General features: G+C 37.9%; 3 protein-coding genes across 5 annotated transcripts; 2 read left to right on the top strand and 1 right to left on the bottom strand.

Annotated features, from left to right (window-relative positions):
• The first annotated feature begins 11,424 nt into the window (after positions 1 to 11,424).
• LOC104102721 (THO complex subunit 1) lies at positions 11,425 to 37,203 on the top strand. 2 transcript variants are annotated; one of them, XM_009610520.4, is made up of 21 exons: positions 11,425 to 11,585; positions 11,763 to 11,846; positions 12,917 to 12,991; positions 13,652 to 13,745; positions 14,615 to 14,760; positions 14,885 to 14,956; positions 16,617 to 16,689; positions 16,783 to 16,848; positions 16,992 to 17,038; positions 18,101 to 18,172; positions 18,273 to 18,398; positions 18,495 to 18,560; positions 19,406 to 19,447; positions 31,316 to 31,432; positions 31,533 to 31,615; positions 33,045 to 33,111; positions 34,307 to 34,378; positions 34,532 to 34,582; positions 35,770 to 35,829; positions 35,918 to 36,067; positions 36,706 to 37,203. In XM_009610520.4, the coding sequence occupies exons 1-21, from the start codon at positions 11,583 to 11,585 to the stop codon at positions 36,955 to 36,957; spliced, it is 1,818 nt and encodes a 605-aa protein (XP_009608815.1). In that variant the 5' UTR covers positions 11,425 to 11,582; the 3' UTR covers positions 36,958 to 37,203. The 2 variants fall into 2 exon arrangements, with proteins under 2 accessions (XP_009608815.1, XP_009608816.1); XM_009610521.4 differs by lacking the exons at positions 11,425 to 11,585; positions 11,763 to 11,846; positions 12,917 to 12,991 and adding an exon at positions 14,460 to 14,515.
• Positions 37,204 to 37,796: 593 nt separating this feature from the next.
• Positions 37,797 to 40,266, top strand: LOC104102722 (small ribosomal subunit protein uS10y-like). 2 transcript variants are annotated; one of them, XM_033657834.2, is made up of 4 exons: positions 37,797 to 37,994; positions 38,070 to 38,188; positions 38,933 to 39,046; positions 39,980 to 40,266. In XM_033657834.2, exons 2-4 carry the CDS (start codon positions 38,074 to 38,076, stop codon positions 40,120 to 40,122), a joined length of 372 nt encoding a protein of 123 aa, XP_033513725.1. In that variant the 5' UTR covers positions 37,797 to 37,994; positions 38,070 to 38,073; the 3' UTR covers positions 40,123 to 40,266. The 2 variants fall into 2 exon arrangements, with proteins under 2 accessions (XP_033513725.1, XP_009608818.1); XM_009610523.4 differs by having other exon boundaries at positions 37,857 to 37,994; positions 38,074 to 38,188.
• A 1,108-nt stretch (positions 40,267 to 41,374) lies between these two features.
• On the bottom strand, positions 41,375 to 53,009 carry LOC104120218 (uncharacterized). The gene is made up of 5 exons (XM_070181683.1): positions 52,886 to 53,009; positions 52,670 to 52,750; positions 48,672 to 49,258; positions 42,326 to 42,501; positions 41,375 to 42,245 (listed from the first exon to the last, which is right to left on the bottom strand). Exons 2-5 carry the CDS (start codon positions 52,689 to 52,691, stop codon positions 41,792 to 41,794), a joined length of 1,239 nt encoding a protein of 412 aa, XP_070037784.1. The 5' UTR covers positions 52,692 to 52,750; positions 52,886 to 53,009; the 3' UTR covers positions 41,375 to 41,791.
• Between the last annotated feature and the right edge of the window lie 19,080 nt (positions 53,010 to 72,089).

A 72,089-nucleotide genomic window follows, 5' to 3' on the forward strand; every position in this document is an offset into this window, starting at 1 on the left:
ATAAGCGGAAGTTAAACTTCGGAAACAAAGGCAAACTTAGAAGCAAATGACCCATTATGAATTTTGCATGTAGGACATTATTAAAACATTTAAATACCATATTAGTAATCATTACATAAGTTATTTGAAGGATTAAGTTTATAAGTAGCATCATGAGTGCACCTTTTTCAAAACCAACATGTACGCTAAAAGGAAGATTGTTTTTAAGTTTGTCTACTAAATGCATATATACATATATATGACGTACGTGTGCGATGCACCGTCCCAATCGTTGCCCTTGTTTCTTATTTTCTTCTTTTTAATATTTTTTGGTCTATTGCTAATTACACATTTTATTCGTCTTCACGGAAAGAAAACAACATAGGCATTTGTATAATAATGTATAAAACCACATTTACCTGTATTATTTTTTTTATATTTTGCGTTATATGTATTTTATTTTTTTTGAAATCGTATTCCTATACCAATCACTTTGTAATACTTGTTGAAGTGTGACACTTTATATTTTACAAAGATTATACAATACTTCAAGTGCAATGTAGAGTATTTCTACATATTTTAATTTTAAAAAAATAGTTTTGCACCAAACTTAAAATTGATTATAAAAAAATTGATTGAATAATTGAAAAACAAGTCACGATGTATTTTCTCATTGTTTAAATTGAATATATATAGTTTTACTCTTTTAGTATTTTCAATTGTGTTAATGTATTATTTTTTTTATATATTAATCAAAATTTGAATAATAAAACATATTCATTTTATTTCCAAATAGTTGACGAAAATATTTTTTTTGTTCTTTGAAAAAATAATTGTAATTTTTAATTATGCGGAATTGTTCTACCAGAAAATTTGTATGTTATTCTAGTTTAATGGCATATATTAATAATTTATTAAAAATAAATTTATTTTTTCAATCACTCTAAATACTAATCAAATTGACCTTAAATTGAAGCATTGCAGTATTTTTCTAGTTTCATTTGATATGATTGAGATACTCTCAGGTGTAATACAACTTTCTTTACCATAATTATTTGTTGATCTTTTTTAAAAATTGTTAATTTTATATTTATGTATTTTGAAATTTATATAATGTTGAATTATTTATTGAACACGGAGGAAGTACCCAACTAAATTTAATCGTAGAGAAAAAAGTATAATCATGCAGAATGATACTTCTTGTGCTGCCTAATACATAATAAAGAAAACAATTTCCCAAATTAGTTGTCTTAATCTTTTGATTAGATTATTCTCAAATAATGCTTTATAGAGGGAATCATTATTATACAATTTGAACAGTATTCAATATTCTATAATAAAAAAGGAACTTGACTATATTTTATTCTTTTTTTTTCCTAATCTTATAAAGTATTCCAATTAAAATTACAATTTAATGATAACTTGTCCAAAATTATGCCAATTGGTACTAATATAAGAACACCTTAATAAAAATTTACAAAATTTATTGCCACTTTAAAAAAAAATAGTCATTACCTAACAACAACAACAACAGCCCAGTAAAATCCCACTAATGGGGTCTGGGGAGGGTAGTGTATACGCAGACCTTACCCCTACCCCGAAGGAGTAGAGAGGCTATTTCCGAAAGACCCTCGGCTCAAAAAAACAAAAAAGACAAAAGGGGCAAAAAGGGAGACAATATTAGTATCACAACAACAATCATAGGATAAATAGGAACACCATGAAATCTAGAAGAAAGATGCAAAGTAAAGGGAGACAGTATTAGTAAATATTAGTATCACCACAACAGTCATAAGAAAAATAGGAACCTCATGAAATCTAGAAGAAAGATGTAAAGCAAAAGCGATAGCTAGTAAATAGGATCTGCACTGAAAAGAGAAATAGTAAGCCACAATATTCCCACTAGTTATCTTAGAAAAAAAGAAAAAAGAAGAAGAAAAAAAACCCTACATGGCTAGTCCCACCATGTTACGAAGTAAGGCACGACTCAACTACCTCCTAACCTACAACCCTAATACTCGACCTCCACATCTTCCTATCAAGTGTCATGTCCTCGGAAATCTGGAGCCTCGCCATATCCTGCCTGATCACCTCTCCCCAATACTTCTTAGGCCGCCTTCTACCTCTTCTCGTGCCCTCCGTAACCAGCTGCTCACACCTCCGTACCGGAGTATCTGGGCTTTTCCTCTGAACATGTCCGAACCATCTAAGCCTCGCTTCCCGCATCTTGTCATCAATGGGAGCCACATGCACCTTCTCCCGAATATCATCATTCATAATCTTATCTATCTTAGTGTGCCCGCACATCCACCGCAACATCCTCAATTCTGCTACTTTCATCTTGTGGATATGTGAGTTCTTAACAGGCCAACACTCAGCCCCATACATCATGGCCGGTCTAACCACCACTTTATAAAACTTACCTTTGAGTATCGGTGGCACTCTCTTGTCACACAGGACTCCAGATGCTAACCTCCACTTCATCCATCCTACCCCAATACGGCTTGTGACATCCTCGCCGATCTCCCCTCCCCCCTGGATAACCGAACCAAGGTACTTGAAGCTGCCTCTACTCGGGATGACCCGCGAATCAAGCCTCACATCCACGCCCACTTCCCCTGGCTCAGCGCTAAACTTACACTCCAGGTATTCCGTCTTCGTCCTGCTCAGCTTGAAACCCTTAGACTCAAGAGCCTGTCTCCAAACCTCCAGCCTCTCGTTAACACCGGCTCGCGACTCATCAATTAGAACTATGTCATCGGCGAATAGCATGCACCATGGCACATCCCCTTGAATATGGTGTGTTAACGCGTCCATAACCAGGGTGAATAAGAACGGACTGAGCGCAGAACCTTAGTGTAGCCTCATTACAACAGGAAAATGCTCAGAGTCGCCTCCTACTATCCTAACCCGAGTCTTAGCCCCATCATACATGTCCTTAATCGTCATAATATAGGGAACCGACACACCTTTTGCCTCCAGGCATCTCTAGAGAATTTCTCTAGGAACCTTGTTATACGTTTTCTCTAGGTCAATAAACACCATGTGCAGATCCTTCTTCTTCTCTCTGTATAGTTCCACCAACCTTCTGACAAGGTATATAGCTTCTGTAGTCGAATGACCCGGTATGAATCCGAACTGATTGTCGGATACAGACACCGTCATCCTCACCCTCGCTTCAACTACCCTCTCCCACACTTTCATGGTATGACTCACTAATTTGATACCCTATAATTGTTACAACTCTGGATATCACCTTTGTTCTTATACAGTGGAACCACTGTACTCCACCTCCACTCATCCGGCATCCTTTTCCACTTAAAAATAATATTAAACAACCTAGTCAACCACTCCAAACCTTCTCTCCCTACACACTTCCAAAATTCCACCGGAATCTCATCTGGCCCGGTCGCTCTGCCCCTACTCATCTTACGCATAGCTCCCACGACCTCCTCAACCTCGATACGCCTGCAGTACCCAAAGTCACGGCGACTCTCGGAATGCTCCAATTCACCTAGCACAATATCCCGATCCCCTTCTTCATTCAGGAGTTTACGAAAGTAAGTCTGCCATCTCCTCTTAATATGGGCATCTTCCATCAATACTCTACCATCTTCGTCCTTAATGCATCTCACTTAGTCCAAATCCCGAGCCTTCCTCTCTCTCAACTTGGCCAGACGAAATAACTTCTTCTCCCCACCTTTTCCCCCTAATTCCTCGTACATACGACCATAAGCTGCAGTCTTAGCCTCTGTGACCGCCAGCTTAGCCTTCTTCCTAGCTGCCTTATACCTATCCATGCACACTCGCCTCTCCTCCTCACCTATGCTCCCCACTAACTTCAGGTACGCCACCTTCTTTGCTTCCACTTTACCTTGGACCACTTCATCCCACCACCAGTCTCCTTTGTGCCCACTAGAGACGCCCGTCGATACCCCTAACACCTCTCTCGCAGCCTCCCTAATACAGTCTGTTGTCGTTGACCACATAGTGCTCGTGTCACCACTGCTCCTCCAAGCTCCCATAGCCGACAACCGCCCTTCCAACGCTTGGGCTTTATCCTTAGTTAAGGCTCCCCACCTGATTTCGGTCTTCCTCGAGTAGACCTTTTCCTCCTCTTTAACATAATACCAACGTCCATCACCAAGAGCCTATGCTGCGTCGCGAGTATCTCACCCGAAATCACCTTGCAATCCTTGCACAACCCTCTGTCACACCTCCTGAGGAGGAGATAGTCAATCTGGGTTTTCGCCATCGCATTTTGAAAAGTAACCAAATACCCTGCCCCTCCCTCTTCTAAAAGCTAGAGTTCGCAATCACCAACCCAAAAGCCTTAGCGAAGTCCAACAACGATATACCTCCTCCGTTTCTCTCCCCAAAACCAAAGCCTCCATGTACCTCGCCATAACCACTTGCGGTCGACCCAATATGCCCATGGAAATCCCCTCATATGAATAGCTTCTCAGCAGGCGGAACCTGACGCACAATCTCATCTAACCCTTCCTAGAAGCGTCGTTTAACCTCCTCATCTAGGCCCACATGCGGCGCATAGGCGCTAACGATGTTTAGGGTGCACTCTCCAACCACCAACTTAATAGTCATCAATCTATCATTCACTCGTCTAACCTCAATCATCAACTCTCTAAGTTCCCTATCCACCAAGATGCCCACTCCATTCTTACCTTTCTGGACTCCTGAGTACCAAAGTTTATACCCGTCAACGTTTCTCGCCCTCGACCCTATCCACCTTGTCTCCTGGACACACGCTATATTGACTCTCCTCTTCTGGAGGATCTTCACCAACTCTATAGATTTTTCCGTAAATGTACCTACATTCCATGACCCAATTCTCAACCTACAGACACCCTTGTTCCCTTTACCTCCCTTGCCTCCCGCCCCAACCCCTAAACCCTGCCCTATCTCCCGCACCACCCCTCGTTCCCCCCCGAGGAAAATTACCTAAAATAGTCAATAAATAAAATAAATGAAATAATATTTCCTAAGGAGACATTAGAATTGTTATATATAAATGTATGTAACCATTGTATGTTTTTAATCAAATAAACGTTGAATTATAAAATTACCTAACATATATTTTTTTTAATTAAAAGTTCTAAATGGAAAAAGACAAAAAAATTAGACAATGAAGGTGTGAAGTAGTCTCCTTTCAAACAAATTGAAGAGTAACATTAATTAAGTAGTGCGTTTAAAGAAGATAGCCAAGGTTAAATGGGAAGTGGGGTCCATCGAAGAATTCAATAGTTTGGGCCATGTTACTTTTGGTTTTTTCCGTCAATAGAAACCTACAATCAAGCTTTTGAGCCTATTATACAATGTAATTATATTTTTAAAATAATCATGATGCCCTTGGTCGACCTCCTTCTCCTCTCTTCTATATAATAAACTAGAGGAGAGATGGCCCATGCTGAGTAGGGGTATTTGTCGGTTGGTACGGTACGGTATTTAGATATTTCGGTTCGGTATTTTCGGTAATCAGTTTCGTAAAATGCTATACTAATTCCGCACCTAATTAAATTCGGTATGGTTCGGTTTTCCTCTTTTCGGTTTCGGTTTATTCGGTTCGGTAACTTTGGTTTATTCAGTTTGAATATTAACTAGTGCATAGAGTCATAAACGATAATATTCTTAATTAAAGTACTCAAAAGTACAAAACTAAAAACGTTTGTGGACAAAAGTTTTGTCCAAAACTAGCATATACCAACCCAGAGAGAGAAAACTTAGAGAAATATCTTGTTACTTGCTTAGAGTTAATTGATGAACTTAGAGAATAAAGAAAAGTAAAATTTTAGATTTCTTATACTTATGTTATAATTAATAAAATGTGTATTGTGTAATATAATATATATTTCGGTACGGTATCGGTATTTCGATATTTTATTTTAAAATACCAAATACCAATTTTTTTTTTATAACTTAAACCAAATACCATACCGAATACCAAAATATCGAATAGCGAAACCAACATTTTCGGTTTCGGTACGGTAATTCGGTATTTACCAAATTATGCACAACCCTAATGATGAGCATGTGCCCAACACTTAATTACAAAAATAATTTCCTTAATTTTATCTCTCTAGTTATTTCGTAAAGATTATTTTATATTAATTTAAATAATATATTTAAAGATAGAAAATTTATACGCATCTTTATTTAATAAAAATATTATTTTTTAGAGTTAACTATCTGATTTTAAACTTATTTTGTTGGAATTAAACATCAACGAAAAAGATATAAAAAGGTTTCCAATATTTCATTAGCTTGCTTTTTTTTTTATTGTTTTTTCCTCATATTCTTATTTAAAATTTACAATAATTTTTTTTTAGCAAAATATTAAGTAGGCTTGTTGTTAACACAAAAAAATTCATAGGCAACACATGTTGATAATTTCTTAGTGAGTTAATGTAAGAGCAAAAAAAGACCCTAATTTATTTAAACCTCGTCAACTTGTGAATAACTAAAGAGTTTGCACTTTTTCCGTTGATAATTCATTTGCTAATAGTTTTAAATAAGATGAGATGTCCTCTTCTAGCATAAGAAAAATTATGTGTTACATTAAAAGCGGACCTGAAAATATAGAAACAAATATTTCTAAAAGAATACCAGCTCTACTCTTTCTTTTTAGAGACTTTTCTTATTAAGTGCTTGAATTAAAGATAGTTATTTGAGCAATTGCACCTTAAAATGTTTACTTGACCTTCAAAATAATCATGAAGATAGTAAAGTTATTATAGTTTGAATAGTAATATCGTCACTTATAATTTGAACTCATGTTATTTTCTAATCAGATTACTCTTTTCTTATTATATATACAAAAAAACATAAATTTACTACTAATATTCTATTTTCATTTTCCTTTTTCACGTGAAATATCGTCATTGGGTTCTCTTTTTTTCTTTTTCCTAATACTGCAGTACTATGCTATTTTACAAATTTTAGTATATTCTCTATTATTATTACTCCATTATTTTGTGTTTCCAATTAAAATGAGAGGTTGAAATATAACTGTGTTGCAATATCGCCAAAAGGAAAAATATGTGCACATGTTGGCAGTCTACGTGGTAATTTTTTGACTTAACATCACATGCAAAACAAAAAGTGATGGATGACATTTTGTACACTTTTAAGGGCATGCAAAGTTGCCTTAATTACCAAAATGTATAATGGCAACTAAAGTAATAACAGACCATATCATGGTAAAATTTTGAGTGAACAACTGTCCTTTTTCAGCTACAGAAGCACGAATCCAAAGTATCCCTTCTGATCCAAAATATAACCGGATATACCTCAATTTGTATTAGGACAACTAAAAGAATAAACTAATCCGTCATTTCACTTTGATCGAAAGCTCCTCTCGATTCTCTCTTATTAATAGTAGTAAAATATACGCGCATATATGTGGTATATTGAACTTCGTAGTAATAATATGGTGTAAGGCCATTTCGCGTGTTAAAGTATTTAAGAACACGTCATGATAGTAGTTGTTAATAACATGAAATGTGAAGTCAACATTAACGAACCTTTTGTTAAAAACCAGTGTTTTAAAAGGCGTGGGCGTGAGCGTAGGCGTGGGCGTAAGGCGGGGCGTTTTACATATGCCTCAGCGGGGCGTAAGCCCCATAGGTATTTAATTTTTAATATTTTATAAAATAATATAATGACAATTAATATTTATAAACAGGTAAAATTACATAAAAATTGAAGAAAACTATATATATGTGTGCTCCATCCCCACAAAAAAATAATCAAAACAATTTATTATACGTTACTTACAAGCACAAGTAATTTGAGTCTAAAAGAATAAAATTTTCTATATGGAGGAACAAAAATGATGATTAACCTGCAATTTGAACTTTGAATTTGCTGCTATGAAGAAAAATATAGTTCTCTTTGTATTTGTAAAAAAAATTAAATATTCGTTGCTTTTGGGAGAGATATTAGTAGACTAGCGGACAAGATAAAAATTTGAGATTTTTAAATTTAATACTTTTGAGTTCCTTTTTAAACCTTTTGAGTAATTACCAAACTCACTTTTGAGAATTTGGGTATTATATGAAGGACTAATTCAACAAATTTTATTTTAATTTGAAAAAGTCTCTGGGGCTTACTCCTTACTAAAAAAATACGTCCCGAACGCCCGGACGTACGCCCCAAATTGCGGGCGTACGCTTCTTGAGACTTTCACCCCACACCATCGCCCGGGGCGTTTTTGGTACGCCTCGCCCCAGAAACGCCTTTTAAAACAGAGTTAAAAACCAAAATTGTGGCAGCGACAAACGATGAGCCAGACCCTCCCCCCCCCCCCCCCCAACTACATTAACTCATTATAACTTAACAAGTGCGAAACTTTAATCTAAGACGATCATGTATAAACAACTCATCAACACACTAAAATAGGTATCGTATGAATACATTCCTAAATATATTATCCTCATACAGGAACATTGTAGAACCTTTATACCAGTTTAAGATACTTCAAATTATGGGTGTTTAACGGGCGGGCTGAGACGGGTTGTACACAAAAAAAATTAGCCCGTCCGTTTAACGTTCCGGGCTATTAGCGAGCTGAATTAGTGGACTATTAGCGGGCTATACTTTTTCGATATTTTTTGTCCGTCCGGGTTCGGGCTTAGCGGGCTGGACCGGGCTGTGCAATTTTATTTTTTTTTTAAGTAAATTTTATTTTTCTTATTCAATGTTATTGATACTTAAGTGTTTGCAAACTTTTAAGGCTTAGAATTAAACTTTGAAGTTTAAAGTTTTAAATTTGAACAAATTTTAAATTGAAATTTGAAAGTAAGTGGCTACAAAAAATTATTTAATAAGACAAATAGGCAATATGTAAGGATCAAGCTCCGAAGATTTTCATTTGATATTTTTATTGAATAATATATAATACTTTAAATTAAGTTGCAAGTTCTTTTTTTGATTTTGTTATTTTTGAACTTGAAAATTAAAAGTTTACAACAATTATAAAAAAAAAAAATAGTACATCACATGCTTTGCATCATTTTTGTAAGTTCATCCATGTCAATTGATAGATCGATACTTGATAGTTGATACCACACTTCACTTGAATACTTGATATTTGATAATAATAATTTTGTAATGGCTAAACTAAATATTTAATGAAACTTGAAATAATAAGTAATTGAGAATTTAAGAATAATAATTAATAATATCAAGAGAGAATTGAGAGAGAAATAGAGTAGTAAGAGAGTGAATTGTGAGGAAAAATGAAGAAGAAAGGAGGCTATTTATAATTTTTAAAAGGTTAAAATTATAATTTATCAAATATTAGGGGTGTGGGGGCTATTTTTCTTAAAGGGTAGGCCGAAATGGCCATTTCTGCAAAAAAGGGCCGTTGGCCAACGGTTGTATTTGAATTTGGCTGCTGGCAACGGTCCAGAAAAAAAGAAAAAAAAAAGAACAAAAAATTGTAACGGATAACGGGTTGAACCGAGCTGTAGCCCGTTAAAAACCCGTTAACGGGTTAACGGGTTTCGGTGCACCGATATCAAAAAACTGTTCGTTTGAAACCCGCTCCCTGCCCAAACCGTCCCCTCCCCCCTCCCCCACGCTACAGTACCGGACTGACCCGGGTTGTAAACGGGTCAGCCCGGCCCGATTAACAGGTATACTTCAAATAAGTGAGACATATAGCTTGTTTGGCCAAGCTGGAGAAATCAACTTATTTTGATAAGTGCTTTTTTCAAAAGTACTTTTGTAGATAAATAGTTTGTGTTTGGCTAATCACTATAAAAAACACTTTTGAGTAATAATTTGTGTTTAGCTAAGCTTTTCAGAAAGTACTTTTAAGTATCAAATTACGAATAAGAACATGAATAGATTTGCTTAATAGTTAATATTATAAGTACATAAATAATCTTAAAAATTTATTATTACATGCAATAATTAAATATTTTTATTTTATTTAAGTAAAATATGAAAATAAATTTTAAAAGTACTTAATTCTTTTGATATAAGTTAAATATATTAAAAATTATTCAACAAATATAAAAACATTCACCCATAAAGTCACTATATATTAGAAAGTTATCCTAAAAATAATAAAAAATATTTATACATTAATATCCTAAATATTAGGTTTAACGGTTTTTTTGGTATATACTATATTTTGTTAAGAGAATTTTTGGTAAGAAGAAAATTTAAAACAACTTCTGATTCTACTTTTAGGAAGAAACTATTTTTTTCTACTTCTCAGAAATTGCTTCTGCTTCTTCCCAAAAGTATTTTTTTCCCCAAAAAGCTTGGCCAAACAACTCAAGTTAGGAAAAAAAAATGCTTTTGATCTCTTGAGAAGCTTGACCAAACAGACTAATAATTTGACAAATATCAAAAGAGAAATGATACCATTAAGAAAATGTGTTAGACTTACTTGAGTATAAATTTATAATAGAGATTAACTTATTTGGTGCAAAAGACTAACTTAAATCACCACATGCTATCCACTAATTTTAGAAATCGTCCGAATTAATAAGAACAATGTCACGAAATTAGCCCTTTTAAGAATATGTGCAAAGAAATAATTTTGAGGTTTGACGATTGGATTGTGATTTTTCCTGCGTCGCAACAATTATTTTATACCAACTTAGGCACCGGACACTGCTATTAGCATAACACTCGGTACACCATAGGTTTGTCCAACCAAGTCCTCTAGTAATTAGAATTGACCAATTAAAGAAGAATAATAATTTTTTGTTGGGCTCAAAAGTTTCCTTTTTAGGTTAGGTGGACTCTCATTTTATTTGGTTCATTACTTTATCACATCAACGCATAAAAATTTCACACATTCTATACTGAATAGTAATAAAAACTTCAATACACACATTCTAGTCAATATTTATCATGCAAAATGGAGGTGCTAAAATTAAATCTTGCATCGAGTTCAGGAGGCTATATGGATGCATTTTTTTATTACACCGGCTATGGATTTGGCTAGCAGAAAATAGCACCAACTTGGAGAGAGTCATTGTCTAATATTTCTTTAACATGTTAAAAGTTATTGTTGATTGAAACTTAAAAAAATGAGTGTTTGAATATGAGATGAAAAATGATTTTTGAAAGTTGAAATTGTGTTTGAATATGTATTATAGTTGAAAAGAAAATGAAGTTTCGTGAGGAGAAAACTTGAAAAACTAGTCTAAATCACTTTTTAAAGCTTGAAAATTCAACTTCTTATATAGCCAAATAATATTTTTAAAAAAAATAGAAAAAACTTATGGCCGAGGAATTCCCCATTTTCCCCAAACTTACTTGTACCTATTTAACAATTAACAAAAACTATATATTTCTTAATGATTTTGAGACACCAAAAAATATATTAATAGCAAATAATATTTCACTCCATCGTTATTCATTAGTTTGTGTTTTTTAATTCATAATAAACTGGAACAGAAGAGTCAAAAACATAGCGACGTGAGGAAATTCAAGAAAACCCCCCAAACCCCAGCAGTCTCTGCTTCCCTTCTCTCACTACAGATGTATCGTTTTGGCATGATTTTATAGCGTCTCTCGCCTAAGAAAATTTGAAAAAAAAAAAAAAAAACCACTCAATCTTCAATATGGTAAAGCTATATGGTTTATCTTTCTTCTGTTAGTTCTCCGTCGATGTTCTTCACCCATTTTCGCAGTCTTTAAAATGGGGATAAGACATAGGAACTTTCCGCACAAGCACACAAAAACAGTTATTTATGTATTGAAAATCTATTAACATCTTAAAGTTTTGGTTTGATATTTTACAGGATTTGTTTAGGCAGGCTATCCTGCGCCCAGGGCCACCTGAAGAGTTCGCACTTCGAACTGTTCAAGAAGCAATAAAACCTCAGGTTTGTTTAGTTCGAGTATACCCTCAATTAATTGTCCTGCTTTCTGTTTTGCATAGTAATTGTTCCCAAATTGTATACATTTTTCCAAAGGGGAAGTGTTCTCTATGCTACTCACTTCTTTTCAATATTGAGTTGTCTAAAAGGTACTTTGGTAGTTTGGTCACACTAATACTATAAAAAATTGTTCAAATGTGGTGAATGCTAGTAGCTTTATCTCCATCTTTTACCCTCATTCATTTAATGATTACAGTTTCAACGCTTAGTTAATTCCCCAAGCTAAATAGGACGCTCGGATTGGGATGGAGGGAACATATAAATGTCCATAGATCTGTGTGTTTGTTCGCAGGTGTGGGTAGATGCAAACAGGTGTATATGCACCTTGTAGTGTGTTATGGAGGTGTATCTATGTGTGTTCTATATTTGACTGCTGGGGTAGATCAGATGGGAAACAGAAACAGAGACAATTTAGCATTTACTCTAGGAATGTAAAACAGAAAAAAGACAGATTAAACAAATATACATGGCAACGTGCACATCAAGGAAGATTCATCTACTGGATCCCATATAGTAAGTGTATGCATGTCCTTTACATTGTTTACGTTTCTGTAGACCTATAACTTGAATGTGGCCGGTCAACCAGATGTTGATATTGGTTAAAATTCATCTAACCCATTCACTTTACCTGACAATAATTTGCTTCTTTTCTGTGCTTTTGGGGTGCTTTGAGGGAATGTTCAAGTTTCAACGTAAGAACTAGCTCCCTGCTTTAAAATGGACCTTTTTCCCGTGTTACAAGTAGCAAAGACTTGATAGTGTTTCCCAAATATAGTTTGACTGTGCCATTTGTTTGTGGTGGTGACATCTGTAGATTTTGCTCTCTTCTTGGTTTGAGGTGTAGTATTTTTTTTATAAAGAAGTCCATTTTTGCATAACATAATTGTAGCTTATTTGATAAATTATACATCCAGGTCTTGTTAAATAATGATGAATGAGATATGCTTACCGATGTGAGCTTACTGCCATGGAGTTCTTATCCTTCACCGTATTGACTTTTTTCTGGTCATCTGCAGAAGCAAATAAAGCTAGTCCAAGACGAGAATCAGCTGCTGGAGAATATTCTCAGGTCGCTACTTCAAGAACTGGTGGTATGTGATTTTTTTCTTAGTAGGAACCCCCCCCCCCCCCCTTTCTTATCGTTTTCGCTCATGTCCTTGCTAGAATTTGTTATCTGGGCTAGATCAAGTTCGCTGGCTTCACCTCTAGGACCAGTTGTGACTGATTCGAGTTCCAACTTGCATTACATTAAAGGGTGAAGCTGGTTCTTTCTTGTTCCTGAGCTCTGTATCATTGGGGAATATTTTGCTGTACCTTTTTGTTGAGTTGTCCCACATCGGTGGGATTTGAGGTCCTTGAGACCTCGTAAGCTAGCTTTTGGAGTTGAGTCAGAACCAAGGTCCATTTATCATGGTATCAAAGCCAGGCCCGTCCCAATTTTTGTTACCTATGTTGGGCCCCATTTATGTTGTCCACGCTCCAGTTTGCAGACCTGGGCGTGAGGGGGGTGTTGAGTTGTCCCACATCGGTGAGATTTGAGGTACTTGGTCTCCTTATATTGTGTTGGGAAATCCTCATCTCATAAGCTAGCTTTTGGGGTTGAGTTTGGCCCAAAGTCCATTTATCACTTTTCATTAAAACAATATTTTTTTCTTGTTTTTGTTTGAACTTCACTTTTGGTCATGCTATAGAGTAGTTTTGTGGGTAATATGTCTGTCTTATGATTAGTGAACAATTGTATCCTGTCACAGGCTGCTGCAGTTCAGTCGGGGCAGAAGATCATGGAGTATGGGATGTCGATTGTTGACGGTGAATCAAGTCAGGGTCAGATTCCCCGCCTTCTTGGTGAGTGTCTGGTAGCATTGGCAATTATACTGAAAGAAAACATATGTCCTATTAGCTTGTTTCTTGGTCTCGGTATATTTGAAGTATTTCATTTTTAGGGAATCATAAGTTATGCCGTTGTTTAAAGTTCCCGGTGGTTGGAGAGACATGGAAACTCTTGCTTTTCGAGTGCTGGAAGAGCCCAGATGTAGAAACACACAACATCATTATGCTTATGGTAGTATGATTTTACTGAAAAGCATCATCACTTCTTGCCCTCCATCTCCACAAGTCTTGACCAATGACCAGTGAGTGTGGTATTCTGTTTTTGGAACATCAACGCTTCATAGTTTCCCGGAGTTCGCTCCTAGAAATATAGCCATCACTTGCCCCTCGCGTCTTTGACTCGTTGAAATTCATCTGCCTCCAATCTTGTTAGTTCCTTGTGGAAGACTCATTTTATTGAGCTTATAAACTTGCGATACATTTGTTTTTCAATTCTTAAGGTTGTCTATGTTTTTTCCTTTGGTTATTATCAGGAAATATTTATCCTTGAGATTCTGTGGTTGTAAATAGCACTACTAGTACTAGAAAAAAATAATTCATCTTATTGATGTACATTTATTGTTTAACTCCATAGAAAACTTCAGCTTAGATCACAACTGGTGTAGCAGTATAGGTAGAGAGATCCTTGAAATATGCCTTAATTGCTAATGAGCGGGTGCGTAATGGTAGGTTTAATTGGATTCTAGGAAGCCTATGAATGCTCTGGATGATTCACATAGGAGTTGGTGAGATGCATTTATGTTATCTTAATCTTCTATATGAAGCTATCATGGAAGGTCACTTGTTTTCTTTCCTAGTAACCTTTCCGTTTGATTTGTTGATAGATATTGTTCTATATCTTTGTGAGAAAGAGCACGTGGAGGGTGGCATGATATTTCAACTTTTAGAAGATTTGACTGAAATGTCAACAATGAGAAACTGCGAGGATATCTTTGGTTACATAGAGAGCAAACAAGACATATTGGGGAAGGTATGCATAATTGTTGCTGGTTTCAGTTCTATGAACATTTCCGACTTTATTTATGGTATGTGTTTATTTGGTGAGGCAAATTCTTGACATTCACAATGTTTATGTTCATTTTTGTGACATATAGCCAGAACTCTTTGCACGAGGGAAGCTTGTTATGTTAAGGACGTGTAATCAGTTGCTTCGCCGTCTATCAAAGGTACGCAGTGCTTTTCCCTTCAGCTTCGTCTTATAATAGATATCAGAAATATCTTTGTCTCTGTTGCACATTAATTCATCTGGTGCACGTTGTGAAAATGAATCAATTTGCAGCAAATATAAGTCATTACTTTATTGTCAATGCAATGAAACAGAAAGGGCCCCTGGTATCCACTAATGGCATTGTCCATTGATTTCATTTTATCATGGTAAAAAGTTTCATTTATTGTATATTTCTAAATCTTTCCCTCTGTATTAGATCAAGGCACTATCTTGGAAGTACAAGCTCCAATTTCAAATATCTCTTCTTTTTCCATGTACGAGCTCCAATTTCAAATATCTGTTCCTATTTCTTAATGATCAAGAAGTTTAGTTCAATTTATTATATGGAGTAATGAAAGAAATATTTGCTATTATTAGAGTATCTCCTAATTCGAATACCTTGTTTATCCCCCCCAAGAAAGTCCTCCTAACTTGTAGTTTCTTGGGTTGTTTTGATTACATTTGGGTGACACATATTAAATAAAATTGGGGGGGGGGGGGGGTTGTTATGTGGAGCTATAGAAGAAGAGATATACTGAAGCTTTTTGGGATGAATACTTATGTTTGTTTTGTAATGTTTATTTATTTTGCCCAGTCTTTCAGGGTGATGACATGATAGATGAAGATATATCATATAGAATTAAAATAGGATCTTCGTATTGTACCAGTGCTATTAATATGAATCCAAGTGGTTTTGATCCAAGTCATGAGGATGAATTGAACCCAATCACCCAAACCCCTTGAGTACCGGCAACTTGGAGAACAACTGTGTGGCCATCTCATTGAAAAGCTTAAGCTGTTGGGGAGAGCACATTTTTTGTTAATTATATAATGTCTTAACACAAATTGTTGGCAGAGAGAAAAAAAGGTGATGAAATATTTGGTTGCTGAAACAGAAATGGGTTTTATTAAATGAAGGCAGATTACTGATACTGTGCTTGTTGCAAATGAATGCTTGGATAGTAGGAGACAGGGGGAAGTTGGGGTAATGTGCGAGCTGAACATAGAGAAAGTGTATGATTATGTTAATTGGTCATACTTGGCTAAATTTGTTGAAAGAAATCGGGTCTGGGAAAAAGTGGATTTGGTGTATGAAATGCTGCATATCTACCGTGAAGTTTTCAGTTATTATAAATGGGACGAAAGATTTTTTCCTACATGCAGAGGTTTGAGAAGGTGGCTCCATTATCTCCATTTTTATTCATTCTGACAATTGTGTGTGTTGTGTTTGGGGGGGGGGGGGGGGGGCTACGTAAAATGCTATGTAAGGCCATGACTTTAGGCGGGATTAAGGCTTTAGAATTGGGACAGAGCAACTTAGCGTGGAGTTTCTCTCCATTTGATTAATCATTGATTGCCAATAAAGAAAAAGCAATGTACAAGGTCTTGAAAGTCATTGCTTGCATTGTCTTTTCTCTCCTTGATGTTTTAAAATATTTTCTTTAAGCCAATTTACCTATCACGAGTCGGTACTTGAATCTAAATTTCGTTGTATTTCATTCCATTTTTGTATGACCGGTAAAACCTCATTAATGCTTGTTGGCATTTTTACCTTTTCTCTTCACTCCAAGTAAACAAAATGTTCCATTTGTTTCCTTTCTAAACATCTTGTAATGCAGGCGAATGATGTTGTTTTCTGTGGGCGCATTATCATGTTTCTTGCTCACTTCTTCCCCTTATCCGAGCGTTCAGGTACTTAATTTTCTTTTTCTGTATATGCTTAGAAGAAGATCCCCCCCCCCCCCCCGTATATTGGTGCTAATTTGTTTGCTTGAATTCCCACAGCTGTAAATATAAAGGGAGTTTTCAATACATCGAATGAGACAAAATATGAGACACAAGCTCCTGAGGGTAGATATATTTTCTCCATCACTTTCTTGCTGATTTGTGTTTGCATTTTATTTAGTGCTTAACAATGCATCAATCACTTTCTTGCTGATTTGTGTTTGCATTTTATTTTGTGCTTAACACTGCATCAATTTGTCTGGTTTCAGGTATTTCTATAGATTTCAACTTCTATAAGACACTTTGGAGTTTACAGGTCGGTATCAGGCTTTTGTACTTTTAAGGGAATGCTTGTGAATAACATAGTCTGTTTGATAAGCATTCTGAAAATCTAGTATTATGGTATTATTTCTGCATTTCCTGTTAACATGGTCAGTTGCTTTCGTGCTTGTTATTCCTGAAGAAGTGTCATTAGTGTTCTTTTACTGGGGGTGAAATCCTACTATTACTTCTTTTACAATCTAAGTGGGAGCTAGAGATCCCGATACAACTTCTAAAGAATTTACCACTAAAAACTCTAAATATGAGGCATTTCTGTGAAGCCCTTCCCATCTTGCCATTGATTTTGCTACTGAATCATGAGTTTTAACTTCTATCATCAATACAACAACTTCGTTATTAATGAAGTCATCAGTTGTCTTCGTAACATTGAAATCCTAGTTCATGTTGATAGATGAAGGTCAGATGAGACCGTTGGTGAGAAACTGTTGGGACAGAGAATTGTAGGCAGACATAGAACACAAGGAAATATTAAGTGAAAAGCTTAGTGATGACGAGGATGAGAGGTTGAAGAGAAAATATGAGGAGATTTTATATATTTATATATTTGAAGAGAGAGAGAGAGCGGGGGGGGGGGGGGGGGGGGCTCAAACAGAAACCCAATAAAACACAGAATCAGTGTCCATGAGTTTGATTTAGTAAGGAGTTAGCTTGTGTTGGCAAAGCATATAGCTATAAAAGCCTTCCTTATGTAGTATTTGCTTATACAGTCTGCTCACATGGGAGATATAAAGGATGCTGATTTGATAGGATCATATTCTAGCTCTTTGATTCTGTCAAACTTGATTAAAGCCCCCCCCCCCCCCCCCCAAACCCCACAAAAAAGGGGTTGGGGTGGAGGTAGGGAAAAAAGAGCTACTTCCAAACTTAATTTTGAAGTTATTTCCTTATGATCTTCTAAGGTGTTATCTCTTGATAAATTCAGACAACCTTTATTTCTATATGAATCACTGTGTTTGAAGTATCTCTGACAGGCTCTGTGCATGTGCTTCCCCCATCTTCCTATCTTGTTTTGTAATTTTTAGCTTTGCTAACTCAGGAATACTTCTGCAATCCGCCATCCCTGATTAATGCTCCCGGCAAGTGGCATAAATTTACATCCGGTTTGATGGTACACCTCTTTCTCTGTTTTAATTATTTGAGATGTTTCTGTGGCTTTTTTTTCGTTAACCATATCTAATGTGTGATTATATGATTTTATGGGCTTGAAGATCGTGCTAAATACTTTTGAGGCTCAGCCTTTAAGTGATGAAGAGGGCAATGCTCATAACCTTGAGGATGACGCTGCAACCTTTAACATAAAATATCTTACTAGCAGTAAACTTATGGGTCTCGAGGTATGGGAGCATTTCTCAATTTAGAAAGCTCTTCTAAAGCAAAATGGAGCAGCAAATTCAATGGCATATTATTTCTGATCATTCTTTTTGTCTCAGCTGAAAGATCCTAGTTTCAGGCGCCACGTTCTGGTTCAAAGTCTCATTCTGTTTGACTATTTGAAGGTAATGATATGCATTTTGTTAGCTCTGAGCTCGATGTGCGAGTGGATCTTTTAGTAATAGTGTGACCTTAAATACTAATGAATGAACTACAACTAAAGTTGGAAGGTTATTTTGTCTCTCCTATGTGAAAGTGGGATAAGCTTTTCTAGTTGAATTCACATATTCAAAACATCAAAATTCAGGATTATCTTTGATTTCAATCATGATGACGATAATCCACATGATTGTTTGTTAATCATTAAGTTGAAGATTCTCTAGTATAAAATGTCAGTATGATACTTAAATGTCTTAGGTTTGGTGTTCATCAGAGAGGAGAGCAAATGAAAACATGCCAAATCTGGTTTGCACTGGAGCTTTGCCGAGGGAAGATGTGGGAGTAAAGTTAATTGAGGGGGAGGAAGGAGAAGGAAAAACATGGTAGAAAACTGAGAGAAAGAGAGATAGCAGTGGGTTAGGTGCTCTGTAACTAAACTAGAATGAGTTTGTCCCAGTTTTTTATTTTCTGTTGATCTCGTTTCTTATCATTATGATTTCGGACTCATTTGGCCATAACTTCACTTGCAAATAATGACTTCATTATTTGGAAGTTGAAGTTTGGTCATCAGTATTGTGCATTAATTCAACTTCAACTTGAAATAGGGAACATGAAGTGAAAAGCTTCTTGAGGAATGTCAAGTGAAATGATGGTTTCACTCACAAAACTTCCAACTTTTTTTCCAATTGAAATATATCCAACCACCGCTTCAACTTGCAAATACTTTTTTTCCCAACTATAGTTTCAAATGCTCTCTTTTTCAGTTTCAACCAGATAATGTCTGAACTCCTACTTGTTCGTAATCATGCAGGCACCGGGAAAAAGTGAGAAGGAATTGCCCTCTGAAGCAATGGTTGGTCTTGCCTTTGTTTATTTCATTTCATGCTGTATCAATGTAATGTATTAGTGGTCCCTTGATTCCCACCACCTCTTTCTCTATAATGTATGTATGTGTGTGTGTATATATATATATATGTGTGTGTGTGTGTGTGTGTGTGTGTGTGTGTGTATGTAAGATTATATGTATATGTAGCGCACACACCCTCATGCATATAAAATTCTTCCACGAGGGTGATCAATCCTTGCTTAGGTGTGAAAGTAAAACTGTTGATCGGGAGGAATACTATTTATATGTTCCTTCCAGAGTCACGGGCGTGGTTTCTGTTTGTCGAAACTTGCCTGTGCGGCAGCCAAGTCCCGCACTTGACTTCAGCCTTCTCACAACACTCGGCCAAAATTACATGAACTTTGGACTTTGAATAATTTCGGGCAGCTTCAACGTAGTAAGCCTTTTTGAACTGATAGGCAACGAATTAAAAGTAAGGCAACGGTAAATTAACAAGAACACAAGGCACAATTTACAGGAATCTCTTCCCAACTTTGTATTTAACTCGAGCATACAAAGAAACTCAAACTCAAAGTATAACCGCGTACAAAAAGAAGATCACTCTTGACCCTCAGGTTTTCTCTCTAAGACTACTCTTAGCCTTAGGTGTTTTCACTCTTGAAAACACACTTAGGAACTCTTTCCTAAGTTAAACATGCACTCTTACACATTTTTCCCACTCTTGGGTCTCTCTTAAGACTACTCTTAGTCTTAGATATCAAAGACTACTATCAGTCTCTGATCTTTGGAAGGATCACATCTGAACTCCCCCCCTCTCTCTCAAGACTACTCTTAGTCTTGATATTTGGAAGGATCACATCTGAACTCCCTCTCTCAAGACTACTCTTAGTCTTCATGCCCTTAAACACGAAATGCCCCCATATATATAGATATAGGGGCTGCCACTGGCAGATTTGAAGGGGCAACTTACAAAGGGGCAATTCCATTCTAGTGCTTTTCTCAGTCAAAGCACTAAATAAGCACTTAACTATTTAATGGGGCACTCACTCACGAAGTGGTCCTCTTAAGCACTTAGCTCTGTTTTGTGGAGCACTCAGCCCTCTTGGTGGAGCACTTAGCCCTTTGGTGGAGCACTGGTCCCACCACCCACTGAAACAAGCCTTGCATACAACATTGCTAAATTTGTCCTAATTTGTAGTTGACATCCTCCAACTACTTAGGCCTTTTCCCACACGAAATGATATTAGATACAAACACTACACAGACATGGATACAAGTCATTACAAAAAGGTAAACGCCCACTACTTTGGCATATGCATTGCATGTGCTCTTTTCATTTGGTCAACTGTTGCACGCCCAAGGCTGGCATTGTGCCCAGCCTTGGCGCCTTTTGACATTGCTCCGCACCAATGCCTTGTCCGCAACCTGCTGCCCATGATTTTGCCACACGCCCGACACTCTTGTCGCACGCACATTACCTTAGCCGCGTTTCTGCCTTGTCTTTGTCAACACTTGTCTCACCCGTGCCATTGCTTGTCTTTTGCCTCACATAGCCTTGCCTTAGCTATTGAGACCCCTCGCCATCATTTCGCGCTGTCTTGATTTAGCTTAGCCTGTACTTGGCGCTACCACAATTCGAATCGCCCATACCTTTGTCTTTGGCGCGCATGCTGTACCATGCCGCACCAATTTGCCCACACTGCCTCGTCAAGCCTGTCTTGCCATCGCTTGCCTATTTCTCTTTTGCCTTGGTACTAGCTCGCGCACCTTAGCTTGGCAACACTCTTGCTGCCCTTGACAACGCTCTCATTGCCAAGTAAATCCCAAAGAGGCAGAGGTCTAACAAACCACCCGCACCCTTTGAAACTCGACGTCCTCGTCGATTTACTCAATTTATGAGTCCTAAGGGGTTGACAATCAACGCCCCTCGGTCTCATCTCTTTGCTCTTGGAAGTTCCAGCCTCCTGCTTTCCCTTCCCCTTGTTCTCATTAGCATTGCTTTTTAATTTCGTTAGCCTCTCCCGCAGTTCGACATAACCATCGGAACAAGACCCTGAAATCTGCCCCTGCTCGTCGTGACTCTGTCACGAACCTGCACTGCTCTGCTCTACTCTCAGTTCAGAGTAGCTCTGGTTTAGCTCTGATACCAGTTTATCAGAGCACTCCCTGTTCACAAGGCACAATTTACAGGAATCTCCTCCCAAATTTGTATTTAACTCGAGCATACAAAGAAACTCAAACTCAAAGTACAACCGCGTACAAAAAGAAGATCACTCTTGACCCTCGGGTTTTCTCTCTAAGACTACTCTTAGCCTTAGGTGTTTTCACTCTTGAAAACACACGTAGGAACTCTTTCCTAAGTTAAACATGCACTCTTACACGTTTTCCCACTCTTGGGTTTCTCTTAAGACTACTCTTAGTCTTAGATCTCAAAAACTACTCTCAGTCTCTGATATTTGGATGGATCACATCTGAACTCCCTCTCTCTCTCTCAAGACTACTCTTAGTCTTGATATTTGGATGGATCACATCTGAACTCCCTCTCTCAAGACTACTCTTAGTCTTCATGCCCTTAAACACGAAATGACCCCATATATATAGATATAGGGATGTCACTGGCAGATTTGAAGGGGCAACTTACAAAGGGGCAATTCCATTCTAGTGTTTTTCTCAGTCAAAGCACTAAATAAGCATTTAACCATTTAATGGGGCACTCACTCACGAAATGACCCTCTTCAGCACTTAGCTCTGTTTTGTGGAGCATTCGGCCCTCTTGGTGGAGCACTTAGCCCTTTGGTGGAGCATTGGTCTCACCACCCACTGAAACAAGCCTTGCATACAACATTGCTAAGTCTGTCTTAACTTGTAGTTGACATCCTCCAACTACTTGGGCCTTTTTCCACACGAAATGATATTAGATACAAACACTACACATACATGGGTACAAGTCATTACAAAAAAGTAAACGCCCACTACTTTGGCATATGCACTGCATGTGCCCTTTTCACTTGGTCAGTTGTTGCACGCCCAAGGCTGGCATTGCGCGCAGCCTTGGCGCCTTTTGACATTGCTCCGCACCAATGCCTTGTCCGTAACCTGCTGCCCATGATTTTGCCACACACGCCCGACACTTTTGTCGCACGCACATTGCCTTAGCCGCGTTTCTGCCTTGTCTTTGTCAACACTTGTCTTACCCGTGCCATTGCCCTCCGCCTCATTGGGATTTACTTGGCAATGAGAGCGTTGTCAAGGGCAGCAAGAGTGTTGCAGCCTTCTTCCTTATTTTCTCAGCTAGTCTTTCGTTGTAGTAATTGGGGGAGGCTCTCCGACTCTTGTAAAGCTGCAAGCTTATTACCTCGTATATCCAACGGAATTTTTGATGTTCTTACTCACCTATGATGATCCTTAGTTACTTACTTCCGCAGTGCTCGTAGGGTTGCTTTTGAACAAAATTTTTGATTGTCTCCCTAGTGGCACTCTCTTTTATTTCTGTAACACTTATACGGTACCTTTAACTACCACAACTCCTATCTGAATATTTTTCAAGGATTACAATGTCATATCTGCGAGACTGAATTCCCTATGTTAGGGTTCACTATGTTAATCTTGCACGATCTGTTGATTTGTCTGTATCCTCTTGTCTAGCCATAACAAGACTCTTCCTCTCACACACCATCTGGCTCAGGTTTACATTCGCGAGATTGTCAGGCTTCATGGCGTACCGGTATCTATCATATCTGACTGGGGTACGCAGTTTACATCACGGTTCTGGAGAGCCGTACAACGAGAGTTGGGTACTCGTGTGGAGTTGAGTACAACATTTCACCCTCAGACGGACGGACAGTCCGAGCGCACTATCCAGATATTGGAGGATATGCTTCGTGCGTGTGTGATGGATTTTGGGGTGCTTAGGATCAGTTCTTGCCACTTGCGAAGTTTGCTTACAACAACAGCTACCAGTCGAGCATTCAGATGGCTCCATATGAGACCTTATATGGGAGGCGGTGCCGGTCTTCAGTGACTCTCCTCCTTTATATTTTAGTTTTGTTTATACTGTTCTACCTTCCTAGACATTGTTTCAGTTGTCAAACCGTGTTATTGTATAGATGATCATGTACTCAAGGACACCCGAATTTTGGGAAATTTTGTATTGAGTTGCGGTGTTTTCTTATAAGTAATTATCAGATTTTCTCTTGAACTTATCTTATTATGTTTTCCAAAGTTAAAAATGTGTGGTTTTATTCTGAAAGTCGGCTTGCCTAGTATTGTGATAGGCGCCATCACGACATGTGAGATTTGGGTCGTGACATCAAACCATGTGCCTCGAGGTAAGAGCTGCTTAGACTCCAATACAAACAAACGGATGAAATTTTCTGCCCCAGTTTACATTAGGAATATTTCGTGAGTTATTGTAACAAAATTCTAAACTACTTCTTTATTGAAAACAATAAAATGTCGGGAATGGAGTACCCTGGGTAGATCATGATTCTTTGGGCAAAAGAGAAATGAGCAAGCGATGGCCAAGGTCTTGGGACAGGCAAGACAGGCTTGGCAAAGGCTTGACGAGGCAGTGTGGGCAAATTGGTGCGGCATGGTACGACTTGCGCGCCAAAGACAAAAGTATGGGCGATTCGGATTGTGGTAGCACCAAGTACATGCTAAGCTAAATCAAGACAACGCGGAATGATGGAGAGGGGTCTCAATAGCTAAAGGCAAGGCTATGTGAGGCAAAAGACAAGCAATGGCACGAGTGAGACAAGTGTTGACAAAGACAAGGCAGAAATGCGGCTAAGGTAATGTGCGTGCGACAAGAGTGTCGGGCGTGTGTAGCAAAATCATGGGCAGCAGGTTGCGGACAAGGCATTGGTGCGGAGCAATGTCAAAAGGCGCCAAGGCTGGGCGCAATGCCAGCCTTGGGCGTGCAACAACTGACCAAGTGAAAAGGGCACATGCAGTGCATATGCCAAAGTAGATGGCATTTACCTTTTTGTAATGACTTGTACCCATGCCTGTGTAGTGCTTGTATCTAATATCATTTCGTGTGGGAAAGCCTAAGTAGTTGGGGGATGTCAACTACAAGTTAGGACAGATTTAGCAATGTTGTATGCAAGGCTTGTTTCAGTGGGTGGTGGGACCAGTGCTCCAACAAGAGGGCTGGGTGCTCCACAAAATAGAGCTAAGTGCTGAAGAGGGCCATTTCGTGGGTGAGTGCCCCATTAAATGGTTAAGTGCTTATTTAGTGCTTTGACTTAGAAAAACACTAGAATGGAATTGCCCCTTTGTAAGTTGCCCCTTCAAATCTGCCAGTGGCAGCCCCTATATCTATATATATGGGGGCATTTCGTGTTTAAGGGCATGAAGACTAAGAGTAGTCTTGAGAGAGGGAGTTCAGATGTGATCCTTCCAAATATCAAGATTAAGAATAGTCTTGAGAGAGAGAGTGGGAGTTCAGATGTGATCCTTCCAAAGATTAGAGACTGAGACTAGTCTCTGAGATCTAAGACTAAGAGTAGTCTTAAGAGAGACCCAAGAGTGGGAAAAATGTGTAAGAGTGCATGTTTAACTTAGGAAAGAGTTCCTAAGTGTGTTTTCGAGAGTGAAAACACCTAAGGCTAAGAGTAGTCTTAGAGAGAAAACCTGAGGGTCAAGAGTGATCTTCTTTTTGTACGCGATTGTACTTTGAGTTTGAGTTTCTTTGTATGCTCGAGTTAAATACAAAGTTGGGAAGAGATTCCTGTAAATTGTGTCTTGTGTTCTTGTTAATTTACCGTTGCCTTACTTTTAATTCGTTGCCTATTAGTTCAAAAAGACTTACTACGTTGAAGCTCCCCGAAATTATTCAAAGTCCAAAGTTTCTGTAATCATGGCCGAGTGTTATGAGGCTGAAGTCAAGTGCGGGACTTCGCTGCCGCACAAGCAGGTTTCGACGGACAGAAACCACGCCCGTGACAACTGGTATCAGAGCTAAACCAGAGCTACTCTGAACTGAGAGCAGAGTAAAGCAGTGCAGGTTCGTGACAGAGTCACGACGAGCAGGGGCAGATTTCGGGGTCTTGTTCGAGAACATGGCCGGTGGTAATGTTGAACTGCGGGAGAGGCTAACGAAATTAAAGAGCAATGCTAATGAGAACAAAGGGAAGGGAAAGCAGGAGGTTGGAACTTCCAAGAGCAAAGAGATGAAACCGAAGGGCGTTGATTGTCAACCCCTTAGGACTCATAAATTGAGTTAATCGACGAGGACGTCGAGTTTCAAAAGGTGCTGGTGGTTTGTTAGACCTCCGCCTCTTTGGGATTTACTTGGCAATGAGAGCGTTGTCAAGGGTAGCAAGAGTGTTGCCAATCTAAGGTGCGCGAGCTAGCACCTAGGCAAAAGAGAAATGGGCAGGCGATGGCCAAGGTTATGGGACATGCAAGACATGCTTGGCAAAGGCTTGACGAGGCAGTGTGGGCAAATTGGTGCGGCATGGTACGACATGCGCGCCAAAGACAAAGGTATGGGCGAATCGAATTGTGGTAGCGCCAAGTACAGGCTAAGCTAAATCAAGACGGCGCGGAATGATGGCGAGGGGTCTCAATAGCTAAGGCAAGGCTATGTGAGAGAAAAGACAAACAATGGCACGGGTGAGACAAGTGTTGACAAAGACAAGGCAGAAACGCGACTAAGACAATGTGCGTCGACAAGAATGTCGGGCGTGTGGCAAAATCATGGGCAGCAGGTTGCGGACAAGGCATTGGTGCGGAGCAATGTCAAAAGGCGCCAAGGCTGGGCGCAATGCCAGCCTTGGGTGTGCAACAACTGACCAAGTGAAAAGGGCATATGCACTTGCCAAAGTAGTGGGCGTTTACCTTTTTGTAATGACTTGTACCCATGTCTGTGTAGTGCTTGTATCTAATATCGGGAAAAGGCTTAAGTAGTTGGGGGATGTCAACTACAAGTTAGGACAGATTTAGCAATGTTGTATGCAAGACTTGTTTCAGTGGGTGGTGGGACCAGTGCTCCACCAAGAGGGCTGAGTGCTCCAAAAAACAGAGCTAAGTGCTGAAAAAGGCCATTTCGTGGGTGAGTGCCCCATTAAATGGTCAAGTGCTTATTTAGTGCTTTGATTGAGAAACGCACTAGAATGGAATTGCCCCTTTGTAAGTTGCCCCTTCAAATCTGCCAGTGACAGCCCCTATATCTATATATATATATAGGGGCATTTCGTGTTTAAGGGCATGAAGACTAAGAGTAGTCTTGAGAGAGGGAGTTCAGATGTGATCCTTCCAAATATCAAGATTAAGAGTAATCTTGAGAGGGAGAGAGGGAGTTCAGATGTGATCCTTTCAAAGATCAAAGACTGAGAGTAGTCTTTGAGATCTAAGACGAAGAGTAGTCTTAAGAGAGACCCAAGAGTGGGAAAAACGTGTAAGAGTGCATGTTTAACTTAGGAAAGAGTTCCTAAGTGTGTTTTCGAGAGTGAAAACACCTAAGGCTAAGAGTAGTCTTAGAGAGAAAACCTGAGGGTTAAGAGTGATCTTCTTTTTGTACGCGATTGTACTTTGAGTTTGAGTTTCTTTGTATGCTCGAGTTAAATACAAAGTTGGGAAGAGATTCCTGTAAATTGTGCCTTGTGTTCTTGTTAATTTACTGTTGCCTTACTTTTAATTCGTTGCCTATCAGTTCAAAAAGGCTTACTACGTTGAAGCTGTCCGAAATTATTCAAAGTCCAAAGTTTCTGTAGTCATGGCCGAGTGTTGTGAGAAGGCTGAAGTCAAGTGAGGGACTTGGCTGCCGCACAGGCAGGTTTCGACGGACAGAAACCACGCCAGAACTAAACCAAAGCTACTCTGAACTGAGAGCAGAGTAAAGCAGTGCAGGTTCGTGACGGAGTCACGACGAGCAGGGGCAGATTTCGAGGTCTTGTTCGAGAACATGGTCGGTGGTAAGTGTGGCAAAATCATGGGCAGCAGGTTGCGGACAAGGCATTGGCGCGGAGCAATGTCAAAAGGCGTCAAGGCTGGGCGCAATGCCAGCCTTGTGCGTTCAACAGCTGACCAAGTGAAAAGGGCACATGCAGTGCATATGCTAAAGTAGTGGGCGTTTACCTTTTTGTAATGACTTGTACCCATGTCTGTGTAGTGCTTGTACCCATGTCTGTGTAGTGCTTGTATCTAATATCGGGAAAAGGCCTAAGTAGTTGTGGAATGTCAATTACAAGTTAGGACAGATTTAGCAATGCTGTATGCAAGGCTTGTTTCAGTGGGTGGTGGGACTAGTGCTCCACCAAAGGGCTAAGTGTTCCACCAAGAAGGTTGAGTGCTCCACAAAACAGAGCTAAGTGCTGAAGAGGGCCATTTCGTGGGTGAGTGCCCCATTAAATGGTTAAGTGCTTATTTAGTGCTTTGACTGAGAAAAGCACTAGAATGGAATTGCCCCTTTGTAAGTTGCTCCTTCAAATCTGCCAGTGGCAGCCTCTATATCTATATCTATATATATATATATATATATATATATATATATATATATATATATATAGGGGCATTTCGTGTTTAAGGGCATAAAGACTAAGAGTAGTCTTGAGAGAGGGAGTTCAGATGTGATTCTTCCAAATATCAAGACTAAGAGTAGTCTTGAGAGAGAGAGAGAGGGGGGGAGTTCAGATGTGATCCTTCCAAAGATCAGAGATTGAGAGTAGTCTTTGAGATCTAAGACTAAGAGTAGTTTTAAGAGAGACCCAAGAGTGGAAAAAACGTGTAAGAGTGCATGTTTAAGAGAGTTCTTAAGTGTTTTTTCAAGAGTGAAAACACCTAAGGCTAAGAGTAGTCTTAGAGAGAGAACCTGACTTAGATCTAAGAGTAGTCTTGAAAACACACTTAGGAACTCTTTCCTAAGTTAAACATGCACTCTTACACTTTTTTTCACTCTTGAGTCTCTTTTAAGACTACTCTTAGTCTTAGATCTCAAAGACTACTCTCAGTCTCTGATCTTTGGAAGGATCACATCTGAACTCCCTCTCTCTCAAGACTACTCTTAGTCTTGATATTTGGAAGGATTACATCTGAACTCTCTCTCTCAAGACTACTCTTAGTTTTCATGCCCTTAAACACGAAATGCCCCTATATAGGGGCTGCCACTGGCAGATTTGAAGGGGCAACTTACAAAGAGGCAATTCCATTCTAGTGCTTTTCTCAGTCAAAGCACTAAATAAGCACTTAACCATTTAATGGGGCACTCACCCACGAAATGGCCCTCTTCAGCACTTGGCTCTGTTTTGTGGAGCACTCACCCCTCTTAATGGAGCACTTAGCCCTTTGGTGGAGCACTGGTCCTACCACCCACTGAAACAAGCCTTGCATACAGCATTGCTAAATCTGTCCTAACTTGTAGATGACATCCCCAACTACTTAGGCATTTTCCCACACGAAATGATATTAGATACAAGCACTACACAGGCATGGGTACAAGTCATTACAAAAAGTTAAACGCCCACTACTAGTGGCTGCCACTGGCAGATTTGAAGGGGCAACTTACAAAGGGGCAATTTCATTGTAGTGCTTTTCTTAGTCAAAGTACTTAACCATTTAATGGGGCACTCACCCACGAAATAGCCCTCTTCCGCACTTAGCTCTGTTTTGTGGAGCACTTAGCCCTCTTGGTGGGGCACTGGTCCCACCACCCACTGAAACAAGCCTTGCATACAGCATTGCTAAATCTGTCCTAACTTGTAGTTGACAACCCCCAACTACTTAGGCCTTTCCGGGTGTGGCAAGAAGGAAGGGAGCTTGGCTAGAGGGGTGGGGAAAAAAGGGTGTCATAGTAGAAAAGTACGATTCCACGGGAGGGAGTTGGAGGACCAAGGCAATTACAACACCTTTCGGGTGTGGCATGTGGAGGAGCATCATGAAGAATTGGGAAGCATTCAATGGCAACATCACTTACAGGGTGGGAGATGGAAGGAGAATCAACTTTTGAAATCATAGGTGGTGTGGAGAGTCTCCTTCCACCAGGTCTTCAAAGTTTCAAACCAGAAGGAAGTGATGGTCCAACAGATTCGTAAGGAGCATGAAGGGGTATGGGGCCTCTCATTTAGAAGGAACATGCAAGATTGGGAGATTGCGGAGCTCCAAGATTTGTTGACACTGCTATATGGGCAAGACAGGCCCCGGCCATCTTGTGATTCTTGGAGATGGGGTTTGCGTGGCGATGGTTTGTTCACCGTAAAGTCCTTTTACCAGAGTATGTTGGTGAAAGAGGAGGCCACTTTTCCACACTCCTCGATCTGGATTCCTAGGGCGCCCACGAAGGTGTGCTTTTTTGCATGGCTAGTGGCGAGGGGAGTGATCTTGACTGCTGAAAATCTTCGAAAGAGAGGAATTACACTTGTTAGTTGGTGCTACATGTGTAAAAGCTCAGGGGAAGAAGTTGATCATCTTTTGTTGCATTGCCCCTGTGTCCTCGGCTTTGTGGAGGGCAATCCTGAATCTTGTTGGTGTTCAATGGGTGATGCCAAGCACTGTAAAGGAAATGTTATATAGCTGGGCCGGTTTCCGTAGAAGAAGAAAGCAAAAGGCGTGGAAGTTCGCCCCGTTAGCTCTCATGTGGATAGTTTGGGGGAGAGAAATAGGAGAGCTTTTGAGGGTATTGAGTCTCCTTTTTCACATCTTAAGAATAGTCTTTTATCTTTGATCGCTTTTTGGTGCACTCATTTAGCCCCTACTTGTATAGAAGATTGGGCGTCTTTTGTAGAGAATCATGTATGATGTAAATTCTCTACTTTTTGGTATACTTCGTGTATACGGGGGTTCTCTCCCTTTTGATTAATACAATTTACCTTATCAAAAAAAAAAAAAAAAACCAGGGAACAAGTGAGGCCGCTTCTGTATAATTTATGTTCTGAATAGAAGTTCTCTGAAGGAACATTGGAACTGTTAACAGAAGTGATTTTCTTTTACAATCTTTAGACTGCTCTTTTCTAGAATGGTGCAACGCAATTTAAGATGTTTTAACCCATGTTCTTAAGATATAATGCAGTGGATAACAAAGAGTATTTCTTGTGGTAATTTCTGATGTTGCAGATCTGGACTATATTTCCTTTGATGAATTACTTCATTCTCATTAGCAGGTGTTACTTTTTTCCTGGAGGAAAACGTGCTTCTATATCTTTCTACCTTTTCTCTAATTACTTTTAAGGAAACAATGAGCAAAAATAAACCCACCATTAGGTGAATTACTATTCTGTGGATCTCTTTCATAAAGGAGGAATCAAATACGTCCCCCGAGAAGAGCTGACCCAGGAACGGCAACTATCAAAAGGAAAATAAATAAATGAAGAATCTAATATAAGTAAAATAAAAAATACGTATAAGTAAAATTTACCTATTATCAAGAGAAGAGGACCTATGAGTCCATGACCTCAATGATTTGACTTTTCCACTTTAGCAAGACCTCTATCAATAACATGTCTCACTGCCTCGGAAACAACAAAAAATTGGTAGCATGCACCTTATTTTGATGCATGTTTTAGGATGAAAATGTGGTCATGGCATATTCTTGTAGGGAACTTATAATCATCTCTCATCATTAATAGATTTTATGGTCAGGAGAAAATGCCCATTTTTATAATAATTTGAGGACATGAAATATCTAAATAAATTGGTTAAAGGGATATATCACATATTTCTCATTTGTTTCTTTCTACCATTATGAAGTTCTTGCAGATTATGGTGTTTCCTCTGTAGGGTTTGATATTTTGTTAGTGTTTGCTAGTTTGCAAGTCAAGATGCTCTGCGTTTAAATTTGTTCCTTAGACAGAAAACAGTTGATCATTTTTGTGGCACTCGGAGAATTTGTGCTTTACCTGAGCAACAAGCTAATTTGTTTCCTCAAAATTGTAGGAGGAGGAAATAAAGACTAGTGAAGAGCGGGTAAAGAAGCTTCTTGAAATGACTCCACCAAAAGGAAAAGATTTCCTTTGTAGCATTGAGCACATATTGGAGCGTGAAAGGAATTGGGTGAGCATCAGTTTTCTCTCTCTATTCGCTTTTTCATGCAGGAGATCTTTGTATTGTGGGTTGACTTATTATGCTGTACGAATGATGGCTCTTTCCATAGGTTTGGTGGAAACGTGATGGCTGCCCTCCATTTGAGAAGCAACCAGTAGAGAAAAAGCCGGTTCAAGGTGGAACCAAAAAACGGTAACTACAAATTGGCATGTGCTGTTGCTTTTAATCCTTACAATGCATAATATATTGGTTAACATATCCAGATCATATGTTTTTTCTTAGTTTTGCATTTCTCTGGCATTGAAAAGTTTTGTTAAAAAGAATGAAAATGCATAGGAGGACTAAGTGCCCTCTAGTGACAATATTAGAAAATGATGAGTAATGAAAAGTTTAAACAAGGAGTATCCCAATCCCTTTGAAGATCCAATAGCTCCACTCCAGAATTCAATCCTTCTGCGATCACCATACCAATGCTATGAGAACTATTCCCTTCCAAACTAACGCTGGATGAATACTTTTGTCCTGGAATATTTAGCATTATGCTAAAGCCTAATACACCACTCAACAGAGAGCATGAAAGATTTCTTCAAAGCTTTTCACGTTTAGTCTATGTTACATGAATCCTTCATTTGCCTTGATATATCTGTTTTGGGAGGGGTGTGATAAGAGTGTATATTTCGTGCAGATTCTTTAAAATATCCTAAAAATTAAGCAAAAAACTTGACATACCTGTACCAAATACTTCCACACACCATGCTTAGTACGTAACATAAACAAATCCATGTAACATAGCATTTAGTACAGCCAAAGTTGTGAATTTAACTGGAAAGGATTCAACCAGCGAACACATGCTTCATGGTTCTCTTCCTTACGGGGAATGACTTAAAGGTGGATGAGACCCATTGTTGTTCTGGACATATAACATGGGTGAATATCCTTACTTGGCCTGTAGATTTTGTAGTAAATTTTTGTGAACTAAAGACCATGTGCAAACCATATCACAGCTTTCCATAATGAAAGCCAGCCAACATAATTTTGTGCTTCTGAAAGTCTTCCCAGATTTCCTTGTGTGATTGGTATAATCGTCAGTTCTTAAATCCACTGCTTAAGGTTAAACTATTTACAGAACAGTTGGTAGATGTTTCAATCTTGTGAAATTAGTTGGTTTGTGATATTTGGTACTTTTGCATTGGGTAACAGAAGAATTTGTCTGAAAATTTCTATCTATGTACATCACATATCTGTAGGAGATGAAGTCATTCAGAAGTCTTTCAACAATTTGAATTGTGTTTTCTCCAATCCTTTTGAAACAAAACTTATGTTCTGCTAAATGGTGCCCTTATGACTTATTTCATCTTAATCCATTGTGGACCCATCTGCGCTGGATAGTTGCTTATCCCATCCTCAGCAGCCTATGTAATGAATTGACAACAAAAAAGTTTTGTATTCTAGCCTTGAGAAGCCAAGGAGCATAATAGTTATGTTTAGTCATTAGTTCCTTCTAATCCTTTTTACTTAATAGAACATGTTTTCAGGAACTCAAGCTGTTGCTATTGTTTTTGATTCCCTTTACCCACAACTTAGGTGATAATTAACCATCTTCTTTTTCCCTTACTCGCAGTCGGCCACGATGGAGGCTCGGAAACAAAGAACTATCTCAATTGTGGAAATGGGCAGATCAGTATCCGGTTTGTTTTTATCAACTTATTACTTGCATGAGTCCCATGTAGCAAGATATATATCACATTAATTTTCAGTCGCTGTGTATGAGGAACTTGCTGATATTGTCACAATTACACAACGAAATCATTACAACTCTTTTGTTAATGAATTCTCATCATAGATCATTCATTTTGAACCTCTGACAATAGTTGCAGTGAGTAATAATGTGTAATGGGCTTGTCTGTAATGGATGGTCTTCTATGGACTATGCAATTGTGAAAACCAAATATCCTCTCAATCATCATGAACCGTATGAATGATATACACATTGAACACATTTTAAGATAATTGTTAGATATGTTGTGTGTTTCCAGATATGAATGCTTATTTCTGGCTTTTCAAATGTAAAACAACTAAATAAAATGAAAATATTCCTTCATCTTTTTTGATAATTGAAAATCATTTCACTGTTCAACACATTGAGACAATGTCAGCTGTACAAAAGGTCTGATATCAAGTATACGAAATATTATTCCAACTATATATACAAGAAAGAATGTTCTGTTTACCCCAAAATTACAAATGAACAAGATCTCGTTCGACTTTCTGTGCTGGTCTCGTTTTTAGAAGTTCTATTTCTTTCCTCTTCAGATTGTTTGGAATATATAAAGAGGTGTTGTCTTCCACAGCCTTTATACTAAATAGAACATACTAAGATCAGTTTGCTATGTTGCGAACTGCACTATTAGTAAATGATCCGCATCCTTCCCATGCACTTTGTACAAACAACACTGATTCGTAACATACTTCTCCATTTCATAAGATTGTTAACTTTTAAGATAGCATCCATGTGGCACCACGTGAAGGACCCCTCTTTCTTAGGTGCTTTGGTATTCCATAGTTCCATTTGGACCTTGCATCCCCGCCATTGAGCGATCATCTATAATATGATTTCACCAAGAAATATTTGTCGCGTGCTCCTATTTTAAATTATTTATCCTTGCTGCCGAACTGTGTATGACTATTTTCTTCTGCAAGAAATCTAGTTTCATCTGATTCTCAATCTTGGCTTTGAAATTGTATCATCCAAAAGACTAAAACCATGAATATGTAGTTCTAACATGTCTTATTCAAGGTATCTGACTCTGAAGAAGGCGTAGCTTATTATTTTGATGCTGAATGGCTAAATGTAATTATCTTCTCTTACTCTTCTTTCTCCAGAATGCTTTAACTGATACTCAACGTGTATGCACTCCCTCTATCACAGATTACTGGAAACCTCTGGCAGAAGATGTAAGCATTCATTAAGTCTCCTAAGACAACTTTTGTAGGAGATATTCTCTAATCTTTACTTTGTGTTATTCCTTTCATTGCGATAGGAACAGGTATTTTCGTAATATTTCCTTGATTTTCTGAGTTTCTTAGTTTGATTTTTCTCTCTTCTAGATGGATGAATCTGCTGGAATAGAAGCAGAATACCATCACAAAAATAACCGGGTTAGTGTCTTCTTCTTTTCTGCTTGATTTTTTCCTACACGTCTTATTACCACCATGACATTCATTATGTTCTTGGTTACAGCTTAAGTGACCTTTTACTTTTTATTTTTATTTTTACAATGGCATGTTTAAGAAGACATTATAGCAAACATAATGCTAGCTAACTCTGGTTTATTTCATTGAAATATTTGGATTCATTTCTAGCAGTTTGTTATACACCAAAAATCAGTGATATTGAGATTCATTTGTGTATCATAACATATTCTAATGCAGAACTGATCATGTCATAACTAAGGCTATATACACACGATAAGTAGCTAAGGCTCATTTACGTTGGAACATAATAGAACCGTGTTGCCATAGATGAGTGCATATTTATCTCTACATATACAGAACTTGTACCTAGTAAAAATGTATACAAGACTTGTGTGAGCCTCAAAGCTGGACCAAGTAAATATCTTGTATCAGCTAAAAATATTAAAAGGTATATTTGCTGTTAAAAGAGAGATTAGGAAAAGGTTTGTCTCGGTGTATAGATAGCTGATAGTTCAGAATCTTCTATTAGAATACAAGTTGTGTACTTCTATTTTTAAACAAAACATTTTCTTGAAATGTTTTGGCGTAACACCCTTGAATTATTCCAAGTTGTCACTTGATTCCAACACATGATCAACTCTTTTTCTTCTGTAGTTTCTAATCAGTAATTAAGTGGCACATGGATCTAAACTCATTGCATAGAATGATTTTGGGTCATAATTCCTGTGTGGGTAAAGAAAGTAATTGGAATGCTAAGATTCCTTAAGCTGTTCGACACGAGCTATGTGCTCATCATTAGTGTCCTTCCCTCAGGGATGAAAACCAATGCCAAAGATTAAATAGATGTTCTATCTGACATATTGTGACCATGCTTAGTATTTCACTCTCTGTTCATTTGTTGGGATAGTGTGGTGGTCAAATGCACTTTCTAAGGCAGGTGTATTAAGGATTCTTTGTTCTCATGCTATATTGAAGATGTCACATGTAACAATATGTAATAATTATCTCTAAAGTAAAAATGAGAACTCGCGGAGAAAATTGTTGTGTGTTGATATCATCATATATCTTTATGCTCTGCTCACGATGCATATTTCTATAACTTCTCTTTCTTGGATGCATGATTGTAACGATGTATCCTGGGATCTATCCAGGTCTATTGTTGGAAAGGTTTGCGGTTTTCAGCCCGGCAAGATTTGGAGGGATTTTCCAGAGTATGAGCTAACTTATGGGTGTGATTTCCAGTCTTTATCATTAAACTTTAAACTTCTCAATGAAATTTGTTACATGTTTCTTTTTCAGTTTACAGAGCATGGTATTGAGGGGGTTGTGCCTCTGGAACTTTTGCCTGATGACGTACGGGCCAGATATCAAGCTAAGCCAAGTGAAAGGACTAAGCGGGCTAAGAAGGAGGAAACAAAAATCTCAGCGCAGCAAGCAGAAGAAAATCAGGTACCTGAAAGCGAAACTTAAACTTACGTTCCCCGTTTCTATTTTTTTTCCCCATAAGTTTAATCCTTGTTGCAGTTCTCTGCTGATTTGAAGATAGCAATTGGCTTTACCATAAGAATCAAGTATTCTTTGGCGTTTTGAAATTACCACGGTTTTCACGTCCTCTGTGATATAACTTCAATTATAAAACTAATTATTTTAATCACCTTTTATAGTTCATTATGGCCTGTCTTCGTCACGGCAGCTTATATCTTTTGTGAAATATCACATCATGATGTCCAAGGTACCAAGCAAACATATATGCCACATTTGGAAATGACCACCTCATGTTATTGGCGTATAATTAAAATATTGATTCTGCTTGGAGAATGGTGAACCAAATAGGTTTTATCATATCATTATTGGAGGTATAGATGCTAAAATATATTTGTTTTGCTCTTTGATGTACTGTACTAATGGTTATTATCCTTCATTTGCAAAAAATCTGATTTTCTTTCTGTCTGATGCTTTAATTATTCATACTTTGGAGTATTTTCTAGTTCATGTTTTTTGAGTAAATATATATATCTAGATCATTAGTCCTCCCATTTTCTGTCCTTAACAATTCTTTTGGTCTAATCTTGTAATGTTATGGCTAGATCGCGACAGCCGCAAGTGAGATGGACAATGAAGGGGGGCGAGCTGATCCTGAAGCATCAGTTGCTCCAATTGACACAGACACGAGAATTGCAACTGTTACCATATCTCAGGAAGAAACTCCAACTCCAGAAGATAACCAGAAACAAAGCTCTGATACAGATATTGCTCAAGAAGCAGGGCAGATGGAAGCAGAGACGGGGATGATTGATGGAGAAACAGATGCGGATGTTGATCTAGATGCTGTAGGCTAATCCTACTTTTTTATCAGTTCCAAGTGAAAAGAAGAACTGATACTGAACGGTTCATAAACAACGCAAAAACAATGCCTTTTAGATTTAAAGCTAACTGTCCTCTCAATCTTTTAGCATTAGCGATACTCTATTTTTACACCCTACCTCCTTTAAGTTTTCTTTATTTATCCTTTCCCATGTTATTTAGCTTATTCTGACGAGCTTAAAACTATACAAGTTGTTAATTTTCATTTTACCTGCTCAAAACTATTGTCTCAATCTGCCCAATCCCGCGCTCAGATCCAATTCGCCACATTGCTCTCTACTGAACAATTTCTAGGGAGTGTGAGGTAATGCAAAATTTAGATTTTGATAAATAAACCAAAAATGCAGGCGGGCAAAGGGTTGAACAGGTAATATAAGGAAAGATATGTAATACACCGAATACCTTAAACTTCAAAATAAGTGTTCAACTTTAGTGTTCCAACACTTATTGAAAGTTACAACGCTTAACATTCTCAAGCACCACTATAAGCTATTCATAAACCCCATTATATATCTCTTTTCTAGTTCCCCATGTTATCTTTAGCTATTTTAAAACTATAAGGTTGAGGTTGCAACAGATTAAAAAGACTTTTTTCACATTGCAAATATATTTGGAAAAACAAATGAGTTAGTATTTTCTGATCATTCATATCAACGTAAGTGATTTTTTTCAATTCAATTAAAAAAAAGTCATCGTACATTTTAAATATTATATAGGAATAAAAAGTGTTCATTTTTCATAAAACATAAAGGATTAAAATTGCTCAAATGATATTTGAAGGACTATTTTAAACTAACCAAGATATAATGGACTAATTCTATGATTTTCTATTCCAAAGTCCAAGTTTGTTACCCTAACAAACAGAAGAAAATAAAGCCCTAGCTAGGTTTTAGGTATATAAAGCAGACGGAGTACTCGCAAAAGCCTCCTATTGCCTTTGAAAGAGAAGTTGAAGCGGCAGCAATAGTCAGTCTCCGTTGCATAATTCTGAGCTTCTTCTCTCCACTCTCAGGTAATGTAATCTCCACGCACCCGTCTTCTCTCTAAGAAATGGATGATAGAGAAATTGATTTCTTTTTGTGTGCAGAAAGATGGCAGCATATGCAGCAATGAAGCCGACCAAGCCAGGGCTAGAGGAGCCACAGGAGCAGATTCACAAGATTAGGATCACTCTTTCCTCCAAAAATGTTAAGAATCTCGAGAAAGGTTTCCCCTTTTATGCTTCTTTTACATCTGTTCTTTTCCAATGTCATGAGTATGTGATTTTCCTACGAGTCAGTTGCGAAGAGTTTCCGTTAAACTCTTTAGGGTTTATGGTTTTGGTTTTTGGCCTAGACTTGATGAGAAAATGGTGGAAGTACAATTATAATTAGTATAATAGAGTAATTGAATTTGTATCAATGTGTCTATTTTGAGAAACATTGTTCTCTAACAAATCAACTAATGGTGTTGAGCTCATATGCTAGTCAGAAGCAGATTTTAAAGCAATTTGTTTTAATTTTTGAAAGTTGTTGAAAGGACTTAATTGGGAATTTACTCGTTATGTGATGTGACCGTGTTGTATGAATCCCCATGGCTACTATTTGATTTCATTATTATTGGTACAGGTCAAAAGCTGCATTTTGTTTCTATCTGGTAGAAGGTTATTTGTTTGATACATTTTTGTGTGTAGATTTGATTTATGTCTGGACTTTCAAATGCTTAAAGTAGAACTAGTTTATATTTTTTTAAAGTCAATGAGTTTTAGTTTCTCTACCTCTAAGAAATGTACCCTATATCTTGTAACTTTTGGTTAAAGTAGATTTTGGAGCATCGTGTTTCAGCTGGGAATGACTTTTGCAGTCAGAGTTGTGGTTTGAAATTTCATATATGGTTTACTTGTGGTTGTGGTTTTGTATAAATTATTAAGAGATACACTCTTATTCTTTGACATGATTTAAAAACATGTAGTGTGTGCTGATTTGGTTCGTGGTGCCAAGGATAAGAGGCTCAGGGTGAAGGGACCAGTGAGGATGCCCACAAAGGTCCTTAACATTACCACTAGAAAGTCTCCTTGTGGTGAAGGTACTACCATTTCATACTTTTTTATGCCTTTTTGTTCCTCTCTGAAATAACATAATTTTAACTGGAGATATTTGATTCTGAATCCAATCCAGAGATTCTTGTATCAATAGGAGAGAGTATTTTGTTCATCTGTCAACTTAGGCTCAACTATTTTAAATTGGTAATTTGGAAGGTTAGTTTCTGTAGTCTTATATCTGAGACTTAATCTTCTAGCAAGTGGTTTTAAAGAATATAAACTTGTGTTCCAAAGTCCTTAATAAAGAACTTTTTTTCGAAAGTTTAATTGCTGGATAAGAGTGGGTGCTTACCGCCAGCGTTACTGGTGGTAAGAGTTTGAAAGCATGAACAACGTTTGGATCTAACAATCAATCTGAAAGCATGAACAGCGTTTGGATCGAACAATCAATCACTTGACAATCAACCACCAGCTGGCAAGAGTTTGAAAGCATGAACAGTGTTTGGATCTAACAATCAATCTGAAAGCATGAACAGTGTTTGGATCAAACAATCAATCACTTGACATCCTTTTCCTTAACTACATTTGAGCCACACACACACCCCCCCCCCCCCCCAAAAAAAAAAATCTCTCTTAACCCATACCGACAAGCCACATTTCCATTACATCTACTCATAATAAAATTCCAGGCTCTTTTTCGTTGTCTTCCTACCGTGATGATGTTTGGATTGCTGGTTGGTTTTGATTCCCCCAGGCCCCACTAGTTTCTTTATTTTAATGCTCATTCTCTAGGTCTTAGAAGATAACATTAAGTAATCTATGGAGTCGGACCCTCTTGTATTGCCTCTTTTAATTTTGTTTCATGTTGATGATATGTGATTCTATCAATAAAAAACTGTATATCCGAGGAGTTTATTTTCTGGAAAAATTATTTTCATCAAAAAGTTTAATTTTCTACTTCATTTGTCTCTACACAGGTACAAATACATGGGACAGATTTGAGCTGCGTGTCCACAAGCGGGTCATTGACCTTTTCAGTTCTGCAGATGTTGTCAAACAAATCACCTCAATCACCATTGAACCTGGTGTTGAGGTTGAGGTCACTATTGCTGATTCTTAGGTCTTACCTAGGTAGATGAGTTACTCTTTATATGCTGTGGTATTTTGCCCTCCAGACTTTATGTATTACAAAGTTTTTGGAATTACAATTTTGCTGTTAAACTAAGACTTTTGATAAAAGCAAAGTGCATGGTTTGTTTATTTAGTAGCTAATTTATTGAATTTCCTACACTAGATTACTTCAAAAGATGTGATTATGACCTTTGTTTGCTTATTTTCATAATAAGACCTTAAAACTTTTAACACCACGGGGAAGTATCGAGTACAAAGCCGTTTTACATTTGAGGTGCAGTTTCAAAATTTCTCAGATGCCCAAAATTTGTGTTATTTTTGCTACTGGGACTCTAATTATATTCGATGACATTTTAGGACTATTAAGTGAAAATTGTTTACTTTTTGTTGTTCTTGTAACAATCTTTGGATATTGAAGCCTCTATCCTCTGCAGTTCTTACTCGATCCCTCGTTTCCCTGTTTTGCTGGGCAATTAAGGTGGAAAAAAGGATGTCAAAGCATTCACTTGCTATTTGTCATGGTTGAGAAATGTTTTTAATTCGTGTGCATTATGAATTCTCAGAACTAAAAGCTCGAAAAATAAAAAATAAAAAGGCTTTTGAAAGATGCAACGACCACCATCCAGCTGGTATTTGGTAAATGTACCATTTTTTTTGTAATATAGTGATAGACGAGAAGTAAGCAAGTGTGCACGGGGTCAATAGCTACTTTGGTGGAAGAAAATAAATTACAACATATAAAAGTATAAAAAGAGTTGATAAAATCTTGAAGGCTTGCATATAACAATGATAACCAAATGTAAGTTATATAAGTTTGTCAAAGACTGAACGAACTAAAGAACTTCAAACTTGCTGAAACTTTACGGAGAATGAAAATATTCCTCAAATGATTACTCTACTCGAGAAAAGGCTAAGCAAATTTACATTAAAGACATGGAACTGATGAAAGAAGTCTACACATGCGGCAGCTTCAACTTGGTCAACTTTTTCGCTCAGACACTTATACTAAGGCTTGTTCCTATTGACACTAAATATCTACCAAAAATGTGCCTATGAGACTCTTCCTGTAACGCCCTTCATTTTCAAGATAAGCTATTTGAAAAGACAACTGGAAATTACTACAAAATTCAATCTTGAATAATTTGAGGTCCACTAAGGCACAACACTTCCAGCTCCAGATCCAATGTAATAGTCAAATTTAGAAAAGAAATAAAGGGTGAGGGGAGGGGGATAAGGAGAAATTATGAGCAAGCAACTCTGCTATCATTCCCATTGAATAGCAAATGCTCACACGTTATTTTTAACACAATAAAGCATGTCTGGGCATGTCAATGCATGCTTCTAACTACACCATTACTCATCTCCATAGAGTTCAATCACTGTTAACAAGTCAGTTTAAAATGGTTGGATCATTCCATCTTTCATTTCCTAAGTTTACCGCTCATAAACATTAACTGGAAACCAAAGGGTTTGATTCAACTATCCATATTTACTTTGGTAGGAAGTGAAGATCTCCACAAGAGAAGTGTAGACTCACTTCCTCAAACAGTCATCAACCAAGTCTTTTCGTTTCACTTTTTACATAGAGAGAAAGAAGCGAGAAAGAGAGAGATGATGATGATTCGGCTGAATAATGTTATGTCATTTTTTCTGGTCCTTCAGGACAAGGCCCACTCGAAATACTGGCAACAGGCACCTCTAGCAGCAGTCCAATTCCCACACCCGAAGAATAAGCTTCCTTGCTTTGGACCTGGTTTCCGGAACATCCCTTTGCTGCTTCTTACTCCACAGAAACAGTAAGGCTGATGATTTTGCAATCCTGGAGGCATGTCCCTCGTCTTTTGAGGTTGATAAGAGGGAAACGATGGGTGATCTGGGGGTAGCTTCCATGTAGAGGGTTCATTACTAAAATGATACATCAGAGAATCAGTGATAGAGAATCTGAAACCCCTGTGCATGAGCAAAGCAAGCAAGCGGGCTGTATTTTTGGCATCATCAAGACCACAGTGTGCACGGCCCTGCCATGCTAGGCCAGCCATTTGGACCGCCTCTTTCAAATTGCACCTTGCACCTCCAAAAACCTCTTTGAAAGGAACCTTCAAGTTGATCCATCTGGAATACGTTTTTTATGTTAACCCAAAGAAAAAGTGCTCCATTTTAGAACACAGATAAAAATAAGAATATAAACCTACCGGTTGAAATAAGGAGGCTTCCTTATCTTCTTGTATCGGCATTCTGATTCCAACATCACACGGCAATCCCAACTGGACCATGTCACAACAGCAAAGTTGGTATTCTTTATCCCTTTCTTCTCAAGCCACTTGTCATGCCTAAGGAGAGCTTCACTTAGAGTAACTCCTCTGTCAACCTGTCAAAGGAAAAAAAATCCAACTTGCATGACTCAGCTGTTACAACATTAAACCCACAGAAAGTAGCAATAGACTGGGCAATATTCACAAAACAGGTCAAACCTACTCGAGAAAGAAGGTGCAGCACAATAAGTTTCAATAGAAAAGATACTCTAAACTCCAAGCCTGTCCTTAAAAACTGCGTTATTCCTTAAGCAATTCAAGTGAATGCTTTAAGCAAAGAAAGGCACAAATGAAGAAAAATATGAGAAATATATAATGCAATATATATATATAGGAAGTTTAAAACATACTGGAATTTAGTAAATTATATGAAGTGAAAACCATGTCATTGGAGTTAAAACGCCATACATATCAAGTTTCTGATGCAGATGCAAAAATGCAGTTCAAAATTTCTTGTTCACATTCAGTAACTAGTTTTTTTTTACCAAGGAGATTTAGTAACAAGTTTTCTTATATTAATTTTTTATTCCTGTTTCTAATATTAATATATTGCAGAATGTTTTCTTAGCAATTGTTAGTTTACAGCATGTATATAGTGTAGTATTGTCCCACATTGGTAGAGGAGTAGTATGTCCTTGTATAGTATAGCTATAAATAAGTACCTCTTGTATTGTATTGTTCATCAAAATATCAATAACATATTTTCTCCCGTGCCTTCTCACATGGTATCAGAGCAATTGTGAGAGACTTATCGCTGTGCATAAATTCCAGCGATTCCGGGAAAGAGAAATCAGTACTTTTTTAAGGCTGTTTTCTATCTGCTTCATTTCTGTCAGTGTTGTGCAAAATCTAACACTACCACAAGAGTCATCACTGTCCGGCGACCAAACCCCAGTGAAAAGCTCTGGCAGCAGCCTCCTCACGCGCCTCCACGCGCCACCAGAAGCTCGCGCGTGAGCTCACGCGCTCCGGCCATTTTTTGAAAATCTTCTTTCAGAACAGTTGGGTCGCCTGGTAATTCCGATCATACCCCTACTGTTTTCATTTCATTCCGACAACTGAGTTTTTTCCGACAGCTACAGTAGATTCCGGCAGCTACAGTATTTCAGTATTCTATTTCTGTGCTTCCGTACTCTGTTTCAGTGGATTACAGTTGATTCTTTCTCTTATTTGGTAATAATTTGCAACAATGTCTTTGGGATTTGATTCTTTTGGGTCTAGAAACATGAGTTCTGGAAGCTCTAGTGCTATTATTACCTCAGAACCTTTAATGGGAGGTTCAAACTACTTAGCTTGGGCTTCATATGTCGAGTTGTGGTGTAGAGGTCGAGGTGTTCAAGATCATCTAATCAAACAGTCTAGCGATGGAGATGAAAAGGCAATAGCACTTTGGGCAAAAATCGATGCTCAGTTATGTAGCATCTTGTGGCGATCTATTGATTCCAAGTTGATACCCTTGTTTCGTCCATTCCAGACATGTTATTTGGTTTGGGCAAAGGCACGCACCTTATACACTAATGACATATCTCGCTTCTATGATGTGATATCGCGGATGACAAACTTAAAGAAGCAGGAATTGGATATGTCTACTTACTTGGGTCAAGTACAGGCAGTCATGGAGGAATTTGAGAAGTTGATGTCAGTTTCTGCTAGTGTGGAAAAACAACAAGAGCAGCGACAGAAGATGTTTCTCATTCTTACCCTCGCTGGACTTCCTAATGATCTTGATTCAGTACGCGACCAGATTTTGGCGAGTCCGACTGTCCCGACAGTTGATGAATTATTCTCTCGATTACTCTGCCTTGCTGCTGCACCAAGTCCACCAGTGATCTCATCACAGATACTGGATTCCTCTGTTCTTGCATCCCAGACAATGGATGTTCGGGCATCTCAAACTATGGAGCATAGACGAAGAGGAGGTCGTTTTGAAAGATCTAGACCCAAGTGTTCTTATTGTCACAAACTTGGACACACGTGAAATGTGTTATTCCTTACATGGTCGTCCACCCAAAAATGCTTACATTGCTCAGACCGAGACTCCAGGTAACCAGGGATTTTCTTTATCTAAAGAAGAATATAATGAGCTCCTTCAGTATCGAGCAAGTAAGCAGACATCTCCACAAGTAGCCTCAGTTGCTCAGACTGATACTTCTGTTACTGGTAATTCTTTTGCTTGTGTTTCCCAGTCTAGCACTCTTGGCCCATGGGTCATGGACTCAGGCGCTTCTGATCACATCTCTGGTAATATATCACTTTTGTCAAATATTGAATAATCAGTCCTTCCACATACGTTTAGGACATCCGAGTTTATCCAAACTTCAAAAGATGGTGCCTAGTTTATCTAGTTTGTCTACATTAGATTGTGAGTCGTGTCAACTTGGGAAACATACCCGAGCCTCCTTTTCGCGTAGTGTTGAGAGTCATGCAGAGTCTGTCTTCTCCTTAGTTCATTCTGATATATGGGGTCCTAGTAGAGTCAGTTCGTTATTTTGTTAGTTTCATTGATGATTATTCAAGATGTACTTGGCTTTTCTTAATGAAAGATCGTTCTGAGTTATTTTCTATATTTCATAGTTTCTGTGCTGAAATCAAAAACCAATTTGATGTTTCTATTCGCATTTTTCGCAGTGATAATGCCTTAGAATATTTATCATTCTCAATTTCAGCAGTTTATGACTTCTGAAGGAATTATTCATCAGACAACTTGTCCTTATACCCCTCAGCAAAATGGGGTTGCTGAGAGAAAGAATAGGCACCTTATTGAGACTGCTCGCACACTTCTAATTGAATCTCGTGTTCCGTTGCGTTTTTGGGGCGATGCAGTTCTCACAGCTTGTTATTTGATTAATCGGATGCCTTCATCTCCCATCAAGAATCAGATTCCGCATTCAGTATTGTTTCCCCAATCACCCTTATACTCTCTTCCACCTCGTGTTTTTGGGAGCACGTGTTTTGTTCATAACTTAGCCCTAGCCCCTGGGAAAGATAAGTTAGCTCCTCGTGCTCTCAAGTGTGTCTTCTCGTGTTCAGAAGGGATATCGTTGTTATTCTCCAGATCTTCGTAGGTACCTTATGTCAGCTGACGTCACATTTTTTGAGTAAACCTTTCTTTACTTCTGCTGACCACCATGATATATCTGAGGTCTTACCTATACCGACCTTTGAGGAGTTTACTATAGCTCCTCCACCTTCGACCACAGAGGTTTCATCCATACCAACCGTTGAGAAATCTAGTGTTGTTCCCCCTAATTCCCCAGCCACAGAAACACCACTCTTGACTTATCATCGTCGTTTGCGTCCTCCATCAGGCCCAACTGGTTCTCGTCCTGCACCTGACCCTGCTCCTGCTGCGGACCCTGCTCCTAGTACACCGATTGCACTTCGAAAAGGTATGCGGACCACACTTAACCCTAATCCTCATTATGTCTGTTTGAGCTATCATCGTCTGTCATCTCCCCATTATGTTTTTATATCTTCTTTGTCCTCGGTTTCCATCCCTAAGTCTACAGGTGAAGCGTTGTCTCATCCAGGATGGCGACAGGCTATGAGTGACGAGATGTCTGTTTTACATACAAGTGGTACTTGAGAGCTTGTTCCTCTTCCCTCAGGTCAATCTACTGTTGGTTGTTGTTGGGTTTATGCAGTCAAAGTTGGTCCCGATGGACAGATTGATCGACTTAAGGCCCGTCTTGTTACCAAATGATATACTCAGATATTTGGGCTCGATTACAGTGATACCTTCTCTCCCGTGGCTAAAGTGGCTTCAATCCACCTATTTCTATCCATGGTTGCGGTTCGTCATTGGCCCCTCTATCAGCTGGACATTAAAAATGCCTTTCTTCACGGTGATCTTGAGGATGAGGTTTATATGGAGCAACCTCCTGGTTTTGTTGCTCAGGGGGAGTCTCGTGGCCTTGTATGTCGCTCGCGTCGGTCACTTTATGGTCTAAAGCAGTCTCCTCGAGCCTGGTTTGGTAAGTTCAGCATGGTTATCCAGGAGTTTGGCATGAATCGTAGTGAAGATGATCACTCTGTGTTTTATCGGCACTCTGCTTCAAGTCTCTGTATTTATCTGGTAGTCTATGTTGATGATATTGTTATTACTGGCAATGATCGGGATGGTATTACCAATCTGAAGCAGCATCTCTTCCAGCACTTCCAAACTAAGGATCTAGGCAGATTGAAAGTACTTTCTAGGTATTGAGGTTGCCCAGTCTAGCTCAGGTATTGTTATTTCTCAAAGAAAATATGCTTTAGACATTCTTGAGGAGACGGGGATGATAGGTTGCAGACCTGTTGACACTCCGATGGATCCGAATTCTAAACTTATGCCAGGACAGGGGGAGCCGCTTAGCGATCCTGCAAGCTATAGGCGGCTGGTTGGAAAATTAAATTATCTCACAGTGACTGGACCCGACATTTCTTATCATGTGAGTGTTGTAAGTCAGTTTATGAATTCTCCCTGTGATAGTCATTGGGATGCAGTTGTCTGCATTATTCGATATATAAATCGGCTCTAAGCAAAGGGTTACTCTTTGAGGATCGAGGTCATGAGCAGATCATTGGATACTCGGATGCTAATTGGGCAGGATCACCTTCTGATAGACGTTCTACGTCTGGATATTGTATTTTAGTAGGAGGAAATTTGGTGTCCTGGAAGAGCAAGAAACAGAATGTAGTTGCTCGGTCTAGTGCAGAAGCAGAATATCGAGCAATGGCTATGGCAACATGTAAGCTAGTCTGGACCAAATAATTGCTCAAAGAGTTGAAATTTGGTGAAATCAATCGGATGGAACTTGTGTGCGATAATCAAGTTGCCCTTCATATTGCATCAAATCCGGTGTTCCATGAGAGAACTAAACACATTGAGATTGATTGTCACTTCGTCAGAGAAAAGATACTTTCAGGAGAGATTGCTACAAAGTTTGTGAGGTCGAATGATCAGCTTGCAGATATTTTCACCAAGTCTCTCACTGGTCCTCGTATTGGTTATATATGTAACAAGCTCGGTACATATGATTTGTATGCACCGGCTTGAGGGGGAGTGTTAGTTTACAGCATGTATATAGTGTAGTATTGTCCCACATTGGTAGAGGAATAGTATGTCCTTGTATAGTATAGCTATAAATAAGGACCTCTTGTATTGTATTGTTCATCAAAATATCAATAACATATTTTCTCTCGTGCCTTCTCACAGCAATCAATGATTTTGCCAGATATTTATTGTTTAGTGCCGTCAACTTCAGGACAAATCCATGAGCACCATTGTTCAAACCTCAGTAAGACATTCCTTTTAGAAAACTCAATTCTATGACAGAAAAGGGTTCTCTCACGACTTCCTTTGAAAAAATTCTATTAATGAAAATAAGGATCATACCTGCTTGAGAGTGAAATGTGTCCAAAAACTAGATCGAAATACTTAAGTCAGATTGGAACAAAACATGCCTAGCAATGGACGAAACTTAATCACCTTATATTCAAGAAAGACTAGTGTTCTCTAAGGAGTTTGGACGTATCCACCTCATCTTACAAACTCATGTTTTTAGACCTAGTTAGATTAATCTCTTCAATGGTGGTCAATAAAATTGGTAATCACAAGCACATAGAGGTAGTAAAGGGTGTATTAAGAGACAAACCCTTCTATATTGTCTAAAACCAATGAGATACTACACATCACAGGGGGGTGAAGTTGATATCATAAATTTGAAGTTCAATCATTTGCACCACATAACCGAAACAATATACCAAAATCTATCATTTACTTCTCAAATATCTAATAGCCATATGGAGGATATATCTCAAACCACATGTTGGCCATTTCAAATTTCCGACATAACAAATGATAGAATTCTACTACAACTACTCCATTTCATGATTGCTCATTTAACCTTGCAAGCTGCAACACACATTCCCGCACAAGAGTGAAAGTACCTCCACAAGCTCTGTAAAAATCTTAATTTTCTTTGTTGTTGCTCTAGTTATTTATAATTTTTTTTACACTAATAAAGTTAGAAAAGCAATCAATGAGCAAATGAATAACATAACTACTAGCAGATAGTTTCCAACTTCAACCCATCAAATTAAGTCAATCTTCATAATATGGAAGGATAGTAAGCTACATGTTTAAAAATATGCTTATCCAAGGTTCTTCCATTATTTAGTTAAAACTCTCATCCATCTCAGACGAAATCTTATAATAGGTAGCAAATCAAAAGTTGCAACCAACCTGAATTTGCTGGATACCAGTCAGATCTTTGCAGAAATCACTCAATAGTTGATTGCACGTTGGCCTCACATAAGTTTGAAAACAAGCCTCCAGCTGGCCAGTCGTGCTACTCACTATTACTGATGGAAACTCTATTATCTCCTGAGGGTGAGGATTCTTTTCCTTATCACATGTTGCCTCAAAGTCAATAACAACAAAATACTGAAAATCTTGGAACCGATAATCATACTGATAATTTTGAGGGAACATGTTTAATAGGCTATAATGGTAGTGGTTATCCACTGGATATGGAAAGAGCTGGCTTTCAATAGCATTCACGGAGCGCAGATGCATATTTGAATTAGGATAAAAGGCTGACCATAAACCAAAGCCATGCTGATAAACAGTGTGGTTTGGGGATTCTTTTGAAGAGTCAATAGGTTCACCACTCAATGTGCCGTCCAAGCTATCCCCACCTGGATGAATATAGGCGCCATCACTAGGCTCTGGTAAGACATTGACAGCAGTCCTACTGTAATGCAGATTATGGGGATAGCCTGCATTCTGGAGGCATCTTACGGATGCCTCACAGTTCGTATGCATAGTATCTGCAGTCCAAGGATAAATAACAAATACATCACATAGGTACTAATGAAAGTGTTTCACAAACATGAGTAAATTAAGATCCCAAAGTACATAATTGCCACAAAATCAAACAAACCCAAAAGAAGATTTTAAAATAAACACAGCATACTGACTTATAACAAAGGACTAAAAACCAGTGTTGTCACAGGCGCGCTTAAGCCCTGAAGCGAGGCTCAAAATACGTTGACCGCTTCGCCTTGCTTTGTGGGCGCTTTAGTGTCGCATCAAAGCTCTAAGTCATACTTTTCCTTGCCAATGAGTGTAATCCTGAACATGCGTCCTTAAACAATTGATATTTCACTTTATTGTGAATTTTTTTTCAATTTCTTTGTTCATATATTTGTTATTCATGCTTATAATGATTAGTCTTGGACTACATGCATATTTTTTACTTTTTCTTCCGTTGCGCTTTTTTTCATTAAAGCCCACGCTTTATTTGCGCTTTGAGCTTAAAACCCCAATGGACCTTAGAGCTTTTTTGCGCTTTTCGCCTTTGATAACACTGCTAAAAACTTAAATCTCATTGCAGCTTGTCTGTTCAGATGACTAAGAGGCCGTGCCAAAGTTCTAGTTAAATGTTAATGCAGATCTGCAGCTTTTCTCCTTAAGGTACCAGCCCTAACTACAGGCAATCAAACTACTTCTCAAATGAACTAGTTACTAGTCTATAACTTAAGTACATGAGAACCATGGGAATTCTTTGATGCTTATTTTGAACAGACTTCATGGACTAGAATGGCAAAGCTCCATCCAAGCTTTTACAGTTCAGAATCTCTGGCTTTTGTTTTGAATTTTTTTTATTAAGGTAAGATCTCTGGCTGTTAAGAGGAGACACTCTGCTGTATGCAAAAGGACACTCTGCTCACCTCTCAAATAAGCATTTTCCTTCAACAATGGAGTTTTGCTTCATGCAGAGAACATAGGAGAGGGAAAATACAACTAGTTCCATAAATTAAAAACTAAAAGGGGAGTAACTATAGCATTTGTGGTTACTCAAGTCTCAAGCTTAGTTTTGCTCCCACACATAAATCAGAATGTGATACTGGTACACTGACTTTACTCTGAGGGCAGGTGGTACAACTCAACTAGTCATGGAGTAGAAGGAGTGGACATCAAGTGTTAAGATTGCAGAAATGATCGCGAGTTTATTCCTCACACCCAATAAAACATGTAGATCATCAATCACTATCAACTACCCCAAAAGAGAAGCTTGTGTGGCATCAAGAAGTCCCTTGGGAGGCAAATTTTATAAGTTCATATTTTCCAAAAGGTATAGCTTTATTCGGTGGTCCTACTTACGAAAAATAAGCCTATTCACTGGTTCCTTTTTCTGTGAGAAGACAGGTGGTTAGATGGTGTATTATTGGAAACACAAGTAAGAGTTAGCATTTAGTACTAGAAAATTTATGAAAAGAAAAGGGATCACTTCCAGCTAATTACTTACAGCAAGCCCAGATAGAATGTTACTAGCAGATTTCCAGTAAAAGGAGGTATTTCAGAAAATGAAAATTTTACATCTGGAAACCTCTGTTCAAGGGTTTGTTTGAAAAATAACAGACACGCTTACCAGTTGCCAATATAGTGGGGGTCAGTGGCTTCTTCCTTTTCTTTGGGGGTGGGGGTGGGGGAGGAACTTGCTAGAGCTTTTTATTTTCACGTAACGGTGAACTTTAGGTCCCAAAAGTGCACTAACACATTAGTTCTAAATTGCCATTAAATCACATTACTAAACTCTTCACCAGTTCATCCCAGTAAATCATCTTTTTTTATAAGGTAAGATTTAAATCCCAGCAAATCACCTTTTCAACCAAGAATCACAGCTCAAAAGATAGGAAAACAGCAAGGATCCTCCTGAGGCTAAGAGTTTAGGATAAGCAGCTTAAGACTAAATATATGCACGATTGAAGTTGAGATGAGATTAGATAGGATTGTGGTGCCTAAATGCAAACAATATCCACAAGATGAATGTCACGGAGATCCAGATGATAGGAAAGATGTGGTCATACAAGATTAGACAAGATTAAAAATGGTCATGCTCACCAGAAGGTGCAAGTAGCACACTTCGAGAATAAATAAGAGAAGGTTATTTGAGATGGTTTGGTCGTGTCTTGTATCGACTTTCGGATGCACCAGTCTATGAGTGTGAAAGCAAAGGTATTGACGGGGATGAGGTAGACCTAAAATCACATAAGTTATATCGAAAGACCTACAATCTCTAGAGAATCCATGCAAATCTAGCGGAAAATAGGACATAATGGAAGAAAAGAATCTATATAGGCGATACCAATTAGTTGGGAATATATTTTAGTTATAGTAATACATTTACTTTAATCCAATGTTTTCTAGGAGTCTTTTAGTCATGTGAGAGATTTATATGCCAGTAGAACGTGTAGTACTTTTTATTTTTAATTTACATAATATTTGTCTAAAATGAGCTTAACTGGAACAATATAGTCGATGAAGATTCATATAACAAACCACAATTTATTCTGGATTGAGGTGTAGTTGCTTTTTCCCATCCCGGTTGTGGATTTAGTGCAATATTACATTTACTCCAAAAATTGACAATGGAATGAACTAGCCAAATAACAACTTCTCTCAACAAAATAGTATCTCCAAAATGAAAGAACCATTGTTCTTTGATAGGTTTGGAAGAACATTATGTATGTCCATTTAAACTTTAAAAAGTCAAATAGCACTAAAACTTACAGTTCTAAGTTCCAACATAAACTCCCATTGAAAAAAAGGGGAAGCAAAATATCCATAACCTAAAGACAAAATTATTCCCCCCACCCCACCCCCACACCCCCTACCCCAGAAATTATGTTTATCCAAGGTATTGGCATAGGGAGTCAATAAAGTGAGTGTAAATTTGGGGGACTAGGGTTCAAACCTCAACAGAGACAGCAAAAAACTAGGTGATTTATTCTCATCTGCCTGAGTCGGTGGGAGGTAGCAGGTACTCGGTGTAATAGTCAATATGCGCATAAACTAGAAAGGACGCTGTCCCCGACCACCGTTGTCACAAAAAAAAAACTTGGTAACCAATTATTCAACCTTAAAGTCTTCCTAGTCTTTCCCCAACAATAGCATTGCATGTATTATCTTCATAAAAAGTAAGAAAAAAAACACCAATAGCACTACATGATCAAAAACTTACTCTTTCACATCCATTCAAAACCAAAGACCACAGTGAATCAAATGCTTATTCATTGCATTCAAAAAATACACATGAAACCCACAATTCCTATCCTTCAGTTCAACCCCATAATTTCTGAAAAGTCGACATCCCACCATGGCAAATTCCACACACATAAAACATAACAGCATTAAATACCCATATTAAAAAATAAAAATAAAATAAAAAGTCATACCTTTATGCTCTACGGCGATCATGATCTCCCGAATAATTAAGATCCACAAGCAAGTACATCAGATCTCCTTCCTCAAATTTCCTACATAAACACACACAACATTAACTGAATAAAATTCACAATAAAAAAACATAAAATTTTGTCATCTGCACGAGCGCGCGCACACATATTAAATAATTAAAGATAAAAAGTAGAAGGTCTCAGAGAATTAGAAACCTTCAGCCCCTTTGCGATCTGAGTTGCGCACTAGGAAGAAGAAAGGGAAGAAGTAGAGTAGGTTATACTTGTACTTTTCATTTATTATTAATGTTAATTCTTTATTCTTTATTGTTATTTTTAGTAACGTATTTAATCTTTTTCCCTTAATTAAATATTTCCATAAAATATGTTTTACACGTGTGGTTTAGCTACGCACGTGCAAGTTTTGGGTTAACGAAGAAAGCGTGTCCACAAAATATGATATATTGGGTTCGGATATTTTTCACAAATGAATAAAGAAAATATCCAACCACCTTTTGACTCATTGTAGCATTGGCAGTGGCAAATGGCAATTCAACCAGGAATTAAATACAATTTGCATCCCGTATTTATACTAAATCACGTCTTATTGTTCTAATTAAGTATAAAAATAAAGTGAAATGAATTAATTATTTATACATACATATATATATATATATATATATATATATATATATATATATATATATATATATATATATTAAAAGTACGAAGAACCTTAGCGAAATGTCGTTCGCCTTTTTTACCCTTTAAAAATAGAGTTCACAATGAATAAAATAGTCATTTTATTAATATCCTAATATTTAGGATTTTGACTTCAACTAAAACTTTATTGTTATAAATAAAATTGTATTTAATGTGAATGTCTATATTTTAGAGAGATTCTAGGGTTTGTTACTTGGTGGCTAAGTCACTTTTTCCCTATAAATATAGGGATTCTATTCCATTGTAATTCATATCAAATCAATAAGAATTATCTCTCCCTACTTTTCTCTGCAATATTCTTCTTCTTCTTTTATTGTTTTATAATACATTATCACGAGACTCTAACCAATTGAGTATAGGGCGGTTGTTTTAATTTGTAGATATGCTATTAATTAGTTGTCTAGCGTTTGAGAAATTAAACCCCCGTGGAGAGAAGATATAGGAATTTGCGTGAAATTCTTGGGTGAATACATTAATATTCCTATATATACTATATTAAAAGTACGAAGGCCCTTAGTGTCACGACCCAACTTGTCGTTTTAAGAATTTACGCCCCATTCAGTGACTTAAGATCTCGAGCAGCTTCACAATATGTATTATGACCCGCGGGTGTGGTCGAGTTTGATTTAATGAAGATTCAGAATTAAATTAAAAGAACAATCCTTAATTTGAAGCTTAAATGGAAAGAGTTGATCGGAGAGTTGACTTTTGAGCAAACGACTTTGGAATAGAATTTTGATAATGTCAATAGCTCCGTATGGTGATTTTGGACTTAGGAGCGTGTACGGAAAATTATTTGGAGGCCCGTAGTGGAATTAAGCTTGAAATGCCGAAAGTTGAATTTTTGGGAAGTTTGACCGGAGAGTTGACTTTTGAGCAAACGACCCCGGAATAGAATTTCGAGGATGGCAATAGCTTCGTATGATGATTTAGGACTTAGGCGTATGTTCAGATTTGGATTTGGAAGTCCGTAGGACAATTCAACACATTTTGGCGAAAGTTGGAAAATATAAGATTTTGGAAAAGTCCGACCGAAGGGTAAATTTTTGATAACGAGGTCGGATTTCGATTCCGAAAATGGGAATAGCTCCATTAAGTCAATTATGACTTGTGTGCAAAATTTGAAGTCATTCCGGATTGATTTGATACGTTTCGGCGCACAATATAGAAGTGGAAAGATTTGAAAACTTATAATTCGATTCGATGCGCGATTCGTAATTTCGGCGTTGTTTGACGTGGTTTGAAACCTCGACTAAGTTCGTATTGTATTTTGGGACATGTTGATATATTTGGTTGAGGTTTCGAGGGCCTCTGGTGGATTTCGGAAGGTTAACAGATCAATTCGGACTTGAAGAAAAGCTGCTGGAATTTCTGGGCAGTTGTTGTTTTTGTCGCAGGTGCGTGAACAGTACCGCATGTGCGAATCTGGGCAGAATGTTAAGGACCAAAAATTGGTCATTTTGCCATTTTCGTTTTTGAATTTTTGGAGCTCGGATTTGGGCGATTCTGGAGGGATTTTTCACAGGCTTGATTGGGGTAAGTATTCTATATCCGAAAGTGTTTATATTTCATGAATCCATGATTATATTCATCATTTAATTCGGATTTAAATGAAAGAAATCAAGATTTTTACAAAATCTTCCAAAAAAACAAAAATTTAAGATTTGGAGGTCGAGTTGTTATTGGAATTCGATATAATTGGTATGGTTGAACTCGTATCGGAATGGGTGTTCGGATTTCATAAAAATTATGTCGAATTCCGAGGGGTGGGCCCCGCGTTGACTTTTGTTGACTTTTTGGAATAAATTTTTAAGTCGACGTATTATTATTCGGAATTGTTTCCGATGAATTTTAATGAAGTTATACAATTAATTTGGTTAGATTTGAGCGGTCCAGAGGTCAATTCAAGCAAGAAGACGATTTTGGAATATCAGCATAACTTCAAAAAGGTAAGTGTTTTGCTTAACCTCGAGTGGGGGAATTACCCCTTAGGCATTGAGTCTTATGTGCCATTTGTGAAATGTAAAAAGCCGTGTACGCGAGGTGACGAGTACGTACTCGGGATTATACGTGCAAAAATTCATTGAATTAAAGTCTTAGGCATTATTGTGTAGTAAATTGGGAAATTATGGAAAATTATTAAATCATTTATTTGCCATGCCTAAATCCTTATTGTTGAATTTATTTTTATATGATAATTTGATGTGATTGTTACTTGAAACATTAATGAAAGTTCGTGAGTATTGTTGGTTTAATATTTCTTGGAAATTAATTCCAATATGAATTTTCCTCTGCAAATATTTAATTAAATGAGCTTAAGAAGAGGTATTTATATAATTATTAAAAATTTGAATTTAATGAAGACTTTGCTTTATGTTGAGTAATTTCTATCTCTATTGATTGTTTTTGGGTGTTATATACATTGTGTGGAGCCTTGGGCTATTTGTCATGAAATTAATTGATTTTGTTATATCTTTAGAATTTAGTTGTGGCCATTGGGCAAATTGTGATATGAATTGATTTTATTATGTTGCTGTGATAATTTTCCGTGTAAATTGTTGTGTTGTGTGAGTTGTTATTTGGGGGAGATAAGGGTAGCATTTCACTGTTGATATTATGTGGTTATAAGGGTGGCATTTTACTGTTGTGTTTGTTGGAATATTGTATGGGCGGAGCGATAAGGGTGACTATAGGAGCGATATGGGTGAAAATTGGTATTGTCTGGACAGAGCGATAAGGGTGGCTATAGAAGTGATAAGGGTGGCAATAGAAGCAATAAGGGTGGCTATTGTCAGGGACGATATGTGATGATGTGGGGTTGTGGTGTTGATAATTTTCATGTAATGTTGTGATTTTCTTGTGTTTACTTTTATATCTTGTGCAATTTATCTTGTTGTTGATAAATTGATAATAACCTGATTTATGTTGAAATTGAGAGCATGTGGCTATTGTCAGGCGGATTATAAAATAAAATGTGGGCACGAGGTGCCGTGAGTAAATAATAAGGATATTTGGCACGTGAATTGTCCGTAAAGTTGAGATATGAAATGTGGGCACGAGGTGCTGTGATGAAATGATAATGATAATTGACACGTGAATTGTCCGTGCAGTTGTGATATGAAATGAGGGCACGAGGTGCCAGAGAAATATGATTATTTAATTATGGGCACGAGGTGTTGTGAAAATATGAAAATGGGTTGAGACCCGTGTTTACGAAAAATATAAAAATGGGCTGAGACCCGTATTTTTATGATTATGAAATGAGGTATCACATGGTGACTTTTTAATTGAAAGAATTATATTCAAAATATTTATTTGGAAGGATTTTTATTCAAAACGAATTATATGAAAGAATTGTATTTGAAAGATATTTATTTGAGGAAATTATATTTGAAAAGATTTATTGAAAGAATTATATTTGAAAAATAATTATTTGAGAAAACTACATTAAAAAGAGAGTTATTTGGAAGAATTATATATGAAGGATATTTATTTGAAAAACTTGAATTAATTGGGCGTACATGTATTTATTAATTATTGAATGATATTTATGGTATTTTTGTTGTCTTGTTGCACATACCACTGGTTGTTTTATCATGCCCTTATTGCTATATGTTTCCTAATATTTTGTATATTATATTGCACAGGTTATTAGACTAGTGAGTGTCTTGACTGTACTCGTCTCTACTCCATTGAGGTTAGTCTTGATACTTACTGGGTACCGACCGTGGTGTACTCATACTACACTTCTGCACATTTTTGTGCAGAGCCAGGTATTGGAGATATCGGACGTAAGTAGAGTTAAAAAGGGATCGTAATGATTCAAGGTAGAGCTTCTTGGTCGTCGCAGTCCCTTAGAGTCTTTTCATTTCATTATACTGTTAATTTGTAATCTAACAGTATTGTATATTCGGTCCTCGTGATCATTTCATGTATTCAGTTAGAGTTCGTGACTCAGTACTACGAGTATTGGGAGGTTGTATATTGTAATTATTTCCGCTGTTAGTTTTTAAAAAAATGGCTTCAAAAGGTAATTGAAATCGGCTTACTTAGTTTTAGAGACTAGGTGCCATCACGACGCATGTGGTGGGATTTTGGGTCGTGACACTTAGCGAAATGTCGTTCGCCTTTTTTACCCTTTAAAAATAGAGTTCACAATGAATAAAATAGTCATTTTATTAATATCCTAATATTTAGGATTTTGACTTCAACTAAAACTTTATTGTTATAAATAAAATTGTATTTAAGGTGAATGTCTCTATTTTAAAGAGATTCTAAGGTTTGTTACTTGGTGGCTAAGTCACTTTTTCCTTATAAATATAGGGGTTCTATTCCATTGTAATTCATCTCAAATCAATAAGAATTCTATCTCCATACTTTTCTCCGTAATATTCTTCTTCTTTTTTTATTGTTTTATAATACGTTATCACGAGACTCTAACCAATTGAGTAGATGGCGGTTGTTTTAATTTGTAGATATGCTATTAATTAGTTGTCTAGCGTTTGAGAAATTAAACCCCCGTGGAGAGAAGATATAGGAATTTGCGTGAAACTCTTGGGTGAATACATTAATATTCCTATACTAGGAATCTGCTTCGGTCACCAGACTTTGGGATATGTGCATGGTGTTCAACCTATACATAATATTGAGCATAATGATTGTCAATTGTTTCATGAACTTCCATCGAGAATAAATTTTGGACTTAAGGTAAGTATTTTGCCTTATTTTTCTCTTTTAAATTCTTGAAATTCTATAATTTGATTTTAAATACAAGCAAAGACAATAAATTTTGCTTATAACTCTAGTAGAGTTTGTAAGAAATTATAACTATCCGAAGTGCTAAACTTTCTATGTCTTACCATGATCAAATTCATGTATGATTGTGGGCACAATAAGTGAAAACCCGTCCCATTGAATTTGCTTCATTCTCATTCCCTTAAGAGGATGTGATAATAATATGTGATAAGTCTGAAAGAACACAAAATTATTACCATGAAGGTATCAATGTGTGGACGTGGCAATAGACGAAATTATAATCATCATCATTGTGGTAATGAGAACAACAAGGATTCTCAAAATAATCCTCCACTCTATGAAAGTAATATTGGTCATCGATTTGACATAAGATTTTATAAAGCACATATAGATGATTATGGTTAATTCATGATGTGAATGTGACAACATGTAATTTATGAATACATATTCATTTTTGGAAAAATATGAATGTGATAGTGGTAGTGAATATACCACACTCACCTCTAGAAGGAGGTTTGAGATGAAATAAGAAAATAATTTCATTATTATGGCATGAATGGTCATTGATCACGTACCTATTATGATTATCCCAAAATACTATGGCAATGTGATTATTATAGGGCATAAGTAATGGAAGCAACATATCTTGCCTATAACGATTTTGACCATGACCATAATGGTATAACTTTCTCCTTGAAAGAGATATTTACCATATGAATGTTGATGTACAAAAGTAATTGAGAGCTCTGGAAGAGTCAATTGTTACTATTTTGGAAGAATAAAATTGATTATCGATAAGGCATTGTATCGTACTAAGTCTCAAAGAAACTTATTGAGTTTCTAAAATATTCGCGAAAACGGTTGGTCATATTGAGACTATAAATAAAGGAAAGATTTAATATCTTTTATTACTACAATTTATAGTGGGGTAATATTTAGGTGAAAAGTTACCCGCTTTATTCTTCAATTTGTACTACACACATAAAAGAATGCCACGATAAAGTGGAAGTTTGTTGATATAAAAACCTATATCATAATAAACTCAAAGTTTATTGATAATTGCACACGTCATGGTGTAAACCTGAAATTTATCAATATTGATAATTTATCGAGTTGGCATAATTGATTTAGCCATATTAATTTAAATATGATGTGCAAAAATAAAAGAGAATTCACATGGGTAAATATTAAAGAATTAGAAAGTTCTTTACGAATTCTCTTATGTTGTTTGTTCTCATTCATTAATAGACTAACTAAAATTGGGATTGAATCTCATGAATGCTGGAAATATCAAAGGTGAATATGGGCCCATTCACCTGCCATGTATACCACATAAGATGCATCTATGAGATGGTTACATGTGCTCTTATTATTAACCCGCAACCTGATATTTGTGAGTTAACTTGCTCAATAATTTAATTTAGGGCATAATTTTTAGATTTTCTATTCAAGACAGTTCATCTTGATAAGTTGATTTATATTACAGTTAATTTAGCAAAATAATTTATTGAGAGCATCCACTTAATAGCTAAACTACTGCTCATGAGAACAAAGTTATCTGTATGAGTTTGATAAATATTATATACGAAAGTATATTATATTCTCCTCTCACAAATGGTTCAGGTCATAAACCAAATAATTCCATCTTATTATTATTGATGTGCGGTATATATTTTGATTAACACCATAACATGCAAAATTCATGAAGCAAGTTAGTTTTTCTAACATGAAGGGGAGACAGGATAAATAGTTAAGAAAAAAGTTACAGAATGAATTATCGTTTGTACATCTAGATCCTCGAATAAGATAATATGAACTTGAAGTTCATAAAAAAGATAATTCATCTTCAATATGTTGCAAAGCATGCCAGATGTATTTGCTGACCTAAAGAAAATAACTATATTTTCACTACAAATGCTCCCATTAGAATAAGTTCTACAAGGACAAAGTCTATGGTACGCTTAAAGCATATAGACAAATCGGTTTCAAATAAAATTCTTGATAAAGAAGATGACCAAATGATCAAAATGTGATTTAGGCACATGCGGCGTGACAAGGCAGGCATATATATATATATATATATATATATATATATATATATATATATATATATATTAATATGGTCGTGCGGTGAGACAAGACGGGCATTTACATTATTATTGCGTACGTGGCGTGACAAGGTGGGCTATGTCGGGAATTGAATTGTAATCACTTGTGATAGCCTGGGGGCATTGTTGTTGTTGCATATTTATTTTGGGACTATGAGGCGGTACCTCGGGATATCCCCCTGTCTTGCATATTTATTTTTGGGACTACGAGGCGGTACCTCGGAAGATCCCCTGAGGAGCATTTATTTTTGGGACTACGAGACAGTATCTCGAGAGTGCCCTTTTGTTGACATCTCTCTATGGTTGCACTTGTCTTTGGTTATTTTGTATTTCCGTGATAGGTTAATTCTTGTGATTTGTCGTGATGTATTATTTGATTTTACTATGTGTTTGTATTCTTTGTTGTACTGTGTTTGCTTGAGCTTTTTAGTACGAGACTCTGAAGATTTATATCCCTGGTTTTTACCGATTTTTGATGACTGAGTTGTTTTAACTAAAAGAATTTACTATTATATTTTAAATTAATAAGTTTTACATCCGAAGCAATAGATTATCTGATGTTTTATTTAAATTGAAATGTCATTTTTCTTTACTCAAACTATTTCTAAAATAAGCTCATTTCTTTGTTAAATTCTTACTTGGTTTAAAAATTGTAACCTTACTTTATTGAAAATAAATTAATCGTGCGGATCTTATGTATTGAAATATTTGGCACGAGAGTTGTTCATGCGGTTGTGATTAGAGATAGGGGCACAAGGTGCCGTGGGAATATAAAAGGGGATCGAGAACCGTATTTTATGATTAAGCTATGAGATATTTATTTGGAAGAGTTTTATATTCGAAGGATACTTATTTGAAGAAATATATTTGGAGGGTATTTATTTGAAGAAATTATATGTGAAAGACTTGTTTAATTGGTTGTTCTTGTGTTTCTTATTTGTCTGAGTAATAATTATGGTGTTCTCGCTGCCTTACCATTTATATCACTAGTGGGTTATTGTTGTTATCACTGCTATTTATTTTCGATTATTTAGTATGACACAGGTTATTTGACTAGTGAGTGTCTTGATTGTACCTTATCACTACTCCGCTGAGGTTACTCTTGATACTTACTGGGTACTGACTATGGTGTACTCGTATTATACTTCTGCACATTTTTGTGCAGGGCCAGGTAATGTGGAGTCAGTTGACCGATCGCTAGCAGTATGGATCTTGCTGTGGAGACTCAAGTTAAACTTGTTGCTGCGTTCACAGGCTTCGGAGTCACCTTCTGATATTGTATTTGCATTGTTTTATCTCTATTTCAAAACAGTTGTATTTATAGGCTTTCTAGTAACTCAGTAGAGCCTATGACTTGAACTACCGGTTTGGGGATTGTAAGTATTGTATAGAGATTCATATTTCGTGTTTGTCATTTATTATTTAATATCGTTATTATTTCAGTAAATGTTAGGCTTACCTAGTCCCTAAGACTAAGTGTCATCACGATACCCAACGGAGGGAAAATTGGATCGTGACAAGTTGGTATCAGAGCTCTAGGTTCATAGGTGTTGCGAGTCATAAGCGAGTTTAGTAGAGTCTTGCGGATCGGTACGGAGACGTCTGTACTTATTTTTGAGAGGCTACAGAACTGTTAGGAAATTCTCACTTCTTTCATTCCTGTCGTGCAGAATTTGTTGATTGTGGAATTTGAGCCTTTGTATCTTTATTCTCTCACTGATGGTGAGGACACGTGCTACCGGGTCAGTTGAGCAGGCACCTGCGCATTCTCCTAGCAGTATGGATCTTGCTGTGGAGACTCAAGGTAAACCTCTTGCTGCGTTCACATGCTTCGGAGTTACCTTCTGATATTGTATTTGCACTATTTTATCTCTATTTCAAAATAGTTGTATTTATAGGCTTTCTAGTAACTTAGTAGAGCTTATGTGTCACAACCCGCACTTTGGGGTTTTGACTTTGGCCAAGAACCGGTGAGAAAAGGCTCTTCTGATTCTCTGACGTAGATTTGTCTACTCAGGAAACTTGGGCTTTTTAATTTTAAGCATATATAAGGGGGGTATAGGTGATGAAAGCTCCGACCTGCCTCCCCCATGCGTGTTGCCACCAAGCCGTATTGAATGAGCTACCTTGAGGGCAACCTCAAGGGCCTGCCTGGATGACTCAGAGGAGTGTCCTATGTATCCATATGAGTTAGGGAACTCTATGGATGACGCGACGCCTTCGGGCTAGCGTTGGGCACCAAATGAGCGCTGGAGGCTCGACGTGTGGGACGGTCTGCCCCGTGGGCTGCCGAAATGTTGGACAGAGACCTCCATGCCGATTGTATACTTGATGCACCTATCTTAGGGGTATCGTGTGTCGACTTGTAAGCATGGCTTGGGTTCGGCCATGCGAGCAAGGGTCCGTTGGCCTAAACGAGCAGTTGTGGGGCGACACTGTGCTAGACGGGATGGAAGTGTGTCGCGAGGGCTATGTATGGGCATGGCACAAAAGACGTGCATGACAATGGCCAAGGACTAAAGCTTGCCTTACTCGAGCGAGGTGCAAGCTATGTGCGAATGCACGAGGCAAGTGTCAAGCTTGAGGATTGGGTTATGCACGCGAGAGCGATGCTCAGTCTTGGGCGAAGGACAAGACATGTCCTTAGCCAACCCCCAGGGCGCGCATGGATTATGATCCTAAGATGAGAAGTGCCACAACATGTCGAGGCCAGGAGCCTAGACATCTTACGGGCGAAGGACAAGACATGTCCTTCCAAGAAGGCTTCACCACAGGCACAGGATCGTGCTTGAAAACCTGGGAAAAGAGAAAGGCTCGCCTGCAACGAGGGGAACTGCAGGCGCCGCACGGGCAATTCGGTGCCGCTAGCGATCATAAGGAAACATGCTCGTGACACGTGGTATCAGAGGTGATTAAGGCCATACTATGCTATGACACAATTTCAAGGCAAGGGTGGAGATAGCGAATGCATTTGGATGTCAGTGCGGAGATCATGTCAAGGCAGAGATTGATGTTCATATGCCACCAGAGATCGAGAACCCAATACTACTGGTCGAAGAAAGAAATGAGTGATTCCACTTTCTTTCGAAAGTTTAGGGTGCTACAAAATGTGGTAATATGCCGATGAGTCGGATGGTCAAGAGAAGGCCATGTTTGCCAGGTCGTACAACCATATTGCAAGAGAGTGGGAGCCATGGACTATAAACTTTCGGCATAATCATAGAGGAGATCTTGCAAAGGATGCGTGCAATGCATCAGTTGAGTGTCTTTCCTATGGGATAGACTTTTGGACTGCTTGAGGGCATTGCCAAGGTGAGGAGATGAATTCGAGGGAATAGCGAAGCTTTAGAATTGGGCGGATTTCCAAGTTGGAAGATGTCATCATTCTGGAAAGGGGTACGCCTAATGATCGGGGACCATTGAGAGTCTAAGTGCGAGGCACAACCGGACCGGGAAGCCATGCTAGCAGGAACAAGTGAGTACCTGTCTATAGGGCGAGTATTGACGTACTACCGGGAGCATTGGGTACTTGTTGAGGAAGTGACAGTTGGAAAACAAAGAGCTTTGTTCAGGAAAGCAGCGATGCTATGACTTTGAGAATGTAGTACTCACCAAGACACGTCCCAAGAGCTGGCTGAATGCCAAAGGGGATGTGTGAGCAAAGAAGTATCCTCCACATGGAGTGTGGGAGGATCCCGCCTATGCAAGAGGGATAAGGGCGAAGTTGTGAGTCCGGAAGCAAACACATCCTCAAAGGTACTAAGGGCAAGGAAAAGCTATGGGAGTGAAAGGCTACGGGAGCTATGCCAGAGGGCGTTATAAGGCTTATGTGAGCGATTGAGCTACGAGAGCCACGCCAAAGAGCACGTTGATGTGCTTACCATTAAAGGAAAAGCTTCAGACGGACATGAAGGCCGTGAGGGTAATGGTGTGATTGACTAGTGTTGGTCAATCACAAAGTTAGACACCAGAGGGTGCAAGTGCGGAGGCACTTTCCAAGTGAACACCGAAAGGAGGTGAAGTGTAGAGGCACGCTTGGAAGATACTTGGGGGAGAAGTGCAAGGGGCACGACTCCATGTTGAGAAGGACTTCGAGAAAGTCCTACCCACATGACCAAGGGAGTCTCGGAGTACATACCTGAGGGGGCAGACTCTGGGATGTCGTAGTCCATGATGTGTCATCGGGGACGATGACAGAATAAGTGTCGGAGGATTCCACAACCCACACTTTGGGGTTGTGACTTCGGCCAAGAACCGGTGAGAAAAGGCTCTTCTGATTCTATGACATAGATCTGTCTACTCAGAAAACTTGGGCTTTTTAATTTTAAGAATATATAAGGGGGTTATAGGTGATGAAAGCTCTAACCTGCCTCCTACATACGTGATGCCACCAAGCCGTATTGAATGAGCTACCTTGAAGGCAACCTCAAGGGCCTGCCTGGATGGCTCAGAGGAGTGTCCTAGGTATCCATACGAGTTAGGGAACTCTCTGGACGGCGCGATGCCTTTGGGCTAGCGTTGGGCACCAAACAGGCACTGGAGGCTCGACGTGTGGGACGGTCTGCCCCGCGAGGTGCCGAAATATTGGACAGCGACCTCTGTGCCGATTGGATACTTGATGCACCTATCTTAGGGGCATCATGTGTCAACTTGTAAGCATGGCTTAGGTTTAGCCATGCGAGCAAGGGTTTGTTGGCCTAAACGTGCAATTGTGGGGCAACACTTCACTAGACGGTATGGAAGTGTGTCGCGAGGGCTATGTATGGGCATGGCATGAAAGACGCGCATGAAAATGGCCAAGGACTAAAGTTTACCTTACTCGGGCGAGGCGCAAGCCGAGTGCGGATGCACGAGGCGAGTGTCAAGCTTGAGGATTGAGCTGTGCACGCGAGAGCGATGCTCAGTCTTTGGCGAAGGACAAGACATGTCCTTATCCAACCCCCAGGGCGCGCATGGATTATGATCCTAAGACGAGAAGCACCACGACATGTCGAGGCCAGGAGCCTAGACATCTTACGGGCGGCACAATTGGAGCATGCCTTCCAGGCAGGCTTTACCACAGGCACAGGATCGTGCTTGAAAACCTGGGAAAAAAGAAAGGATGGCCTGCAGCGAGGGGAACTACAGGCATCGCACGGGCAATATAGTGCCGCTGGCGAGCGTAAGGAAACGGGCCCCTGACATTATGACTTGTACTACCGATTTTGGGATTGTAAGTATTGTATAGAGATTCATATTTCGTATTTGTCATTTGTTATTTAATATCGTTATTATTTCAGTAAATGTTAGTCTTACCTAGTCTCTAAGACTAGGTGCCATCACGATACCCAACTGAGGGAAAATTGGGTCGTGATATTTTCGGTCAACTCTTTCCATTTAAGCTTCAAAAATGAGAATTGTTTTCTCAGTTTAATCCCAAATCTTTTGAAAATCAGACTCGACCATACACGCGGGTCATAATACATATTACGAAGCTTCTCGGGACCTTAAGTCACTGAACGGGGCGTAAATTCTTAAAACGACAAGTCGGGTCGTTACATCATAAAATAGTAAAAGCACATACGGGGAGTCTTATTTAGGGAAACAGGGATCTAGAAAGTAAAATGACCGGTCGGGTCGTTACAATAGTAGGAAATCTTAATATTTAGGACATATAAATCAACTAAAATTTTTCTTTTATAATTCAAAATCCTAATATTTAGGACAAAATATAAGAACTAATTTTGACATTGTTTCAAGGTTTCATAACTAAACCTTAGACATTCAAGGCATTAAAGTCAAAAATGAAGAACTGCTACTACTTTTTAATTTGAAGAAAATAACTACTATTATCGGTACTTCCATTTATTTTTTTGGTACTATTGTTATTCTAAAAGTAAAGTTAGATGAGGAATTAGAGTTAAAATATGCCAATATACGACTAATATGAAAGAATTAATTTCTACTCCTTCAATCTCAAACTATTTATCGAAATTTTTAAATATTTCAAATTATATGTTATGAAGTTCAAGACAAAAGTAATTTTTTTTTTTTATTTTATCCCAAGAAGTAATTATTCTTGAAGATGGAGATGGCACAAAAATAAAGTAAATGTAATAAAGAAATATTATATTAAAGATATAAATAAGGATAAATAGTCAAAAATTCATTCTAATTAATTTGAAATAGATGAAATATTTATTAGTAATCAATAGCCTTTAAATAGATAGAAAGATGATGAATTATTTGTGTTATGAAATATCTAGTTTAACAACAAAAACATAACTTCAACCAAACAAATAATTGGTCAAGGTCATAAGTTTCATTAGATATTTGTTGCAATTACAGATTACAGATTATTAGTACAGAAGTTGCAAACTTGCAAGTCGAAAGCTATATTTTTCTAAATATAAAAGGACTAATAACAAATAACATTAAGCGACCGTGCTAAAATTGCGGAATCCAGAAGTGCCTCACACCTTCTCCCGCGTTAACAGAATTCCTTACCCGGTCTTCTTTGTTCGCGGATCATAAATAGAGTTAATTTCCTCGATTTGGAATTTTAAAATAAGCCGGTGAATTGGGACACCATAATAAATATTCCAAGTGGCGACTCTAAATTAAATAAATAATCCTATTTCAAATAATATCACTTTAATTGGAAAAACTCTCTATTGCTGAAGCAAGGAATAAATTCGTCAAAGAAGAGGTAACCCTTTTACTTAAGATTGGTTATATCCGAGAGGTAAGATATCCGGACTGACTAACCAACGTAGTAGTAGTTCCTAAGAAAAATAATAAATTTCGCATGTGCGTAGATTATAAGGATCTTAATAAGGCATGCCCGAAAGACTCATTCCCATTGCCAAATATCGATCAAATGACTGATGCCACGGCCGGGCACAAGTTAATGAGTTTCCTCGATGCTTATTCTGGGTACAATCAAATCAAGATGAATCCAGAAGGTCAGGAAAAGACTTCGTTTATAACGAATTTTGGTATATACTGTTACAATGTGATGCCCTTCAGGCTAAAAAAACACCGGAGCCACTTATCAACGGCTCGTGAATAAGATGTTCGAAAAACAAATAGGAAAGATTATAGATGTATATATAGACGATATGCTCATTAAGTCTTTGAATGCAGGTGACCATTTGAAGCATTTGCAAGAAACACTCGACATCCTGAGGGAGCATAATATGAAACTTAACCTCGAGAAATGTGCATTCGTGGTCAGTTCGGTAAGTTCCTAGGATTCCTAGTCTTACAAAGAGGAATTAAGGTAAATCTCAATAAAATTTTGGCCATAGAGGACATCCCAGATCAATTGTCTAACGTAAAAGAAGCCCAGAGGCTCACAGGGAGATTGATAGCTTTGAGCAAGTTCATTTCCCATTCATCGGAAAAATGTCATCGCTTCTTCGCACTACTCAAAAAGAAAAAAATTTTTGAGTGGACACCGGAGTGTCAGCAAGCCTTGAAGCAGTTGAAGAAATATTTGTCAAGCCCTCCGTTGCTCACAAAACCAAAAGAAGGGAAAACATTGATAGTCTACCTCGCGGTTTCGGAAGTTGCGGTAAGTGGAGTTTTAGTCCGAGAGGACGAAGGTACGCAATCTCCCATTTATTACGTTAGCAAAATTTGAACGGGAGCACAAACTCGCTACCCACATCTGGAAACGCTGGCCTTAGCTCTCGTAGTCGCCGCTCAGAAGCTGAGGCCCTACTTCCAATGCCACCCGACAGCTGTGGTGACTATTTTCCCTCTGAGAAATATCCTCCATAAACTCGAGCTCTCAGGTAGGTTGGCCAAATGGGCCATCGAAATGAGTGAATTCGATATAGAGTATAAACCGAGGACTGCAATTAAGTCGCAAGTCTTGGCTGACTTCGTGGCCGATTTCAGTCCGGAACTATTGCCTCTGGCAGCCAATGAGGCAATAATGGTGTCAGAATCGACATCAGGAGTTTGGACCTTATTTACGGACGGAGCTTCAAATGTAAAAGGGTCTAGGCTCGGAATAGTCTTGATCACGCCTTCGGGGGAAACCTTGAGGCAAGCCATCATAATGATTCCTTTAACTAACAATGAAGTAGAGTACGAAGCTTTGATTGAAGGGCTCAAATTGTCCCAGGGACTTGCTCCGAAGTTATCGAAATCAAATGTGATTCGCAGTTGGTGGTGAATAAGGTCTACGAAATTTTTTACACCAAAGAAGAACATATGCAGCAATACATGGTAAACGTTCAGGCTTTATTGGCACAATTCCGAGAGTGGTCAATTACTCATATCCCGAGGGAAGATAATGCGGAAGCAGATGCATTGGCAAATTTGGGCTCATCAACAGAAATCCAGGGATCGGAATCAGGGACGGTAGTACAACTGATGAACTCAGCTTGGACACAGAGTTTAATATTAATTACTATGTATATATTATCTTAGATCTTTGGCCAATATTGTCCCTTATCTTTGAGGGTAGATCTATTTTGGTCTCTCAAATATAGCCCAAAGCATATTTAGTCCCTTAAGTATGCTAAAGTGGAGCACCTTTAGTCTCACTGACATAATGTATTCAAAAACTTACGGTGTTACCCAACTCTGATTCATGAAGCAAATCTTCTGCTCTGAAGCAAAACGTTTCCTCTCCTTTTATTGGAAAACACAAATTATCACTTTCATTCCTCATTTATAGATAATGTCTTATAAAATTTTGACCTTGAAAATATCCCCTTCTATGCTAGTTTTCAATGAGAAAATTATACGGTATAGCCTCTGTAAAACTAATAGCTGAAAAAATGTATAAAATTTATATGGACTATATTGTTCTTAACCTTAGAACTTCATCGGGATTGATACAGTAATTCTTAATAACTAAGCATGCTAACAAAGTAGACTAGTATGGCTAAGTTTAACACCTAAGTATTTAGCCTTTCATTTAGGCTAAATGAATATCTATAATTATATTAACTAAGGGGAACAGAATAAGTACCTGAGACCGCCGGGTTGTGGCCAAGTGACCTTTTCTGATTTTTTTTTACCAAAATAAAATCTTTACAGAGAGTAAATTACAAAAAAATTCTAGAGAGAGGGGAGGGATATACTTAGAGAGAGGGCAGAGCATGTTGGCTAAAGCCTGCTCTCTTCTAAACCTTATGACTCTTTATATAATAGAGTCTTTAAGCTAAAAACAAAATTAAAAAGCTAAGAGGCCGACAAATGGCCGACAAAGAAAAAGAGAAAGAGGCCTAACATATGGCCAACAAAGAAAAAAGAAAAAGTTTGATTCCCTGGTCTCATCTTATTTATTAAAGTATTGGGTCCCATAACTTTATAAAAGTTTTCCTATTTTATTACCCCAATAATTTACTTGTGGGGTCTTCAATCGTTTTAAGTCTTATTCATGCTTTATCTTTTCCTTTATTATTTTTGCTGGTGGAAGATTCTTCTGCATGCTTCTGGAGTTGTAGAAAATTTTCTACATCTTGAAGATTTACTTCTGTCTCTTCTTCTTCTTGAGATTCTCCTACTATGAATCCTTCAGTTTCCATGGTATTACCAGTAATTCAGCTATAATCATAGAGGCGGCTTCTTTATCAGAGGAGCCTCGTATTTTATAGGCTGTGATAGAAACACCCATTTCATGGAGTTTATTATATATCTAATGTTCAGCCAAACCATCGATATTCCATTCCATGATGCTTCTTCCTTCGTGAGCAGAGGAGGCAAGGAAAATATTTTTCTCATACTGAATATCAGGGAACAAAGGACGCTTATGATAATTTTTTTGATTATGATAGCGATCATTAGAAAGTTTGTGGAGAAGGGCTTTTTTCTCTTGAATAGTGGAAATTTTTCCTTTGTCGGAAATATTGAAGTTGGCTAATTGTTCATTGATTTTATCAAGAATGTTACCAGAGATATCAAAAGTATCTTTGAGTTTAGGGTACTTATCTCTGGAGAATTCAGTCATTTTGAAGACTGGGTTTGGTTCAATATTTTGACTAGTGCTTGGTTTTAAAAGAGTTGGTTTTCCGCTAAATAGGAATTTTTCTTTGGAATCTTCTATTTGTCTGGAGACCATATGAAGAAGTTGATTGGTGTAGATGTTTTATTCAATGATTCGATCAACGTCAGAACATACAACCATACTAGTAGGCTTCTCGCTTTTAGTTTTGAAAGGAGAGGCAAGAATAATCGTGTTGGATACTGGAATTTTTATCCCTTCCAAAGGAGGAGCGACAGATTCAATGACTTGGTTAGTGGTCGTGTACCATTTGTTGATCAGGACCTGCAGAGAATCCTTTTGACTGTCGATTTTGCCAGATATCTCAAACCATCAAAAGAATTCGATTTCACATCTAATTCTTTTCATGTCTGATATCTAGCAATCTCTAAGTTTTTCTCTTTGTTGAAGAGAATATGTAGCAACATACCATTTTCTCTTAGTTTGATTATCAGGATGAAACCAGAGACGTTCAAGGGTCTTGAGATTTGGAGTAAAAGCATTTCCTGATTTTATCATTTTGAGAAAGATTGGTATATGTGGAGAAGGTGGTTTCATCTCACTGGGGGTTGGACTAGTGGGATGATCTTGATAATAGACTTTGGGGATTGCATAAGAGAAATCTACTCCTGTGACTTTCCCTTTGTCGTTATTGTTAACGTTTTGGGTAGTAACGTTGTCAGTCGTGCTATCCTCTGGGGATTAGAAGAAGAATGTATGGAAGGAACTGTAGACTTTCTTCTGAAGGAACTGGTTCTGCTTGTTAGATTGGAACCTGAACCTAAAAATTTGAGGTCTATAGATCCATCAGGAAATTGAATAACTTGTTCAATTTGGGATCTCTCAAGATTAGAAGTGGAAGGTTGAGTTATGGCATCAAAGTGCCAATCATCACTTGAGAGTATATCATTCCATTTAAGAAGTCTAGGTACAAAAACTGTACTATGCTCAGTGTTTGCTTCCATAAGCATGGTGACTCCCTTGACACTTTCAACTCGAGTTGTTGGTGCAAGAGTGGTGTCCATAAGTTTGTAATAGACTCGATGGATGATAGCTATCTCACGAGTATTAGCTTTACTATTCATGTTCTTGGTTTTGACATTTAATGTCAGAGTATCCATGACGTTAGGGTCATTGATATCAATCGAGAAATTAGGATAGCAATTAAAGTATACCAGGTCATTGGCGAGGTTACTTTGAAGGACTCCTAAGAGAGAGTCGTCGAAGTTCAAAAGATGAGCGTCTCTTAATAGGACGCAAATGGGTATGTCTAAACCCTTTCGAAAGAGAGGTTTGACAAAAATCTAGACAAGACCTATATGCAAGTAATTGAATTGATGTTTATACTTATTCAAATCTTGTTCAGAAAGTAATTTAATAATTTCTAAGAAATTATTAATAGCAATTGTGGACTCACAGGTTTTAATGTTATGCTTTTTAATAAAGCTGAAACTTCCTATTTCATAAATCTTTTTAAAAGGCTTGTTAGGAATGATCCAATTTTGTAAATCATTTTCAAATTTAGTAATCTTAGTGCTTGAGAAGATAAATTAACGTTATTTAAAACATGCCAGTTTGAATTCATTTTTGAAAAAATACAGTCTAGGGGCTTATTAGGCTAAAAGAACTTTTCGGTACATGTAATAGTAAAATAACAAATATGCAAATATCTAACAGATATTGTACCTTAATATCAAAATCTAATGGATTCACTAGTAAAGTCTTCTTGGATTTACATCTATTTTCTCTAAAGCATCTTAGCGACGGGATCACCTAAAAAGGTTTAAACGCCTACCTTTGCAACAACGACCTATCACTTTGAGGCTAGCCAACGTCTGAGCCGGATATTACT

This window comes from Nicotiana tomentosiformis, chromosome 1 (genome assembly GCF_000390325.3).
Source record: "Nicotiana tomentosiformis chromosome 1, ASM39032v3, whole genome shotgun sequence".
In the NCBI taxonomy this organism is placed as follows: Eukaryota; Viridiplantae; Streptophyta; class Magnoliopsida; order Solanales; family Solanaceae; genus Nicotiana; species Nicotiana tomentosiformis.

Excerpts from the sequence above, each read along its gene's own strand:
- LOC104102721 (XM_009610520.4), top strand. Across the intron at positions 35,830-35,917 it reads ATTTGGAGGGATTTTCCAGA|TTTACAGAGCATGGTATTGA; the intron begins GTATGAGCTAAC and ends TTTCTTTTTCAG. Across the intron at positions 36,068-36,705 it reads AGCAAGCAGAAGAAAATCAG|ATCGCGACAGCCGCAAGTGA; the intron begins GTACCTGAAAGC and ends TGTTATGGCTAG.
- LOC104102722 (XM_033657834.2), top strand. The coding sequence starts at position 38,074 with ATGGCAGCATATGCAGCAATGAAGCCGACCAAGCCAGGGCTAGAGGAG. Across the intron at positions 38,189-38,932 it reads TGTTAAGAATCTCGAGAAAG|TGTGTGCTGATTTGGTTCGT; the intron begins GTTTCCCCTTTT and ends AAAAACATGTAG. Across the intron at positions 39,047-39,979 it reads AAAGTCTCCTTGTGGTGAAG|GTACAAATACATGGGACAGA; the intron begins GTACTACCATTT and ends GTCTCTACACAG.
- LOC104120218 (XM_070181683.1), bottom strand. The coding sequence starts at position 52,691 with ATGATCGCCGTAGAGCATAAAG. Across the intron at positions 42,502-48,671 it reads CTGGTATCCAGCAAATTCAG|GTTGACAGAGGAGTTACTCT; the intron begins GTTGGTTGCAAC and ends TTCCTTTGACAG. Across the intron at positions 42,246-42,325 it reads AAGCCTCCTTATTTCAACCG|ATGGATCAACTTGAAGGTTC; the intron begins GTAGGTTTATAT and ends AACGTATTCCAG.